The sequence below is a fragment of the Mobula hypostoma genome, chromosome 6 (assembly GCF_963921235.1).
Source record: "Mobula hypostoma chromosome 6, sMobHyp1.1, whole genome shotgun sequence".
Classification (NCBI taxonomy): domain Eukaryota; kingdom Metazoa; phylum Chordata; class Chondrichthyes; order Myliobatiformes; family Myliobatidae; genus Mobula; species Mobula hypostoma.
Genome location: NC_086102.1, coordinates 27526172 through 27587119, shown reverse-complemented (window position 1 = coordinate 27587119; position 60948 = coordinate 27526172). Strand labels below are relative to the sequence as shown.

The window sequence follows — 60948 nt, the reverse complement described above, 5'->3', positions numbered from 1 at the left end:
CAGCTTTACAAAAGTGACAGTAAAGCCTGCCGGAATGGGCAAATGTTGAAATAACATGGGCAAGGGAGTACTTTTGCAACTTTATTTGAAGTGTTTTCACTGTCCCAATGATGGATATCACAACCAATTTACACACAAAATTTAAACTACAAGAGATTCTGCACTTGGTGGGTATCTCGAGCGACACACTCAAAATGCTAGAGAAACTCAGATCCTGATGAAGGGTCTCGGCCTGAAATGTCGACCCGTTTATTCCCCTCCATAGCTGTTACATGACCTGCATTTACTGTATATTATACACAAGTTCGCTCAACAGCTACGGTAATAATCAAATCTCAATGACGTTGAGGAACACTGAAAGTTTCCTTCTATAATAAGCACCCAGTAACTTTCGCTTTCAGCACACCGCACTCCCCGGTTCTATTAACCAGTTTCCGCGAAACCTGCCCATCAAATGGGGGTCAGCTGATTTCCGACAGAGCAGAAACTCCCTGAACGGCGGAGGCGGTGCTCGCCGTAATGACGTCACGCGCTGGCGCTGTGATTGACAGGTTGAGCGTTCGCCCGCCCACTCGGGGAGAGACGTGATGGGTGGGAGCTGTGGGCCAGCTTTTCTCGTTCATCGTGGGTAGCTTGCAGTGGGCGGAGATGAGGCTGTATTTCCAACGAAGATCTCTCATCACTATCGGGTAAGCTGTCGACAGAAAAGCTTTAAGATGAGCTGGTGACCCGCTGAGGGTTGGTACCGGGTGGGCTTGTTATCAAACATCAATGGTTAAAGTTCAAGGGACGGATGGGAATGACTGACTAGCCATACAGGGTTCTATCGCAGGAGAAGGGTTTCGCCTCAGTAAGGTTGCTTCTGTCCGTAAGTAGCAGAACGCATTCTGATACTTTCATTTTAAATAGAATTAGGTGGTATGAAGGTGAAATCCTTCAGCCTAAGTCACAATTTTGTGTTGATCCTCTTTAAAATAACTAATTCATTATCCTTGGGTAAGCAGTTAAGTTTTTAATCGTGTCTCTTGACCTTGTTAGTTTTTCTGTTCAATTTTTAATATTTCATGTTTATTTTAAGGTGTAGAATGAGACTGTTTGACCTTTTGGCTTCGTGCCGGCTTACCGATCCAACCCCTTCACTAATTTATTTCACCCCTTCACCTACAGTGGTGCTAAAAAGTTCGCGAACCTTGTATAATTTTCTCTAATTCTGCAATATATGACCTAAATTGTGATCAGATCTTCACATGTCCTAAAACTAGATACCTGTAAAGAGAATCCAATTAAATAAATAACACAAAAAACCTTGTACTTGTTGGTTTATTTATTGAAAAATGATCCAGTATTACTGTATTTGGAAATAGTATGTGAACCTCTGGGGTAATGCCTTCTACAAAAGCTATTTGGAGTCAGGTATCTAATCAGTGATATGAGACTGGAGGTGCGGGTTGTAGAGGTGCCCTGCCCTATATAAAAAAAAGGACACACAAAGTCAGGTTACTGACAGAGCCTGCTGTTCTGAAGAAAGATCTTTTCATGTGCACCATGCCTTGATCAAAAGAACTTTCAGAGGACCTTAGAAGAAGAATTGTCAAGATGCACAAAAGTGGAAAAGGCTACAAAAGCATTTCTGAAAGACCTGAGTGTCATCAGTCCACAGTAAGAGAAAATGTCCACAAATTGAGGAAACACAGTACTACTGCTGCTACTCTCCCTAGCAGTGGACGTCCTGCTAAGATCACACCAAGGGCACAACATGCAATGCTGAAGGAGGTGAAAAAAAACCCAAGGATAACACCATAAGACCTGCGGAAATCTCTAGAACTTGCTGCAGATTGTTCGTGTATCCTCTATAATGAAAAAAACACTGACCAAGAATGGTATTCATGGCAGGACACCACAGAGAAAACCACCGCTCTCCAGAAAAACATTGCTGCACATCTCAATTTTGCAAAGGACCACCTGGATGTTCTTCAACACTTCTGGGACAATGTTCCGTGGGCAGATGAGACAAAAGTTGAACGTTTTGGCTGAAATGTACATTGCTTTTTTTTTGGAGGAGAAAGGGCACTGCACACAAACACCAAAACCTGATCCCAACTGTGAAGCATGGTGGAAGGAGCATCATGGTTTGGGGCTGCTTTGCTGCCTCAGAGCCTGGACAGTTTGCAAACATTAAGGGAACAATGAACTCAAAATTGTATCGAGACATTTTACAGGAGAATCTCAGGGTAGCCGTCCATCACCTGAAGCTTAATAGAAGTTGGATAATGCAAAAAGACAATGATCTGAAAGACAAGTGTAAATCAACAACAGAATGGTTTAAAAAGAAGAAAATTTGTGTTTTGGAATGGCTGAGTCAAAGTCCTGACATTAATCCTATAGAAATGTTGTGGAAGAGGCTGAAGCAAGCTGTTCATGCAAGGAATCCCACAAACATCCCAGAGTGAAGCATTTTTGTAAGGATGAATGGCTTAAAATTCCTCCAAGCCGATGTTCAGGACTAATCAAACATTTGGTTGAGGTTATTGCTGTACAAGGGAGTCCTACTAGTTACTGAAAGCAAAGGCTCACACTCTTTCTCCAACAAATCCATGTAATAATTGGATCATTTTTCTCAATAAATAAATGAACAAGTATAATTTTTGTGCTATTTCTTTAATTGGGTTCTCTTTATATAGTTTTAGGACTCGCATGACGATCTGATCACATTTTGGGTCATATTTATGCAGAAATAGAGAAAATTCTACGGGGTTCACAAACTTTCCAGCACCACTGTATGTAAGGTACAATGGAAAAATTGCAGTGTAACGGAACATAGATTCAGACAACACAGAACAGAAATATACATAAATTATACCAGACAGCTGGTGGTGGGAGACTTTTGTACTAAAAGCCTTATTTTGTATAATCAGTGGGAAGTCCATGTTTGTGCAAGAGCTGGTAGGTAGTGTTCCATTGCTGAGGTAGCATTAGAGTTTTCAAGTCAATTCACAAACAGGGACTTCAGTCATTTGGCAGTGGATATTCAGCCAAGGCAGTCATAAAATATAGGGGTCAAGAATCAGATTATCCAAAAAATGTCTGCCCTTGTAGATTTTAGTTAATTATTTTATGTAAACTTACACTTATTTAATTTAACTATCTAATACACTAAGTTTATAGATATTAACTGTAATTCAGTTTTCTATATTACCATTGCATTGTACTGCTGCCACAAAGTTAACAAATTTCACGACGTATGCCAGTGATATCAAACCTGCTTCTGACTATGGGAATTCTAGGAATCTACAGATCGATAGATGCTGCTATTTCGATGCTGCACAAAATCAGATACAGTTGGTGGGAGGGAATTGAAAGTTAATTGCACTCCTGCATTTTAGTTTAATTTGTGGCATAAATACATAGTATCTGTTGATTTGTTTGTGGTAACATTACTTGTGTTAGTGAGTTATATGCATCGTCCAGAGAAAAGTTTGATGTTATAGATGTATATGGTTGAAATGCCAATAAACTTGAACTAGAGATATGTGTCTTCAAACTGATCAATAGTCAGAATTGTAGTTATTTTGGTGTCATGCCTTTTGCCAGTAGTTCTATACAGATCTGTTAATGATAGCCTCTTTTGAGGGTTGACCTCACTAATTCCTGTGCCTAGCAAGCAAATGGGAAATGTAACAACCCATTCCTGAATGAATCCCTCAAACTTGATTGAAAGATTAAGGTCAGGTAAAATGGGATTTTCTTCCTTTATTTTACCTTTTGTTTATTTCTAGTACTTTAACAAATTTAGTTTTTAAATGCTTTAATTCTTATAAAGTTCAAATCGATTTGTAACTTCTGAAAATGTCCAAATATCAGACATTTAAATCCTGTGCAAAGCCTTTCAACAGCAGCAAGCATTCACTCACCAGCACCATGCCACAAAGAAGTGTCATCTGCAAAATCTTTTATGTTTATTGTTCCAGTGACTTCTGCAATGTACCATGGTCTCACTGCAGAATGATGGAATGCTACACGTCAGATTTGTAGCATCCTTGGACTTCTGCACTGCGCCAAGCTAAGGGCCAGGTGCTCTGTATCCGCCCTCTCAGATTTGCACCAGTCATGAAACCAAAGGCAGTTGAAAAAGTGTTTGAAAGCCAGCTGATTTTTATTTTTTAATTTAACACTAATGTTTTAAAGTTGAATGTGGTTTTAAATAGCTTGATATTTAAATTAATTGCAGCACTGGAAGAGGCTTTCTGTCGGAACACCAGGAGCCTTAGTTTCCACTGTTTACACCTGAATTGTTATTTGAAGATTGCTCTTATTCACAGAAGGGTTGCAGTATTAAGATTGGCAGAGCATGAGAAATGCCAGCTGCAGGAAGCAAACATGAAGTGTGACTAAAATGAATATAGTATGACTCATTGAACTGAAATCTAATTTGTCGAATGAATCACAGACAGTCATAAACCCATTACTGTAATACTGCTTTCTTTCGACCTTCTTATCAACTCCCGTCTGAATGCATCATTGACCTACACGTCAGAATTCAAAGTAAACTTATTCTTTAAGTATGTATATGTCAGCATTTTGAGATTCATTACAGGTTTCCCCCGTCATCCGAAGGTAGAGCGTTCCTATGAAATGGTTCGTAAGCTGGAATGTCGTAAAGCGAAGAAGCAATTACCATTTATTTATATGGGAAAAGTTTGTGAGCGTTCGCAGACCCAAAAATAACCTACCAAATCATGCCAAATAACACATAAAACCTAAAATAACAGTAATATATAGTAAAAGCAGGAATAATATGATAAATACACAGCCTATATACATTAGAAATACTTCTCTACAATGATTGCCTGCACTGTTCACCGTATCAAAAATCTCACGCAAGCACTCTTGGCAAAACACTCTCTCCAGTAACCTTTAAGCTATGAAGCTGCCAAATCATACCAAATAACACATAAAAATACACAGCCTATATAAAGTAGAAATAATGTATGTACAGTGTAGTATCACTTACTGGAATTAGGAAGTCAGTACCAAGCACACTGATGATGGTGTGTGAGGCTGAGTCGTTGGAGGTTGGGGTGGTGCAGTGGCCCCCACCCTCCGGGCAGTGACCTGATACTGATCCGTGAAGCATGCAGGGGTACAGCGGTAGCCAGGACGCACCCAGCACATCTTTAAGAAAAAAGCCGAAATAAACAAGCTAATTAATTCGGTGCTGCTCGGCACGTAAATGTCGGCCCAGATCAGAGGCAATTGCCGATTACATAGAGCAAGTGAAATCAGCAATCACTTCTGATCTGGGCCGACATTTACGTGCTGGGCGGCACCTAATTAATTAGCTTGTTTATTTCGGCTTTTTTCTTAAAGACGTGCTGGGTGCCTCCCAGCTACCGCTGCATTCTCCGCGAATCGGTACCTGTCCGCGGCCCAGAGGTTGGGACCACTGGGGTGTCACCTCATCGTTGATCAGGGCAGCCAGGTCATCTTCTTCTATGTCTGCCTGCTTCGATGTCGAAGGTCGAGGTTCGTCGTCTGCTGTGGCTGATGTGGAAGGCTTGAAAAACGACAGTATGCTTAACTGCTAGCCTCGCGCATTTTTTTACCATACAGTTCTTTGTAAACCATCTTGCAAATATGCCCTAAACGGACGTAACCTTTCAAAATTAAAGTCGTACTTTATCATTGCAGCGAAAATCTCACGCAGTCGCCTCACGTTCAGTTCCTGGATGACTTTACTTTCGGTCCGTTCACTACTGCATTCGGTTTTGATTGTTATCCTTTCCTCTTCCAATTGCATCAGCTCTTCATCTATCAGTTCTTGGTCATGGGATACCAAAACCTCTTCAACATCATCTTCGTCAACTTCCACAAGTCAAACTCACTTTGCCCTTACTTCGTTCACCACGATCGAAACGTTTAATTATGTCTAGTTTTACACTAAGTGCAATACCCTTATGAGCTCTTTCAGGCTTTTCTGATACCTTAGAACTCATGTTGCAAACGGCTGCTCATAGGTACGTGTTTAGGCAACGCCGGTGAGAATGCTGCTCCGAATCTGGGGGAGAGCGGCTGCTCGAGGTGCGCGCTGCTTTTTTTCACGCGCTGCCTTTTTCGTAACAGTGAAAACACCTTCTGTTAGCGAAAACAGGTAACTAATGTAGGTCTTTCGTAAAGCGAACGTTCGAAAAGCGGGGAACACCTGTATCTTGCGGACATTCATGGTAAAACAAAAGCAATACAAAAGAATCAATGAAAAACTACAAAGACTGACAAACAAGCAATGTGCAAAAGAAGACAACTGTGCAGATTTTTAAAAAACAGTGAATAAATATGAGAACAAGAGTTGTAGAGTGCATAGGTTGTGGAATCAGTTCAGAGATGAGAAGAGTGAAGATATCCATGCTGGTTTATGAGTCTGGTGGTTGAAGGGTAATAACTGTTCCTGAATCTGGTAGTGTAGAGCCTAAGGCTCCTGCACCTCCTTCTCGACGGCAACAGTGAGAAGAGAGCATGGCCTGGAAGGTGGGGTCCTTGATGATGTTGATGCTTTTTTTTTTGTGTAGCACTGCTTGTAGATGTGCTCAGTAGTGGAGAGGCTTTTCCCTGTGCTGAACTGGGTTGTATCCAACACTTTTTTTTTGTAGACTTTTCTGTTCTTGGGCATTGATGTTTCTGATCTGCACAAGCAATGAGGAAAGTAGAGGCGCTCTTAAGCTTTATTTGTGCTGGTACTTGCATGTCGGTCCCAGAACCAATATTCTCATAAGAGAACACCCAGAATTTTTAAGTGACTGGCCCTCTCCACCTCCAATCCCCTCATGAGGGGTGGCTCATGTCTCTTTCCTCCTGTAGTCAATAACCAGGTGTTCGGTTTTGCTGACGTTGAGTGAGAGGTTATTGTTGTGGCTCCATTCAACTAGATGTTCCTTCCTATTGTATATGCCGATCCGTCGCCACGTTTGATGTGGTCAAAGACAGTGGCATCGCCAGCAAACTTGAATGTGGCACTGGCACTGTACTAAGCCACATGCTCACATCTAAAGCGAATAAAGCAGGAGCAAAGCACACATCCGTGTGGTGAGACTGTGTTGATGTTGAGTGTGGAGAAGGTGTTGCCAATCTGTACTGACTGGGGTCTGCAAGTAAAGAAATCGAGGACCCAGTTGAACTGGGAAATACCAAGGCCCAGGTCTTGGAGCTTAGTGTTTAGTCTTGAGGGGATGCTAGGTGATGAATGCTGAGCTGTAGTCAGTGAAGAGTATCCTGATGTATGCATCTTCACTGCCCAGGTGTTCCAGAGCTGAAGAAAGAGCCAAGGAAATGGCATCTGCCGTTAACCTGTTGTGATGGTAGGCAAATTGAAGCAGATCCAAGTAATTCCTTAGGCAGATGCTGATGTACTTTATGACACTGGATATGTGCTACTGGATGATAGTCATTGGGTCAGGTTACCATATTCTTCTTGTGCACTGCTATGACTGAAGCCTGCTTGATGCAGGTGGGTACCTCAGACTGCCAGTGAGCAGTTAAACACCCCAGTCAGTTGATTAGCACAAGTCTTCGGTACTCTGCTAGGTACACTGTCTGGGCCAGGTGTTTTCTGTGGATTCACCCTCCTGAAGGATGTCCTTAGAGACTGAGATCACGGCATTGTCAGGGACTGGGAGTTTGTGAAGGTACCTCCATGTTCTATTGATCAAAGCAAGTATAAAAAGCGTTGAATGTATTTGGGAATTTTTCTCATTTATGTAGCTTGAGTATATTTATTATCAAAGTACGTATACCTAGGGATGGGCAATAAATGCTGGCTAAGCTGGCAACACCACATCCCATAAATGAATAAATTTAAAAAAAACCCTGAACTGACTGTGTAGTTGTGGCCTGCACCCTGAGATTCATCTTCTTGCAGGCGGTCACAGAACACTAAACCCCACACCACAAAGACCGTTGAACATTCAGTGTGTGGCGGGGGGGGGGGGAGAAAACAAATCATGTAAACAGTAAAAATAAGCAAATAATACACAGAACATGAAATGCAGAGTCAGCAAAAGTGAGTCGACAGCCACAGAGCCAGTTCAGCGCTGGGGTGAGTGCTGATGGCTGCAGGGTCAGTTCAGCGCTTGAGGTGAGTAAAACCTCACTGGCTGAACACCAGTTCGTCCCTTGACCTCGGCTTTGACACCTTAATCTTTTCACTCTGGCTTGGCGCTTAAATCAGCTGAACATTGATTTGTGTTTTGCTCTTGGGCCTGCCTAGGCCTCACCGCGTCAATCCTGCCAAAATTCCGCTCTAGCAGTGGCCACTGCGGCCAAATCTGTATTCTGGAAGTCCAGTTTGCTGGATCCTTCAGGGTACTGCAAAAATGCTAGGTTGTACAGGCAGTCTGAAAGCACAGCCTCCGAAGGGAAATTACAGGCTGCAGATTGCAGTGATGATCATCCAAAAAGATATATTTAGAAACAGTTTTGTTAGCTGCCCGCAAAGAGCTTGTTTTTGCTTTGCAGGAGGTCATGGCATCCAGTGCTGCCGCAGCTGTCAGTCATCCTTCTGTGATTCAAGTTTACCTCAGGGCCACTTTCAGGAGCCAGATAACCTATTATCAGAAACTGGAGTACCTGAAGGGAACTTGCACAATCACCAGGATTATAGTCAGTGTTCTCCAAGTGAACGTGGCATGGGAGCTCAGGGTTGAACCTGGGTTGCTGGAGTTCTGGGGCAGGTACTCTGTTAGCTGTGGCATCCCAATATGGGCTGTAGCCTTTTCTTCTTTTGCTCTTGTATCTTAACACCATCTGGTTTTATTATTGGGTAATTTTTTTGGAGGGAGGGAGTGAATTTCCTCATGACAAAAATGATACACTAATTTTGTGTTATCGTTTCAGTAACGGCCATGTTGGACATTAGGTAACCTCACTACATTTGGAGCAATGCTTGACGGGCTCATCAGGGCAGAAGGTAGGTATCGGATATTACAGTTCAACAACTTAAAACCCTTTAAGGATTTTTGATGCATTTTGGATGGTTTGAATGGCTGAAGAGTACAGACTTGTTAAAGTGAGCATTTCCAAACTGATTAGAGCATATTACTTCATTTGAAACGAGCGATGAATATTAATTTCTAAGTCCTATTAATGAAATAAAATGCAGGGAAAGGTAGCAAGGTAGTTAAAGTTGCTGAGAACGAGCCTTGGCTGATGATCCAGTAACAGCAGTTCAGACTCCCTCTAGTAGATCGAATTCAATTATGTCTGTGAGTTAGAATTAAAACTGTTTGTACCAATAATGGTGATTACTGGGTTATCATTTCAGAAGTAATGAATAGTTCATCAGTAACTTGATAGGAAATCTGCCTTTATTCCACAATATGATGTATGTGTATCCTCCATCGTGGGCAGTAGCCTCCCCAGCATCCAGGACAGGAGAAGGCAGGAACAGGGTACTGATTGTGGGTGATCAACCATGATCATAGTGAATGGTGCTGCAGGCTCGAGGGGCTGAATGGCCTACTCCTGCACCTATTGTCTATTGACACCTTCAAAAGGCGATGGCTCAAAGGCAGCATCCGTCATTAAGGACCCTTGCCACTTAGGACAAGCCCTCTTCTCATTGCTACCATCAAGGACGAGGTACAGGAGCCTGAAGGTTCACTCTGTTTTATGAACAGCTTCTTCCCCTCCACCATCAGATTTCTGAATGGACAATGAGCCCACGAACACTGCCTCAGGTTTTTTTTTGCTCTCTTTTTGTACTACTTAGTACATATGAAAAATAAATTTGAGTATAATTTATAGTTTTTAATATGCATTGCAATGTACTGCTGCCTCAAAGCTACAAATTTAATGACACATGCCAGTGATATTAAACCTGATTCGGATAATATAAGATAGATATTGGATTTATGACTGTGGATCCACTGCTATATACTTGTACTCTCGACTGCCCTCTGAAATGGCCCAGCAGGCCACTCATTTCAAGACTACTTGAGAGTGCACATTAACTGTTGCCTGTATGCAATGAATTATTTTTTTAATATGTTAGATCAAGTAATGGGTCCAAAATGATTCAGGTAGTTAACTTCATTTTCTGGTTCAAGATACTGGTTAATTCGAGCTTCAACTTGCACATTAATGATATAGTTATCTGTTTTAATTTCCTTTGTTAATAGGATGAAAAAAGAAGACGGCATCCAGTCAAAAAAGAGAAGTGATGTTTTAAACAGCTTGAAGTTGTTTCAAGTTTTGGGCCTCCTGTATCACCTTTATTTTGTTGATCCTGGTAAATATTTTGTATCAAGTTTAAAGTATCAAAATATCTTTGTTTGGGTGTTCACTGCATTGCATGGTTAGCATATTCCAGATACGTATTTAAATATTTATCCTTTGATTCTTTTAAATTGTACTACTTACAAAAATAGTGTTTATTTTGTGTTAAGTTTTTACTTCAAAATCATATATAAATTTATAAATATTTGAAAATGATTTCAGCTTGTGTTCTAGAAATGCCTTCCCAGTTCCTGGCTTGGTGCTGATCGTAAATCTGGCATTGATCCATTTAAGTAATCTGCCCTGAAATATAGATGGATATTTGTACCGTTAATGGTGTTGCCACCTCGGATGAATTGACTTAACATTAGTGGTAGGAAATACTCTGAAGTTCGCTATTCAGGAATTGGCAAATAATAGAATTGAGCCGAATTGGTGTTTTGATACATGTTCAATTTTTGAAGTTGAAACTTGCGGAATAGGTGAAGAGCCGCTGTAGGTGGTGTTTAAATCAATGGTGTTGAGGTTGAGAACTTCAGGTTCGTATGAGTGAACATCAGTCGTAGCCTCTCCTGGTCCAACTATGTTGATGCCACAGCCAAGAAAGCTCACCAATGCCTTTACTTCCTCAGGAAACTAAAGACATTTTCCATGTCCTTATTGACACTTAGTAATCTTTATTTATGTACCATGGAAAGCATCCTACCTGTGTGCTTTTGGTATGGCAACTGCTCTGCATGTGACATTCAGAAACAGCAGAGAATTGTGTTTGCATCTCAGCACTTCACAGAGCCAGTCTCTCTCCCCCGCCACCCCCATGGACTCTGTCCATATTCCTCGCTGCTTCAATAAAGCTGCTAGCGTGTTCAAAGACCCCACCCCGAATATTCTATCTTTTGCCCTCTTTCATTGAACAGAAGATACAAAAACCTGAAAGCATGTACCACCATGCTGAAGGATAGCTTCTACCCCATTGTTGTATGACTATTAAGTTCCCTAGTATGAGAGTATGGACTCCTGTCCTGACTATCTACTTCATTACCATCTTGCGCCTGATTGCTTACCTGTACTTCCCCTGTAGTTCAGGCATTCTGGAAAGTTGGAGCAAGCTGAGATGTGTAAATAGTATGTACAGCAGGATAGTCAATATCGCATAGAAATAAAATTGTATCAGCGTGAATTAGCTAGATGAAACTGGTGTTGGAGAAAGATGAGAGGAATCCAGTTTTATTGGAGCGCAGTTTTTAAATTATTGGTACGTAATGGAATGCAATGAAATTAGAATATATTTGAGCAAATTAAATCCCTTTTCCTTGGGCATGCACATAATGTTAAATTGAATGGATTTAGTCTACTGCTCTGGCCCTGCAATCTGAGACAAGTGTGGAGCAGAGAGCCATTTGACTCTATTGATTTGCCATCCACGCCGTTCTTCCCTACCCATCCCCATCCTTTTTCACCTTCCTCAGGGGCAATGGAATGAGGAACACACAGACACCTCTTACTGAATTTGTCCTGCACCGGTGACTGGCATTGAGTTTACTGGTGTGGAAGCAGCCAGGACTGAATTTGTTCACTATATTTGAGCGTGTTATAACTCAGCATGTCCGTGGTCGAGTATAGTTCTACCGACTACAGCAAAGCATAGCCAACACCAAGAAGTTTGCTCAGTTAATGTTTATACTGAAGGATTTTTGTTTCTCTTGTTTTAGTTACTGGTCTGCTAAATCCACCTCGCAACTTATCAATTGTGTCAGAAAACTTCATTCATATCCTGACATGGGAACCGGGAGAAGATGCTCCACTGACCACCCGCTACATAGTGGGATACTTCTCTTACAGGTTTGCACCTTTCAGTACGTTACTTCCCTCTCAAATCATAAATATGTAAACTATGGGAGCCAAGTTTATGTAGGGGTGGAAGCCGTGAAGAAAAAGGGCTCAGCAAGGTCAGTGTGATAATAAAGCACCTGTGCGCGACAGCAAAATTGTTTTACTTACCTGATTGAGATTTATTTCTAAATTTTCTGCTTCATTTAATAAAAAAGAGTTTCTTCCAGACTTTTAACAATTTTGTATTATTAGCTAATCTTGCCAACTTTTGTGCCAGCTTCACCATTCCTTTCCTGCTGTAACTTACTGCTGACTAACTCCATCCTTGCTTGAAATTCCGTATCTGATTTCTCCAGTCAAAATTCAGTTCTTGTCACAGTCTAAAAATATCTGTAACAAAAGTGATAACGTCTCCAAAGTGCATTATCTTGTCCTTTTCAATCATCCTATAGTCATTCAAACATAACCCCTCCATGTCTTTTAACCCCTTGTTTGCCTTGATTGCTTTCTCTCACCTGTTTTTTATTATTTGTCTTGTAGTAGCTAGAGCATCATCATTAACTGCTTCTTTCTCTTAGCCTAGCCAGCTAATTCATATCTTCTAAGGAACAATTATTAATCCTATTCCCTCCCACTGTGTGCTATTTAAAACAAAATCATCATTGACATGGGTATAAATTACAGAAGTACGTTCAAGATACCCTGTCCCACCCCTCAACTTGCTCTGTTATCAGACTGCTTATCCAGTACGAAATGGTGGATGAAATTTCTTTTTTGCTTTAAACAAATAATTCCAGTTTTATTTTAAGGATAACATAGTCATTGTCCAGATCAGTTTCCAGTTGTTATACCTGCCTTTAGTTTTCACCTTGGTTGGTTTTTGAAGTTGAAGCAGACAGATCATCAATCAGTGACCAGTGGTTTTCTGCAAGGATCTGTTCTGGGATCTTTGCTCTTTGTAATTTTTATAAATGACTTGGATGAAGAAATGGAAAGGTGTGTTAGTATGTTGCTGATGAGACAAAGGTTGATGGTGTTGTGGATAGTGTAGAAGGTTGTCAATATGACTTTGACAAGATGTAGAACTGGGCAGAGAAGTGACAGATGGAGTTCAATCTTTTTTTAAAAAAGTGTTAAGTGATTTCCAAAGTAACTTTGGAAGGTTAAACATGAAGGCAGAATACAGGGTTAATGGCAAAATTCTTAGTGTGGAGGAACGGGAACCTTGATGTCCACATTCATAGATCTCTAGGAGTTGCCGTGCAAGTTGATAGGGTATGGTTTAAGGCAGCACATAGTTTGTTGGCCTTCATAAATCAGAAGATTGAGTTCAAGAGCCACAAGGGGTATTGTGTTCAGTTCTTGTCACCTCATTGTACAAAGGATGTGAAAGTTTTAGAGCGCAGAGGAGATTTGCCAGGATGCTGCCTTGGTTAGAGAGCATGTCTTATGAGAAAAGGTTGAGCAACTTGGGGCTTTTCTTTTTAGAACAAAGGAGGATGAGAGGTAAATAAGATGATAAGAGACATAAATAGAGTGAACAGCCAGCTCCTTTTTTCCAAGGTGGAACTGGCTAATACAAGAGGGCTTAATTTTAAGGTGATTGGTGGAAAATATGTGGTCTGTCAGATAGATTTTTTTTAAAGAGTGGTGGGTGCACGGAACGTGCCACCAGGGTGGTGATAGAGGCAGATACCTTAGGGGGATTGAAGAGACTCTTAAATACATGGATAAAATAAAAATGAAGAGCTATACAGCAGAGATGCATTGGATTGATTTTGGAGCAGGTTAAAAGGTTGGTACAATACTGTGAGGCAAAGCACCTGTGTTGTACTGTTTTGTGTTCCATTTTGTATGTTTACAGCAAATCATTCTTTAATATCTTCTCCAAGGACTTGTTATTTAATGTATACTTTATGTGCATTTTGTTGTAGGTTAATTCTTAACCAAAGTCTGTGTTTGCATGTAGTCATTTGTAGCATGATCAGTTTCTCTGACATTTGGTTGCAGCTAAGATATTCACGTAGTTTTCTTCAATTCCAAACAGCGCACTGCATCAATCATTCAATGCATGCATTCTGATCATGAACCGAACCTGTGATCTAACAGATAGCTTTAGTGACATCTATGGGAACTACTGGCCACGAGTTAAAGCAGTTACCAAAAATGATGAATCCAACTGGACTGATATGGATCACCAGTTTCAACCATATGAAGATAGTAAGCTGGCTAACCTTGTCTATGATAGTTTTTCTTAACCATTTACCTTGCCTGCTTTATTGCTTATAAATTTCATTATGTTTGAAAAAATACAAAGTAATATAGATAATTACACTTGCCTATTCTCCTCTATAACATCTTAAACTGTTTTTTGTCTATTTATGTATGTTCTTTCCAGTCTTTTGTTTATTTTGGGGTGAAATGTTCAATGATTGTATAGACTGAACTTTAACTGATACCACCAGCCCTTAGCAATAATTATCACACATTTTATTTGCCCTAAAATTTAACTAAATTTCAATGGTTTATTAGTAAGTTTAATGTACACTGAATTAAATTTTAATAGAAATTATGTTAAGTAAACTTTTGCTCTGTTTAATTCTAATACATCTATATTTTTATTACTAAATAGTACTATATGCTTTTTTAGTCAAATGCAAGTGCTCAATCAAAATATTTTTTCTTAATTTGTTTTATTTTTCACCTACAGCACGCATACGGCCACTTAATGTTGAGCTCATGGAATCCCTTGTTGGAGTTCTTAATGTGACTTTTGATATTCCAACACTCCCACCACTTATTGCACACAGCTTAAGTGTTCAGTCATTGGTAGATATCTACATGACATTGTCATATCACATTACCATATATAAAGATGGAAAGTTGGAAAAGGTAGGTTTTTTTAAAAAATTCCAAAATGCTGTATTTAATTTCTTATGATAGGATAAACAACACTTTTTATAAAAGGACCATTTTCATTTTGACTCTCTAATTGTTTCCTCTTGGGATATTGCCATTCCATTGTCCACCTCCCCAAACCCGACCCCCTGTGCAGTCCACCCACTTTATCAAATAAAATCATTGCTGAAACCTGAGGAGCTTAATGTGATTCAGAAAAAGGGTCCATTCTGATTATTGCAATCTGATTGTTAAAGGTAGATTTAAATTACTTTTTGACATTTTTATAGGGTGTTTTCAATTTTAATTTAAAATCATGTTAAAAATTATAGAATACAAGATCATACATTGTAAGTGCAAGTTAATTTATTCCCAGACAAAATTATTTATTTCATCAGCACTTCTCTCTGAATTTTGGATATGTTTCTTTTTTCTCTCCCCCTCCCCTCACCTGAGATATTATTGGAACACAAAGTTGTTCATCCCCTGTCTAATTTAAACTAATGCAGCATCAAAGGTTCTAAGGTCCAATTTAATGTCAGAGAAATGTATACAATATACATCCTGAAATGCTTTTTCTTCGCAAACATCCACGGAAATAGAGAAGTGGCCCTAAGAATGAACGACAGATAAACACAAAAACCCCATAGTCCCCCCCAGCTCCTCTCCCACCTACGCGCAAGCGGCAGCGGGCAACAGAATTGACTGCTTTGGGCCTTCTTTCTAATGTTTTCAAAATTAAATAATTTAGATTTTTGAACAGTATTATTTCTAATCAGTTATTATTAGTGAGCAAGTTAAATGTTTGTCTACTTGCTGCATGGTTTACAACTCTGAGCCCAGTTTCTGATAGAGTGATCATGTATAATATTTTATTTTTTCAAATGCCGTAAAAATGGGTGCCGAAGTAGCTAAATATTTCACATCTATTATATTCTGTATTTGCCAATACCTCATCGTAGGAATGATTCAACCTCTTGAGTCAAAGGTCATGCTTCCAAGTTTTTTGAGGCATTTAATCTAGACTGGTACTGCAGTATCAGTAGAACTGCTGTATCAGCTAATAGTAAGCTAAGATGATAATATGCTCTTTGAAAATAAATTATTCATGGTATTGTTGAAAGGTTAGGAGAAGCTTTCAGAGCGCAAAATGTCAACTGTTTATTCCTTTCCACAGATGCAACCTGATTACTCAGTTCCTCTAGCATTTTGTACCTGTTACTCCAGAAACCCCTTCTTAACAATAAATGTTTGAGGGCTTGGAAAGGAAGTGAAAATTTAACTTAAGCAAGATACAGGCATTATGGAGGGCTTTCACGATCTGTAAACCATCTGCATCACAGTTTTTTGTAATGCATACATCCCACTGAATCTCATGTTATAAGTGGAGGTGTGTTTATTACAGAGTACTGTTCTCTCAGCATTTTATTGGCAATAAAACTGAACCCAGCAGGAAAAGGGATGGGATTTGAGGATTGGAGTTCATTGGAGAAAGGTGATGTTGAAGCGGTTCAGACGGGTAATGTGTTAAAATGCAGCAAGCTTGTGGAAATGAAGTAAAACTGAACCCAACAGGAAAAGGGATGGGATTTGAGGATTGGAGTTCATTGGAGAAAGGTGATGTTGAAGCGGTTCAGACGGATAATGTGTTAAAATGCAGCAAGCTTGTGGAAATGAAGTAAAACTGAACCCAACAGGAAAAGGGATGGGATTTGAGGATTGGAGTTCATTGGAGAAAGGTGATGTTGAAAGGGTTCAGACAGGTAATGTGTTAAAATGCAGCAACCTTGTGGAAATGAAGTAAAAACCATGGGTTTTCATTAGGGCATCAGCATAAGAGCTGGCTGAGCTACTGCAGCTCCCCACAATGAGCACGTCGGAGAAAATGCCTTGCAGATGGAGAGTGAGGCATCACTCCGCTCTGAGACATCTGTTTACATGTCCACCAATTGATGTGGTGACCTCTATCCAAATCTTATTTCCCTGCAGTAATGAGTGATTAAAAATATATTTACATGGATTTTGTTTTTTTTCCCCTCACTTTACTTTTTTCCTCAAATTCTGTTGAAAGCAAACTTTATCGGTTTTTTTTGGCATATTGATATGTGAATTCCACAAGGGCAGTTCTTCTGTTGCACAAAGTTCCATAACACAGGGGTCACCTGTATAACGGTTGTGACTTGTCCCACTATCTTAATGTGGTCTCTGCCAATGAGGGGCCAAAGCCCAATGTTGTTCAGAAGGGGAGGCCAGTTGAGAAGTGGTGGAGAGCTATCTGATTATCTTTGGCATGAGTGTTGTAGTCTTCTTCCTGTTCTATTCTAGCCAAAGAGAAGTGCATTTCTCTTTTAGAAAAAGAAGATAAGGTGGATCTTTCGGAGAACCAACAAAGTTGGTGCTAGGGAAGAAGATACTCAAATTGGCTGGGGATGGAACCATTCAAGGCCTGGGATGGAAGAAGCTATGCCTTGGAGTGGTCAATCATATTAAATACCATAAAAGACTTCTGGATAATGTAACACAGTTACAAATAGTAGAACTTATGACATTGATCAATATCAACAATTGCAAATCAGATGAGAAGCATTCAAAAACAGGGTATTTTGAGAGAAGTACAGAAATTGGGAGTTGTGAGGAGAGAAGTAGTTAAATTCCCTTCAAAACCAGCTGATGGTCCTTACCTGTTTAAAGTGATAGATGTATTTGGATAAAATTAAATGAGATGATTAATTGAGTATTTATTTATATTTATTGAGATACACCACAGAATAGGCCCTTCCGGCCCTTCGAGCCATACTGGCTAACAACCCCTGTTTTAATCCTTGCCTAATCACAGGACCGTTTACAATGACCAATTAACCTACCAACCAGTACATCTTTGGACTGTGGGAGGAAATCCACACAGTCACGGGGAAAACGTACAACCTCCTTACGTGCAGTAGCAGGAATTGGTTCTGGATCACCTGTATTCTAAAGCATTGTGCTAACCCACTACGATACTGTGCTGCCGTACCCAGGTGAAGTTAGTTTGTCAACAAATATTTCTACAATGAGTAAGCATTTTTTTTGAAAGCATTAACTCAGTGGGGAAAATAAAAATTCTACAATGAGCACCATGAATTCGCTAAAAAATTTAGCATATGAGTACAGCAAGGTGTTGTAAACAAGGTCTTCTAAATCTACATGAATAGGGAAATATAACTCTGGACTTCTTTCTACAGAACAGAGATGTGTTGAAAATGACAAGTGAAACGCAGGTGGAAGAAATATTTAAAAAAATGGAACCAAATACAGAGTACTGCTTCATAATAAATGTATATTTCCACAAAGAGAAGACTGATCCTTTGGAAAGGAAATGTATAATCACACAATATGCAGAGAAAGATGAGGCTACAGAAGGTACAGTAGTACAAGCTGACAGCATGCCAACCAACACTACATTTCAAATTGCCAATTTGTAATTAAAAATAGTGTCAATTTCATTATTCGTTTTATCTGATTAGTCACTATTGGGGGAAATCTGGTATGTCTGGGCATAACTAAAATATGTGCATATAATTAGATTTTGAAGCCAATTTTAACCTCTTTTCCATCTCCATGCTCCTATTGCAAATTAATTAAATAAAATGGAATGCCAGTTTGACGTCCAGCCTAATTGCACCTGGATCTCAGTGGACAATAAAATGAGCCTAGGTGTAAAACCAGGCTTGTGCTGATTATATTAATTTCCTTTGGGTGTGCCAGATTAGTACTGTTTAATGTGTTATAATATTGAAATAAACCAAGCACCCTGCAGTGAATTTCATTGGAACATGATTAATTTATCTCATGTAATAAATATTTATCCTTGAGAGAAACTGCTCAAGTCCTGGTTTGTAAACGTAATGTCTGCATTGGAAATGGTCCACATGTAACCTAAGATTTCTGCACCTGGCCGAATTAAATGCCTTCCCATTTCTCCAAACTAAAGGCTTTCAATTTCCGTTGAATGGTCCTTGCAATCTTGTCCTAGTAATCAGTATCAGTAATCAGTATCAATAATCAGCTCCTTGGTCTTGCCGACATTGAGTGAGAGGCCGTTGTTGTGGCACCACTCAGCCAGATTTTTAATCTCCCTCCCATATGCTGCTTCACAATATAATCTGCAGAGTTGCAAATGGTATGGAAATGCATTTGCCACTACTAACTATATAGTGCAGAGAAACTTATTAAAACTCTGCAAAGATTTGTCATGTCATTTGAAACTGACAAACATCTACAGATGTGTGCTGGAGAGTATACTAGCTGGTTGCATCACAGCCTGGTGTAGAAGCGCCAATGTCCTTGAACTGAAAAACCTACTAAAAGTAGTGGAAGCAGCCCAGTCCATCGCAGTTAAAGCCCTCCCCACCATTGAGCACATCTATATAGATCACTGTTACACATAAGCAGCATCCATCACCAAAACTCCCACCATCCAATCTATGCTCTGTTCTCGCTGCTGCCATCAGGCTCATGAACCAGCAGTCTGCCATGGGTATTGCTATTGTCCATGTGGTCTGAGACCAGTGGACAGCCAGTGAGATTGCATCTTCATCTTCTGTAGATCTTTTGTGGCAATAGGCAAATTGTGGTGGTCCAGGTCCTTGCTTAGGCTGGAGTTGATTCTGGCCATGGCCAACCTCTCAGAGTACTTCATCACAGTATATGTGAGTTCATCTGGGCAATAGTTGTTGAGGCAGCTCACTCTGCTCTTGGGCAGTGGTATGATTGTCACCCTTGTGAAGCAAGTGGGAGTCTCCAACTGCAACAGTGAGAGATTGAAGATGTTCTTGAACACTCCCACCAGCTGATTGGCACAGGTTTTCAGTGTCCTGCCAGGTACACCATCAGGGCCTGATGCCTTGTGAGGTTCTGATGTCAGCCTCTGACTTGGACCCCAAGGTGTCTCTGACCATTAACATTCCTTCGTGTCCAACTATGTTTGTATTTACTATGTCCTGTCCTTAATTGACGTAGTAAAAATGCATCGCTTCATACTTGTTAGAATTAAATTTTCACTCTGCCTATCTTTTTATTGGATCTGTATCCTAATGTAGCCTTGGACAACCTTCCTCACCATCCACAACATTGGTTTCAATTAGGGGACTACCAATCAGAAAAGCATCCTAACGTTACAACCCTTTGCCCTCTATTGTCAAGCCAATTTTGAACCCAATTAGCCAGTTTACCTTGCATCCTTTCAAAACCAACCTATCATGCGGGGCCTTGTCAAATGGCTTAAAGTTCACATAAGCGACGCCTACCACCCTGCCTTTGTCTATCTTATTTGCCACCTGAAAACAAAACTCATTCAATTTAATAAGGCAGATTTCCCCTATACAAAGCCAGCTGACTATCTCTAATCACCCCCTTTCATTCTACATCTATATAATCCTTTCTCTTGGTATTTTCTCCAGTAAATTCCATTGCTGGTTTATCACTGCTGCCCTTAAATAAAGGAACAGTATTTATTATCATTGTCACAAGCAAGATGCCAGAAGACAAACAAAAATGCAAAAATCCCAGTCAGAGCCTTAGCCATCTTCTCCCTTGCTCCCCATAGCAACCTGGGATACACTTCATCCAGCCCTCAGGATTTATCAATCTTTGTGCATCCCAGTGCATCCAAGATGTACTATTTCTTAATACTGACCAGCTCCAGATTATCTGTATACCTCTCTCTCCACTCTCTATCTTTCCTGTTATTGGTGAATTAATAGGAAGTATTAACTTAGGACTTTACCACATCACTTGGCTTCAAACAAAGATTACCCTTTTGGCCCTTGGTCACTCTGATGCTCCCAAAACATGTAGCATTATTTGGAATTATCTCTCTTACTAAAGATATTTCATAGCCCCTTTTTTTTTGCTCTCCTTACTACTTCTCTCCTATACTACATATATTATTCAAAACTCCCTGAATACTTATTGCCACGTTTCCTTTTTCCTGATCAGGCATTCAGCATTCTTTGTCATGCAACATTATCTGGTCTTGCCATCATTACTGTTTTACCCTAACTGGAATAATCTGGCCCTGAGCTACTCCTAACTGTAAAAAGGATGTTCACTTACCAGCTGTCATTTATTTGCAAACTTCTGTCTCAGTTTACCTTTGCCAGGTGCCTTGTGTTATAGAAATCTTCCTTGCTCCACTTCAAGACCTTAACTTGAGGACCACCTTTTCCTTTCCCGTAATTACCTTGAAACCTAAAAATTATGGTTACCATTCCCAAAGTGTTTCCCTCACTCCCAACACTGTCCAGTTTCCCCAGGATAAATTCAAAGGCGTCCCCTCTCTCATAGGGCTCTCTAAATGTTGCTTCAAACTTTCTTCGATGTACTTAACAAATTGTACCCCATTGTGCTCCTGCCCTGTCAATATGGGGAATGTTTAAAATATCCTGCCAATATAAGCCTATTACTCTTACATCTTCCCAGCACTTACTAATCTGTTCCTCTAATTCCTGCTGACTACTGGGAGGCCGCTATAATAATCCTAGCCAATCTCTTTTTCCTAGATTCTCCCATTATTGAACAGTCCTTCCAGAATATCTGTTAGAATTACAGCTGTTATGCTCTCCTAGTCAATAGTGCACTCCCCCTCTTGCATTCCTGCTGTCACTTCAGCAATGTCTATACCTGGAATATTAAAATGCCAGTCTTGCCCTTCCCTCAACAACTTTGTGATTGCAATAACATCATCATTCTAAGTGCTGTTCCATGCTCTTGGCCAGTGGTTCCCAACCCGGGGGCCAGGGATTCTTTGCTTAATAGTATTGGTCCGTGGCATAAAAAAGGGTTATGAACCCCTGTTCTAGGCTCATGAGACTTGTCCATCAGGCTGCTTGCATTAAATTAAATTTAAGAGGTTCTACAAATGCTAGAAATCCAGTGAAACAAGTGTAACAAAATGCTGGAGGGACTCAGCATGTGTGGACAGTTGCTGTTTCAGTTGCTTGTCAACCCGCCTATGTTCCTAAACTGCCCCTGTCTGTTCAGGCCACTGAGCCTGCTTAACTTTTTTTTTTTTTTTTAACCCCCCCCCCCCCCCCGCCACCTGCTGCACTACTAGTGTGTTCTGGTCACCACATTATAGGAAGGCTGAGTGTGCTGATGGAGAGAATGCAGGGGAGATTCACCAGTAAATTGCTTGCATTGAAAGACTTGAATTAGGAGGGGCAATGGAGAGGCTTATCTTCTCTGGAGTAAAGGAGGTTGACCTGAGAGAAGCGTATAAAATTAGGTGAAAAATGTTGGTCATGGGGATGTGGTATCTTCATCCAAAGTGTATCACTTAGAAAAGCTTGCTGTTTCATTGCTTCTGTTTCTCAAAACCCTTTACACTGGTGAATTTATTGTACATTAAGCAAATTTTATAGCAGTAAATTGAATATGGATAAGATTACTGATATTGGTACAGAATAAATTGATTAATTATCACTAGTATTGTTTTGTCTGCCCATTTTTACTAGTCTGTATCTTTTAAACATAATGACCTACAGTACTTTGTGTCTTAGGTTCAAGTATCATCGGTAAATTTTGATTTTTTTTTGTGTACCCATCCAGTTCTTTTGTTGAACAGAGACGATAGTCATCTTCCCAAGCTTGCAACACCGAATTTCTACCTACTGTCAGGAAAATCTGTTCCTGACTCTGCCTTGCCCAGCTAATACTTCTCTTTAGGAAGAGGTACAGTCGACGTTTCAGGCCGAGGCCCTTCGTCAGGACTAACTGAAGGACCTTTCCTTCAGTTAGTCCTGACGAAGGGTCTTGGCCTGAAACGTCGACTGTACCTCTTCCTAGAGATGCTGCCTGGCCTGCTGCATTCACCAGCGACTTTGATGTGTGTTGCTTGAATTTCCAGCATCTGCAGAATTCCTGTTGTTTGCGTTTTTAAAATAATACTTCTCTTTTACAGATATCACTTCTCTTTTAATACTGTATACTTCCTATCCCAAGTATTACTGGATGTTGTTGTTGTTCCTTACAGCACCAAGTGGCACATTGGGTGGCAGCCTCGCCATTTCTTTCGTATTTTTTGTCACATTTTTGCAAGGCCGAGTTGCCAGCTTGTTGCTCAACCCAGCACGGATGGAAAGCGTGCAAGGAGCCGGCCAGATTCAAACCTGCAGCCGCTTTCCCCGAAGTCTGGTGTGGATGCCGTTACACCACCGGCCAGCTTATTACTGGATGTGCTTCCTTATTAAATGCTTGAGATCTATTATTTGTAATATCTACTTATTGGCTTCCATTAACCATCACTTGTTATTACTCCAGTCTTGTTGGCGCATGGCCAAGTGGTTGAGGCGTTTGTCTAGTGATTTGAAGGTCGCTAGTTCGAGCCTTGACCTGAGGCAGCGTGTGTGTCCTTGAGCAAGGCACTTAACCACACATTGCTCTGCGATGACACCGGTGCCAAGCTGTATGGGTCCTAATGCCCTTCTCTTGGACAACATCGGTGGCGTGGAGAGGGGAGACTTGCAGCTTGGCCAACTGCTAGTCTTCCATACAACATTACCCAGGCCCTGGAAACCTTCCAAGGCGCAAATCCATGGTCTCATGAGACTAACGGATGCCTATTATTAGTCTTGTTACCCATATTTGATTTACCTTCAGCAAAATCTTGCATCCCCCTTCCATCAATCCTCCTTTTACAGTCATGCTTCTCAAAATGAGCAATTTTACTCTCTTGGGCAGATGAGAAGCCACTGTCTATAATTACAACAGATGATAATAGCCTTCAGTTTGCTGTTGAATTATAACTACTGCTGGTTCCCATTAATCTTCTATTTTAATGTGTTAGCAACTACATTAAAATGGGGGGGCAAAATTGCAACCCTATTCAGCAGTGTCTTCAGATAGTCTGAACGCAGAGCAGTCTTAATGCCCTTGGTTTATTTCTATGATTTTTAAAAGTTGTATTTAAATAAAATAATGAGATTTTTGTATTGATGTGGGATAGGTTGAGGGTGAAGGGAGAATAAACTGGAACAAAGGAATATTTCTGAAGTGCGTGTTTTCCTCTTGCAGCATCTGCAACACTGCTAGTGGTTGTTTTTTTCCTTTTCGGTGCTGTGCTCATCGTCATCTTGATACTATTCAAAACAGATTGTCTTACTTTATTGGGCACATACGTTCCACAATCTCTGGTACGTACTCTTTGAAAAAGAAATGTTTGCTTGGAGCAATTTTTTGGGGGGGTTTATTAATGGTAGATTGAGCAAAGCTTAAAGAATTGTTTCAACCTGTAATAATTTTAAGTTGCATGTTATTAGAGATCTTCCTCATGGTCTTGAACTTCATACAGTGTCATTCCCTAAATTCTAATCATTTGTAACGATGCCGTGTGTTTGAGACGTGTTCTGACCAAGAAATGCATGCTGAGATTAAAGCAGCAAGTTCTGTGTAATCACCTATCCAGTGTATTTAGTAGTGGCTTGTCACCTGTAGTTGAAGGAGCTTTTTCCTGGAGAGAGTGGGCCACTGTCACTGTGCATTGGAGAGGGAAAGATTGAAGAAAGGGCAGAAGGGTATGAGGGAAGAAGATGAGAGTTGGAATTTGTGTTTTTTGCACAACATTGTGTGTACTTAGAGCATGGGTTCCCAACCTGGGATCCACAGGCCCCTTGCTTACTGGTATTGGTCCATGACATAAAAAAAGGTTGTGAATGGCTAGCTTTTAGGGTGAATGGTTGTCTGCATGATTGCATTGTGTGGATGGGTGCTGAGTATTAGTTGGTATCTGTGCGCATGTCTGTGTGTTTTTCCTGTGGCATGTTGAGTCCCAATTATCTCTTGCTCCGTCAAGACCACGTGGTAACTGGCACGCAGCAGCCAACTCATGTTAAAAGAAATCACACATGTCCATCTTTCTGTCTTTAGCTGAGTAAAAGTGGGTCTGCCTTAGAAAAGGTATTATTAGAGTTGGAAGTAGAAGAGCATGTTCTGCTCATAAGTTTCAGATCATATATCAAATACCACTTGAGGTCTGGTTATTCAGGAAACAATGCTGTTGTTCTTTAATAGATAGTAAGATCCATAGCACAAAGATTATTCTAGTTAACAAGAACATAAACTTTGAGGTTAAGATTAGAAAACTAAACATTGGTTACCAATTGACAAATGGAAAATAAGAACAGAAGACTTGATTTTACAAAGAGCATTAATTCTGAGCTGAAAACAATCTTTCATTTGTTAAACTCTTATTCCGAATTTGGCATCCAATTTGCTTCTGGGAATGCACCCAAATAAATGATGATTTAATCATTATAAGATTAGCTTTTTTTCAGTTGCTACATTTTGATAAAGTTGAGGAGGAAACTTTTATTTGTTTAACTAGCTACAGACTACGTAACAAAACTCAGTTGGAATGTTTCCTGAAATACATAGAAATATCATGTGGTGAAGTATTGAACTTAAAGCCACAAAGCTCAAAGCGCCAAACACCTGTGAAATTACTCCTTAGGTGGCTGAATGTCCAGGAGTTAAAGGGAAGGGATATGGGATGTGGGAGTGGGGGGTGGGGGGGAATGATAGAATATGATGAGTGATAGGAGTGAGGTTTGGCTAATATCTGGTCATATCTGCAAATATTACATGAAATAAACATTTGTTTCTAAATAGATTTGCGGGCATTATCAAGTTGTTATTAGTTTTCATTAAAAATTAAGGGGGGGAATCCTTTGACAATTTTTAAATTTAATATTTCATTTGATCTTCTCCATCAGAAAATTTTAAAATACACCCATTCTACCTACTATTATAATGATGTGCAAGAAAAATTCAGCGTGATGGACCATATTAGTATCCAGGAACAGAAGATACAAGGCATTGAAGAAGAGAGTGATGAGGAGTCAATAAATATTGAGGAATCAGGTTACGAACAGAATACTCTGCCAATGACTATGCAGGACAGTGCCCAAAGTTCCGGCCTGTTTTCTGATGGAAGAACAGATGGAGCCAGCGCAGTGGCTTCTGATGATCAACAATGTGATTCTTTCACCAAGTTTGACGACTGTCTGATGGCTCCCACGGAGGCAATGAAAAATGACTGTGTGGAAACTGATCTAATGAGCCAGCTGCAAATGAACCACAGCAGAAAAAGCAGCTCATCGTCTGCAAATATTGATACTTCAGACGTTCCACTGTGCTCTGTCCAAATCCAAGATCCAGACTGCTGCTTTGTAGAATTTTCAAGTGAACAGATGTGTGATCAGGAGTCATGTGAATCTACTACCACTGAAAATATTGATATGAGTGGTTTATTAAACTCTGAGGTTTATGAAAGCACTGAACTTCACCATTCTGAGAATCCTGGCCAGTGTGACATACCAGACTGTTCATCACTTCCCCAGACGATACAATCTAATTACATGAGACGCTGAAGGAGGTTTGCAAGAAACAGATATTATGACAATTACAACCACTTAACGTATCCTCTGAGCTTTAGAAGTAGCCGCACCCAATGATCCGGCATCAGTTGGAATTACTTAATCAAAGAAATATGAATTTTCGCTTTTAGTACAGCAAGAATCACTCGTCCGGCTAAGGGGATTTAAAATATCTGATTTTGTACATCAACAAATTTCAGAATTTTTGCACAGTTACTTGGAATATAGGGTGGCAAAACGGCGCAGCCAGTAGAAGCTGCTGCCTCAGCTACAGATCGCATTGGTTTGCACACTACTTCGGCTCAGTGATCTAGCTTCAGTCCCGATCTGTGGTGCTGCCTCTGGAGCTTACTCCTTCTCCTCTGACTAGGTGGGTATCACATGTGCTGGTTGGCAGGTTAATTGGACAACACAAGTTGCCCATGCTGTGTAGCTGAGTGGCAAAAGTTGGAGAGTTGATGGGAATTTGAGGAGAATAAAATTGGTTAGGATCAGTGTAAATAAAGAAAAATGCTGCTGGGGGGGCGGGTCAGCACAGACTCTGGGTGGAGGGCATGCCTCCATAACCTTCTGTAGACCATTCAGCCCATCAAATGTGCTCCGCCATTCCATCATAGCTGATTTATTATTATTCTCAAACACATTCCCCTGCCTTCAGCCTGTAACCTTTGACACCGTGACTAATCAAGGACCTATTAATTTTCGCTTTAAACATATCCAAACACCTTGCCTCCCAGTGGCAATGAATTCCACAGATTTGCCACCCTCTGGCTAAATAAATTTATCCTCATCCTGTTCTAAAGGGACATCCTTGTATTCAGAGTCTGTGCTCTCTTCCTTACACTCTCCACGTCCACTCTATCTAGATCTTTCCATATTTGATGGATTTTAGTGAGATCCCCCCGTCCCATTCCTCTAAGCTCCAGCCCAGAGCCATCAAACACTCTTCATAAGTCGTATGTATTACTCTACGTATTTATATTTTTACTATAAGGTACAGTGGTAGACAATATGGCCCTCAAGCCTACTCTACCATTTCACATGACTGATTTTCATCGTTCATTCCATTTCCCCATTCTTTCAAAATAGCCATTAATCCCCTGATTCCAGACCTGAAGGAAACAACTTTTCAGCAGCCATTTTGTGTTGGTCTTTCTGAGTTTCAGGAAACATTGTATATAGTCCTAAAATTTTGTACTTTTTCAAAATTTGGGAAAAAAATCTTAAGTAGAAATTTCATAGTTCAATGTTGGTTTGTTGTCACAAGTTGCATTTCTCTGCCAAAACAATGGGGCTTCAGAATGGTGGGAATGAGTAATTGACTAGTGGTCATCATGTAGTGTGGAGAGTCAGGCTACAGATTATGATGTACATTGCTTGTGCTAATAATCCATGGTGCCTCATGGATGCTCAGCTCTGAATCCATAGCATGTAGCTTAATTTATGGTGTCACACAACACAAGGTGTGCTTTGTGTGATCAGAGCATTTCCTGCAGAAAAGTTGACACAGTGGTCATTTTGCCAAATCGAGCTACCTCTCACAAGCCAATTCTGGTATCTTGAGGGCTCACTGGTTTAGTCCACAATGTGATGTACATTCTGTATAGTTATGTTCAGTGCATTTCCAAACGTTGTTCACACAGAATGCTGATTTGTCAGCAAAGGGAAGGACAGTTAGCAATAATACAGACTCCCTTATCCATGTTTTGATATGATGCCTTGAAAATTCACAATCTAGATTTGAAATAGAGAATAAAACCGAACAAATTACACAGCACTAAGCTAAGCCCCAAACCGGGGCATAGCAATAGCCTTAAATCTTCCCCTCAAGGCATGGATAGCCAAGCATCTAAAGCGGGAGAGCTGTCCCGCGAATTTATCAAGCAACAGTCAGATTCCTCCGTCACAATTCCTGGTACATCCTGTACCATCGACAAACAAATCCACCCAAAAAAACAGCATCGATAAGAGGGAATCTTCAATATTAGCTCCAGTCAGGAGCAAGGCTTTAAATTTAAAGTTAATGTTACTTTTCTGACAATTGCTGAAATTTTAACTTTTTAAGAATTGTTTTTATTATTAAAATTCTAAAAACATAATTCTGACTTACTGAAAAGACATTCAAAGCCAAAGCTTTTAAAATGGACATGTCATAGCTACTTCAGCTAAAATGATGCTACTTCAGTGAATATAAATGTCTCAATGTTCTTATTGTCTATTTATGGTCATTAATTATGGATTTTGTTTAAGACTAATATGTACGTAATGAAAATCTAAAATCCATGCATGTTTTAATTGCAAGCCAATATTAACAAATAGGAGGATACAACGCCATAAAACAAACTCGTCTTCCTGCCTGTGAGCACTTTTTCTGCCTATTAGTGTGTTGCCTTCAACATTCGCAAATATCAAACATCAGTAGTTGCAGATGCAGCAGCTTCTAGTTGCACTCTTTATTTGTAAAGGGTTATATTATGTTTTGTAACTCCAGAACATATAATTAATCAAAAGAAAAACATGGAGAGACCGGGAGAATGTGTATGCTTCAGTTTTGCTTCTAGCGAGGCGCACACATATATGATGTGGCATGATGACTTATGCCATTCATATACTTTTACATATAACCTGTAATTAATTATTTATACAAAGAATGCTTAAGCAATATATTAACAATATTACTCAAATATTGCTGATATATACTAAATACACAACAGTTTACATAACTCATTCATATCTCCTTTGGCACTTGGAATTTGGTTGTCCTAACTCAGACGCCTTGCATCAGTTGTTTGATGGTTAGCCACCCAACCACTACTCCATTATGTCTACCTTAACCTTAAGGTGGTTATAGCCTGGGGGTGGTAATGGGGACAAGCTCCCACCACCCATTAAATGCTCCCAATGGCGTGCGCCTCAAATTACCCCTGACAACCAAGTCCAGCTCCTGGCCTTCACGTGTGGTTTAGATACTAAGCCTGGCAGAACCGTTTCTACTGACTGGAGAAGGGGCAAAGGCAGGTTGCTGGCACCTTAAAGCCAGTCGCTTCGGACAGATGGAGCTTGTCAGCCGTGGATGGTAGCGCATCTAGGAGAGGGGAAACTCTGATCTTGAACCTCCGCTGTCTTGCGGCTATACCTGCTCATGGGGAAAACTTCAGGAGTAAACCCCAAGGGAAAAGTCCGGAGCTGGAGTCCCTAAGGCAGTCCTACATTGAGTTCAACGCTGACTAGCAACTCCTGTGATGCTGCTGGTATCGAACTGTATCAGTCTCTGCCATTCCTTTGGGTTCCTTCATGGAGCTTGCTACATGGGCAACAGCTTGCTCTCCATATCGTGTTACCCAGGCTTTCTAGACAGCTTGGACACGACATCCGTGGTTGATTCTGACTGAAAGAGGCCTCACTCTCTCACTACTTTAACACATCAACCCAAAACAGTCAAGTCGGCAGTGCATGACTTCGTCTATCTTGACCCCATTTCACATAAGGTGGCTATGTAGTATGTATCTCTATATAGCTGTCTACATTCTGCTGAAAACAATAGCATGCACAATGCCACCTTAATCAAATACAGCTACTACCTGAAATGTTCAGTCAATCAAGCTACATTAGCAGGGAAAAAGGTAGAGTTAACATTTTGACTAAACATACTTTGTTGCAGGAAATGTAGCAGATACGACAAATACGAGTGCAGGGAAAGGATTGGTGCAAGGGATCTGGAGAAGATGAGAATAAGAAAAGCAGCAGCAGCAGGAAATTGTTCTTCATTACAAAGCCTGGTGGCTTCCTTTGACCCTAAGTGTTGCAATCATGGGCTGGAGGACGTGGACAGGGTATTGTCCAGAACAGGGCCAAGTGTTGGGTAGGGTAGAATTTAAGAAACTTTCTCCCCGTGGCAGAGGACATCAAGTGAAAAGAAAGGGATTTGGAGGGAATCTGAGGAAAAACATTTTCCAGCAGGGTGTTGCTGGAATCTGAATGCACTACCTAGGATTAGTTGAAGTGGAGAGCAGGCAGGAACAAAACAGAAAGTTAAAGACAGAGGTAAAAGAAAAATTAGTCTGTATATGTGTAATCTAACTGGCATTTATGCTTAAATGATATACAGGATATGTAACTGAGGACAGGAAATGTTGCTAAAAGGTGAAGCACAAATGGGGACTTGAGCATTCTGCCTCTAAATGGATTGTGAACTCCCTTTTCCATCTAATACATTTTACTCTACAAATGTATTGCAGTATTATCCACTACGTACAGCTATTCTATGCCAAGCAACAAATACCACTTCCAACCGTCACATTTCATTAAAGATTCCACTTCCTCAGCAGTGGTTTGATTGCAATACTGAACATCCTCTCATTTTGTTGAAATACAATTGTCGGTCATAAATCCAAAGTCAATTGTGAGAATGGTTTAAAAACTGTTTGTGGCTTAATCTTATTTTGGGAGTGCTTACAAATCTTCATGTCAGTTCTCCATATCACATTCAAAACTTTAACAATTTATGGAAAACATTTAATCATCCTCAAAATGAGTGTGTTTACTAACAACGTTGCTACCCATCCTGCAGTGTATTTGCGGGTTGTCTGTGAAACAGCGCTATGGCTTTGGTAAATGCTAACTACAGTAATCTCTGCAAGAAACCAGGAACTAAGCAACAGATGTATAGAGCTCATTGCAAACAACATCTGATGTCGTAGGCTTCAATTGCATGTGTGATTATAATGCAAGATTTGCCTACATAATTGCATAAATATGTATCAAAATTATCCCTCTTTCAAAAAATGTGAAATACTTTTAATTGCACACAACAATTATAGGTTCAGTCTCGGGCACATACGGAAGACTATAGACCTTAAAACATAGGAGCAGAATTAGGTCTTACAGCCTTTCAAGTCTGCTCTGGCATTTCACTATGGCTAATCCATTTCCCTCTCATCCCCATTCGCCTAGTTCTCCCTGTAACTTTTCATGCTCTGACCAATCAGGACCCTATAAACCTCTGCCTTAAGTACACCCAGTGACCTAGTGCCCACAGCCGCCTGTGGTAACTAATTCCAAAGATTCACCACCCTCTGGCTAAAGAAATTCTTTCTCATCTCCATTGTCTGGTTTTCATTCTACTGGTGGCCATAGCTCAAGGAAAACTATTGTTCAAGGGCTGCATTTTACATTCAATCTACAATCCACGTTCATGTCTGAAGAATGATTGCTGTTGAACTTAATATTTATTATATACTGTAACTCCAGAATATGCCCCAAGATAATTTAAAAAATGGGATCAATGTACCATAAATGTGTACTTAGAAACATAGAAAACATACAGCACAATACAGGCCCTTCGGCCCACAAAGTGTGCTAAACATGTCCCTACCTTAGAACTACCTAGGCTTTATCCATATCTCTCTATTTTTCTAAGCTCCATGTAGCCACTCAGGAGTCTCTTAAAAGACCCTATTGTTTCCACCCCCACCGCTGCTGCCGGCAGCCCATTCCACGCACTCACCACTCTGCATAAAAACTTACCCCTGACATTTCCTCTGTACCTTCTTGCAAGCACCTTAAAACTGTGCCCTCTCGTGTTAGCTATTCCAGCCCTGGGAAAAAGCCTCACACGATCAATGCCTCTCATTATCTTATACACCTCTATCAGGTCACCTCTCATCCTTCGCCACTACAAGGAGAAAAGGCCAAGTTCACTTAACCTATTCTCATAAGGCATGTTCCCCAATCCAGGCAACATCCTTATAAATCTCCTCTGCACCCTTTCTATGGTTTCCATGTCCTTCCTATAGTGAAGCATACTTGGTATTGGTGGGCTTAATATCCTGTTTCTGTGTAATATAATTCCATAACATGATAAATTTAGTTACCCCAGTTGCCATGGTAACTGTCACTGGATTGTTAGTCTAGGCTTTGGAATGTTAGTCAGAATCGGGTTTAATATCACCAGCATGTGTCATGACATTTGTTAACTTAGGAGCAGCAGTACAATGCAGTACATGATAATATAGGGGGGAAAAGTGAATCAAGTACACTAAGTATCAAATAGTTAAATTAAAAATCGTGCAAAAACAGAAATAATAAAAAAGTGAGGTAGGGTTCATGGGTTCAATGTCCCTTTAGGATTCAGATGGGAAAGGGGAAGAAGCTGTTCCTGAATCACTGAGTGTGTGTCTTCAGGCTTCTGTACCTCCTTGCTGATGGTAACAGTGAGAAAAGGGCATGTCTTGGGTGATGGGAGCCCTTAATAATAAATACTACCTTTCTGAGACATTTCTCTACTGCAGAGGCTGGTGCCCAAGATGGAGTTGACTAGTTTTACAACTTTCTGTAGCTTCTTTCAATCCTGTGCAGTAGCCTCCCCCCCCCCCCACCCCAGACCAGACAGTGATGCAGCCTGTCAGTAATTTAATGCATGGGAGGTTGCAGGTGCAGGACTTCAAAGCAACAATCTGCTTCAAAAACTTAAGTTGAGCAGCATTAATGAAGGGAATTGTCTATGTTTTGAGTTGAAATTCTGCACCCAAACTGAATTATGTTTCTACACAGAATTGTACTGGGGATCGCTTGTAGGTGAAAGTTCTGTATTTTTATCTCCCTCTGTTTGGAGGCTGTAGTGGCAGAGACAATTTCTCAAGGACACAATGGAACAATGAATGGTCTAGCTCTAGAAAGAAAATGGCTGCCCTGGAGTGCTGATATGAGGTGGAGAGTAGTAGATCAGATGGGTGGGAACTTGACGCCAAGTAGGAGTACAGCCGTCATCTTGTCAACCTTACCCAATTAAACTGCAAACATGGATCATGTGAAGCGTATGCGTGCACTTACACAAGTTCACCCCCTAGTACTAAGAAAATATGAATTTATATCTTCCCCAGCTCCCTTGGTTAACAGACAGGTGATAAGTTTAAAAATATACTACCATGGCATCTTGGGTATTTCAATTCACAGAGACACATAGCATCAAGTCTGCACCCACATTAATTCCATCACCGGGGTTTCAGACAATGAAAAAAATAAATTAGGTAGGAGATTTGTATGGGATTAATTGGGAAATTGTTGTATGGTTGCACGCACATTTTAAAAGTAGAAAAAATTGGGCACGTCCTCTGCATTTGTCGATAATAGACGAAAATTAAACACATTCCTTCTCTGGAGAAATATGTTGCCGCATAGGAAAACATCGTGGAAACACCAATGTTTTTGGTAAGAAAAGTGGTCAGCTTTGTAAGAATAATTACTCCAAATCGATAAAACCAAAAACCAAAGCTGTAAACACGAGGAAATTTGCAGATGCTGGAATTTCAAGCAACACCCATAAAAGTTGCTGGTGAACGCAGCAGGCCAAGCAGCATCTCTAGGAAGAGGTACAGTCGACGTCTCGACCCGAAACCAAAGCTGTAACCGTGAGCACTCTCCCGGGGAACATTATTACACATAGGAATACAATATCCAATGATGTTATAACTAGAGAGTTATAATTATAACATCCAATGATGTTATTATAAATATTGTGCGAGAATTCTGAGCAATCACTCTCAGACTTCACTAAACCTAGCAGAACTAAGGTGTAATACATATTAGGCGATACTTTTAACGGTTTCGTGTCGATGTTTGTTAAGAAAATATGAGTGAGATTTATCTGTTTGGAGCAGGATATTTTCATAATTCACTGAGTCGTCGGTTTCAGTCGAGCTCGATACAATTAGCCACACAGATCCGCCCCTGTACTAAGCTGGCACGGATGCATAGAGATGTTTAAAAGCTATTAAAAGCGTTTATAATAATTTAAAACGCTTAATGCAAATAAACTTTAATGAATTAAATTAATGTCATAAAGAGTTAAATATTATTATAAAACATCGTTAAGAGCGTCAGCAAGTTGTATTTGCCTGCCCGATGTTTTCGATTAGCCTGGAGCGTGCAGTGAACAGAACGTGATCCCCACTGATCTACATGCAAGTACAGAGCAGCTGTTTGCTTACAGATAAGCAATATCCTTGGCAGTCAAACATTAATGAAACAATATTATAGTTTCCTCCTTTAAGTAGTTAAAGTTATCTGAGTAAACAATACCAAAAATGAAGTTAATCATTTTAAGTTATTCAACATTATTATGAAGTCATTCCTCTGCAGTGAAATGAGAACTTCTGTTCATGTCAAACAAATAAAAGTGCTGATGCTAAAATCTGAAATTAAAGCAAAAATGCTGGATGAACTTGGTAGTCAAGGAGCATTCATGGAAAGAGGGAACATTTCAAGTTAAGGCAACACACACAAAATGCTGGTGCAACGCAGCAGGCCAGACAGCATCCATAGGAAGAATCACAGTCGACATTTCAGGACGCATCCCTTCGTCAGGACTAACTGAAAGAAGAGATAGTAAGAGATTTGAAAGTGGGAGGGGGAGGGGGAGATCTGAAATGATAGGAGAAGACAGGAGGGGGAGAGATGGAGCCAAGAGCTGGAAAGTTGATTGGCAAGAGGGATACAAGGCTGGAGAAGGGAGAGGATTGTGGGACGGGAGGCCTAGGGAGAAAGGAGCGCCAGAGGAAGATGGAGAGCAGGCAAGGAGTTATTGTGAGAGGGACAGAGAGAAAAAAGGGAAAAAATAACAGATAAATAAATAAGGGAAGGGATAAGAAGGGGAGGTGGGGCATTAATGGAAGTTAGAGAAGTCAATGTTCATGCAATCAGGTCGGAGGCTACCCAGACAGAATATAAGGTGGTGTTCCTCCAACCTGAGTGTGGCTTCATCTTGACAGTAGAGGAGGCCGTGGATAGACATATCAGAATGGGAATGGGGCGTGGAATTAAAATAAGTGGCCACTGGGAGATCCTGCTTTCTCTGGCGGACAGAGCATAGATGTTCAGTGAAATGGTCTCCCAGTCTGCGTCGGGTCTCACCAATATATAGAAGGCCACATCGGGAGCACCGGACGCAGTATATCACACCAGCCGACTCACAGGTGAAGTGTCGCCTCACCTGGGAGGACTGTCTGGGGCCCTGAATGGTGGTAAGGGAGGAAGTATAAGGACATGTGTAGCACTTGTTCCGCTTACAAGGATAAGTGCCAGGAGGGAGATCGGTGGGGAGGGATGGGGGGGACGAATGGACAAGGGAGTTGTGTAGGGAGCGATCCCTGCGGAATGCAGAGAGAGGGGGGGAGGGAAAGATGTGCTTAGTGGTGGGATCCCGTTGGAGGTGGCGGAAGTTATGGAGAATTATACGTTGGACCCGGAGACTGATGGGGTGGTAGGTGAGGACCGGGGAACCCTATTCCTAGTGGGGTGGCGGGAGGATGGAGTGAGAGCAGATGTGCGTGAAATGGGGGAGATGCGTTTGAGAGCAGAGTTGATGGTGGAGGAAGGGAAGCCCCTTTCTTTAAAAAAGGAAGACATCTCCTTCGTCCTGAAATGAAAAGCCTCATCCTGAGAGCAGATGCGGTGGAGATGGAGGAATTGCGAGAAGGGGATGGCATTTTTGCAAGAGACAGGGTGGGAAGAGGAATAGTTCAGGAAGCTGTGAGAGTCCATAGGCTTATAGTAGACATCAGTAGATAAGCTGCCTCCAGAGATAGAGGCAAAAAGATCAAGAAAGGGGAGGGAGGTGTCGGAAATGCACCAGGTAAATTTGAGGGCAGGGTGAAAGTTGGAGGCAAAGTTAATGAAGTCAACAAGCTCAGCATGCATGCAGGAAGCAGCACCAATACAGTCGGCAATGTAGCGAAGGAAAAGTGGGAGACAGATACCAGTATAGGCTTGGAACATGGATTGTTCCACAAAGCCAACAAAAAGGCAGGTGTAGCTGGTACCCATATGGGTGCCCATGGCCACACCTTTAGTTTGGAGGAAGTGGAAGGAGCCAAAGGAGAAATTATTAAGAGCAAGGACTAATTCCGCTAGACGGAGGAGAGTGGTGGTAGAGGGGAACTGGTTAGGTCTGGAATCCAAAAAGAAGCGGAGAGCTTTGAGACCTTCCTGGTGGGGGATGGAGGTATATAGGGACTGGACATCCATGGTGAAAATAAGGCAGTGGGGGTCAGGGAACTTAAAATCATTGAAAAAATCCAAGAGCGTGAGAAGTGTCACGAACATAGGTGGGAAGGGATTGAACAATGGGGGATAAAACAGTGTCGAGGTATGCAGAAATGAGTTCGGTGGGCAGGAGCAAGCTGAGACAATGGGTCTACCTGGACAGGCAGGTTTGTGGATCTTGGGTAGGAGGTAGAAATGGGAAGTGCAGGGTGTGGGAACTATGCAGTTGGTGGCAGTGGATGGGAGATCCCCAGAACTGATAAGGTTCTTGATAGTGTGGGAGACAATGGCCTGGTGCTCCTTGGCAGGGTCATGATCGAGGGGTAAATAAGAGGAGGTATCAGCAAGGTAGAGGTCAGTACACCAGACAACAACAGCGCCCCACTTATCAGCGGGTTTTATAGTAAGGTTAAGGACTCTGTTTCTATCAACATGACAGGTTTGTATCATGGTGACCACCAGTTGTTCAACATCAGGGTATGGCAAGGAAAACCCCAGATTAAAGCAGCCAGCAACAAGGATTGGTGTGGGAGAAGTGGGGTTGAACTCATGGGAAATTGGCACTAGTATTGGGGAAGGAGGGAGCTGTGCCAATGGGACGGACTCCACCTGAACTGTGATGGGACCTGGATCCTAGCAAATCACATAACTACGGCTGTGGATAGGGCTTTAAATGAAATAGTGTCGGGGGGGGGGCAGGTTCAACAGTTTGAAGAAGTATGGATAAAGTAAAAAAGAGAAGTGTGTATCAAGATAAAAAGTCAAGTGCAAATGATTACAAGATTTTAAAAGCACAATCAGTGTAAGGGCACTTTATTTCAATGCCTGTAGTATCTGAAACAAGGTCAGTGAACTTGTGGAATAAATCAGTACAAAGAGGTATGATTTAGTGGCCATTACAGAGATATGGTTGCAGGGTGGAGAGGATTGGGAATTAAATATTCAAGGTTATCAGGTAATACGGAAGGATAGACAGGAAGATAAGGGAAATGGGGTAGCACTCTTAATTAAGGATGGGATCAGGACGACAGTGAGAGATGATATAAGATTAAGGAGCAGAATGTTGACTCCATCTGGGTAGAGATTAGGAATAGTAAAGGGAAACAATCACTGGTGGGTGTTGTCTATCAGCCTCCGAATAATAACATTACAATGACACAGGCAATAAACAGAGAAATACCTGAGGCATGTAAGAATGGAACAGCAGTTATCATGGGGGAATTTAACTTGCACATAGATTGGGTGAATCAAGTTGGTCGATGCAGTCTTGAGGAGGACTTCATATCATCATCCGTAATGGTTTTCTTGAACAGCATGTTACTGAACCTACAAGGGAATGTGCTATCTTAGATCTGGTCCTGTGTAAAATTAGTGATCTTGTAGTTAGGGATTCTCTTGGAAAGAATCATCAGAGTATGATTGAATTTCTCATAAAAATGGAGGGTGCAATAGTTCAATCTAAAAGCAGTGTGTTATGCCTAAACAATAGAGACTATGATAGGATGAAAGAGGGTTTGGCTAGTGTAGACTGGGAACACAGGCTATATGGTGGGACAGTTGAGGAATGGTGGGACAGTTGAGGAACAGTGGAAGACTTTCAAAGAGATTTTTCATGGTGCTCAACAAAAGTATATTCCAGGTAAAAGCAAGGACAGTAGGGGTGAGGAGAACCTGCCTTGGATAACTAAGGAAATAAAAGAAGGCATCAAACTAAAAGCTTGTGCATACAAAGAGTAGCGGGAAACAGGAAGATTGGGAAAACTTTAAAAAGCAACAAAGAACCGCTGAGCAAGCAATAAAGAAAGGGAAGCTAGATTATGAAAATAAACTAGCACAAAATATAAAAATGGATAGCAGGCTATCAAGAAGGCAAATGGATTGTTGGCCTTCATTGCCAGAGGGATTGAATTTAAGAGCAGGGAGGTTATCCTGCAAATGTACCGGGTACTGGTGAGGCCGCACCTGGAATACTGCGTACAGTTCTGATCTCTTTACTTGAAGAAAGATATCCTCACTTTGGAAGTGGTGTAGAAGAGGTTCTCCAGTTTGATTCCAGAAGTGAGGGGGTTAGACTATGAGGAGAGATTGAGTCGCCTGGGACTGTACTCACTGGAATTCAGAAGAATGAGAGGAGATCTTATAGAAACATATAAAATTATGAAAGGAATAGATAGGATAGAGGCAGGAAAGTTATTTCCACTGGTAGGTGAGACTAGAACTAGGGGACATAGCCTCAAGATTTGTGGGAGTAGATTTACATCAGAGATGAAGAGGAACTGATTTTCCCAGAGAGTGGTGAATCTCTGGTGCTCTCTGCCCAATGAAGCAGTGGAGGCTACATCAGTAAATATATTTAAAACAAGGTTGGATAGATTTTTGCATAGTAAGGGAATTAAGGGTTATGGGGAAAAGGCAGATAGTTGGAGATGAGTCCATAGCCAGATCAGTCATGATCTTATTGAATGGTGGAGCAGGCTCGATGGGCCAGATGGCCGACTCCTGCTCCTATTTCTTATGTTCTTATGTAACAATGTGTAACAATCCACATGGTGGTGCCTACATCGAAAAATATTGCCCATGAAAAGCAGCTTGTTTTTACTTTAACCAATAGGATCAAGAATCAACATTTTCCACCTTGCATGTTTAAATGTATAAGATGAGGCCACCCTCAGGGTGGAGGAGCAACACCTTGCATTCTGTCTGTGTGCCCTGTAACATGATGGCATGAACATCAATTTCTCCTTCTGGTGAACACAATTTTCCACCCCCACCTCTCTATTCCCCACACTGACCTTTTACTTCTCATATGCCCTATTACCTCCCCCGGAATCCCCTCCTCCTTCCCTTTCTCCTACAGCACACTCTCCTCTACTATCAGATTCCTTATTCTCCAGATCTTGACCTTTCCCACCTACCTGGCTTCACCTATCACCTTCCAGCTAGCCTTCCTCCCCACCCCCCCACATTTTTATTCTAGAATCTTCCCCCTTCCTTCCCAGTTTTGAAGAAGGGTCTCAGTCCAAAACATCGACTATCTATTCAATTCCATAGATGCTGCCCAACCTGCTGAGTTCCTCCATAATTTTATGTGACACACATCAAAGTTACTGGTGAACGCAGCAGGCCAAGCAGCATCTATAGGAAGAGGCGCAGTCGACGTTTCAGGCCGAGACCCTTCGTCAGGACTAACTGAAGGAAGAGTGAGTAAGGGATTTGAAAGCTGGAGGGGGAGGGGGAGGGTGAGATCCAAAATGATAGGAGAAGACAGGAGGGGGAGGGATAGAGCCAAGAGCTGGACAGGTGATAGGCAAAAGGGGATAGGAGAGGATCATGGGACAGGAGGTCCGGGAAGAAAGACGGGGGGGGGGGCGGGTGTGACCCAGAGGATGGGCAAGAGGTGTATTCAGAGGGACAGAGGGAGAAAAAGGAGAGTGAGAGAAAGAATGTGTGCATAAAATGAGTAACAGATGGGGTACGAGGGGGAGGTGGGGCCTAGCGGAAGTTAGAGAAGTCAATGTTCATGCCATCAGGTTGGAGGCTACCCAGACGGAATATAAGGTGTTGTTCCTCCAACCTGAGTGTGGCTTCATCTTTACAGTAGAGGAGGCCGTGGATAGACATGTCAGAATGGGAATGGGATGTGGAATTAAAATGTGTGGCCACTGGGAGATCCTTCTTTCTCTGGCGGACAGAGCGTAGATGTTCAGCAAAGCGGTCTCCCAGTCTGCGTCGGGTCTCACCAATATATAAAAGGCCACATCGGGAGCACCGGACGCAGTATATCACCCCAGTCGACTCACAGGTGAAGTGATGCCTCACCTGGAAGGACTGTTTGGGGCCCTGAATGGTGGTAAGGGAGGAAGTGTAAGGGCATGTGTAGCACTTGTTCTGCTTACACGGATAAGTGCCAGGAGGGAGATCAGTGGGGAGGGATGTGGGGGACGAATGGACAAGGGAGTTGTGTAGGGAGCGATCCCTGCGGAATGCAGAGAGAGGGGGGGAGGGAAAGATGTGCTTAGTGGTGGGATCCCGTTGGAGGTGGCGGAAGTTATGGAGAATAATATGTTGGACCCGGAGGCTGGTGGGGTGGTAGGTGAGGACCAGGGGAACCCTATTCCTAGTGGGGTGGTGGGAGGATGGAGTGAGAGCAGATGTACGTGGAATGGGGGAGATGCGTTTAAGAGCAGAGTTGATAGTGGAGGAAGGGAAGTCCCTTTCTTTAAAAAATGAAGACATCTCACTCGTCCTAGAATGAAAAGCCTCATCCTGAGAGCAGATGCGGCGGAGACGGAGGAATTGCGAGAAGGGGATGGCGTTTTTGCAAGAGACAGGGTGAGAAGAGGAATAGTCCAGATAGCTGTGAGAGTCAGTAGGCTTATAGTAGACATCAGTGGATAAGCTGTCTCCAGAGACAGAGACAGAAAGATCTAGAAAGGGGAGGGAGGTGTCGGAAATGGACCAGGTAAACTTGAGGGCAGGGTGAAAGTTGGAGGTAAAGTTAATAAAATCAACGAGTTCTGCATGCATGCAGGAAGCAGCGCCAATGCAGTCGTCGATGTAGCGAAGGAAAAGTGGGGGATTTTATGTGTGTTGCTTTGGAATTACTGTGGCGTGTTGGTCAGGGATGCAACAAGCAAAAAAAAACAATTATAAATAAAGAATTATATAAAAATAATGTTGGATGTTAAAGCAAAAATATGCAATAAAAAGTGCATAAATACTACATGAATACCATCAAATGTTTACAATTTAAACATCATTATGGGAAGTGATTACAGTTTGTGCAGTGACTGAGGTAATAGATAGAGGGGGGATTGGGGGTATAACTTGAATAATTGATCAGATCACACTAGACACATCACAACAGCCATTTTGACACCAGATATGATCTAAAGTTATTTAAAAACATTGAGTGAAATGAGAATAATGATTCAATATTATGATTCACAGAGGAAAGTGGTGCAGCTGCCTGTCAACAATTCCATCTTTAAAAACTCAGGCCACACCAATGGTACATCCCAAATTTCATACCAGCCAATAAAGTGATATAGCACAAACACAAGAAAATCCGCAGATGCTGGAAATCCAAGCAACACACACACAAAATGCTTGAGGAAGTCAGCAGGCCAGGCAGCGTCAATGGGAAAGAGTGAACAGTGGATGTTTCGGGCCAAGACCCTTCATCAGGACTGGAAAAAACAGATGAGAAATCAGAGCAAAGGAGGGAGAAGGAAGCACAAGGTGCTAGGTGATAGGTGGAACCGGGAGAAGGGGAGGGGTGCAGTAAAGAGCTGGGAAGTTGATTGGTGAAAGAGATAAAGGGCGGGAGAAGGGGGAAATCTGATAGGAGAGGTTAGAAAACCATGGAAGAAAGGCAAGGGTGAAGAGCACCTGAGGGAGGTGATAAGCAAGTAACGAGATAACATGAGAGAGGGAAACAGGAATGGGGGAATGGTGAAGGAGGGGAAGACCTATCATCAGAAGTTCATGAAGTCAATATTCATGCCATCTGGTTGGAGGCTACCCAGACCGAATATAAGGTGTTGTTCCTCCAGCCTGAGTGTGGCCTCATCATGACAGTAGAGGAGGCCATGAACTGACATATCGGAATGGGAGGGGGAAGTGGAATTGAAATGGGTGGCCACTGGGAGATCCTGTATTTTTCTGGCGGATGGGGTGCAGGTGCTCAGCAAACCGGTCTCCCAATCTACATTGGGTCTCACCAATATACAGGAGGCCACACCTGGAAGGACTGTTTGGGGCCCTGAAGGGTAGTGAGTGAGGAGGTGTAGGGGCAGGTGTAGCACTTGTTCTGCACGCAAGAAAAAGTACCAGGAGGGAGATCAGTGGGGAGGGACAAATGGACAAGGATTGCCTAGGGAGCGATCCCTGCAGAAAGTGGGGTTACGAGAAAGATGGGCTTGGTGGTGGGATCCCATTGGAGATGATGGAAGTTACAGAGAATTATGTGCTGGATACAGAGGCAAGTGGGGTGATAGGTGAGGACAAGAGGAACCCTATGCCTAGTGAGATGGTGGGAGAATGGGATGAAGGCAGATGTGTGTGAAATGGAAGAGAAGCAGGTGGGGGCAGTTTTAATGATAGATAGATAGATATACTTTATTGAACCCGAGGGAAATTTGGTTTCGTTACAGCCGCACCAACCAAGAAAAGAGCATAAATATAGCAATACAAAAGCCACAAACAATCAAACAACAAAGTGCAAACTATGCCAGATGGAAAGTAAGTCCAGGACCAGTCCATTGGCTCAGGGTGTCTGACCCTCCACGGGAGGAGCTGCAAGTTCGATGGCCACAGGCAGGAACGACCTCCCGTGCCGCCCAGTGTTGTATCTCGGTGGAATGTGGCCGAAGTCCAACAGCAAAAAGTTCAATATCCGGTCTACAAACACGTTCCTCGATTGTAATATGACCAGGATTGCACCATCTGTTGTAACCAGAACAGTAAGCACCCAACTCCTTTATGCTTACCGCTGTCAGTGCACTTCTGGACAGCCCGAACGGTCTGGAAGCCGTCCATGGAAAAGTTTTGATCGGGTTTGTCCTCGTGCAGCCCTGTTCCAGTGAAACACATAACACTGCACTCCCGAAATGTTCTCTGACACCTGGCTAGCGCTGTGAACTCGTCCATTTTATTACCCACCGAACTCCTCCTCTCCATAAGTCTCTGATGTCTCGACCCAGTCCTCTTTCCTCGCCTTTGTGATCCCCCCTCTGCATCCTCTGTGTGTTTTCCTCCAGATTTCAGCAGGGGTGTCTGCCGCTCTGCTCGCTAAACCGGCCGGCATAAACTCAATCAGCTGGTCCCTGGAATAAACAATGCGACCATGCTTCTGTCCCCCTAATAAGACGTGTCGGAATGTAACTATTTCCAGCGCTAAAAACCCAGCTAAAACTCTCTCTACCAGCATGTTAGAGAGGGTGCAGCTTCGACGTGTTACCGTGCAAAAAAAATACAAAAAATAACGTAAGTTAAAAAGTAAGAATACTGATCGGAACGGCTGTAACAGGCTGCATGCACGACCGGCACATGCGCATGATGGAGGAGGGAAAGCCCCCTTCTTTGAGGAAGGATGACATCTCATTAGTTCTGGAATGAAAAGCCTCATCTTGAGAGCAGACGCGACGGAGAAGTGGGAATTGAGGGAAGGGAATGGCATTTTTATAAGTGACAGGATGGGAGGAGGCATAGTCCACATAGCTGTGAGAGTCAACATACATAAAAGTTGCTGGTGAACGCAGCAGGCCAGGCAGCATCTCTAGGAAGAGGTACAGTCGACGTTTCAGGCCGAGACCCTTCGTCAGGACTAACCAAAAGAAGAGCTAGTAAGAGATTTGAAAGTGGGAGGGGGAGGCGGAGATCCGATATGATGGGAGAAGACAGGAGGGGGAGGGATGGGGCCAAGAGCTGGACAGGTGATAGGCAAAATGGATATGAGAGGATCATGGGATGGGAGGCCCAGGGAGAAATAAAAGGGGGGGGGGAACCAGGGGATGGGCAAGGGGTATAGTGAGGGGGACAGAGGGAGAAAAAGGAGAGTGAGAAAAAGAATGTGACTATTCCTCTTCTCACCCTGTCTCTTGCAAAAATGCCATCCCCTTCTCGCAATTCCTCCATCTCCGCCGCATCTGCCCTCAGGATGAGGCTTTTCATTCCAGGACTAAGGAGATGTCCTCCTTTTTTAAAGAAAGAGGCTTCCCTTCCTCCACCATCAACTCTGCTCTCAAACGTATCTCCCCCATTTCACGCACATCTGCTCTCACTCCATCCTCCCGCCACCCCACTAGGAATAGGGTTCCCCTGGTCCTCACCTACCACCCCACCAGCCTCCGGGTCCAACATATAATTCTCCGTAACTTCCGCCACCTCCAACGGGATCCCACCACTAAGCACATCTTTCCCTCCCCCGCCTCTCTCTGCTTTCCGCAGGGATCGCTCCCTACGCAACTCCCTTGTCCATTCGTCCCCCACATCCCGCCCCACTGATCTCCCTCCTGGTACTTATCCTTGTAAGCGGAACAAGTGCTACACATGCCCTTACACTTCCTCCCTCACGACTATTCAGGGCCCCAGACAGTCCTTCCAGGTGAGGCGACACTTCACCTGTGTGTCGGCTGGGGTGATATACTGCGTCCGGTGCTCCCGATGCGGCCTTCTGTATATTGGTGAGACCCAACGCAGACTGGGAGATCGTTTTGCTGAACACCTATGCTCTGTCCGCCAGAGAAAGCAGGATTTTCCAGTGGCCACACATTTTAATTCCACGTCCCATTCCCATTCTGATATGTCTATCCATGGCCTCCTCTGCTGTAAAGATGAAGCCACACTCAGGTTGGAGGAACAACACCTTATATTCCGTCTGGGTAGCCTCCAACCTGATCGCATGAACATTGACTTCTCAAACTTCCGCTAATGCTCCACCTCCCCCGCCTACCCCATCCATTATTTATTTATATACACACATTCTTTTTCTCTCTCTCCTTTTTCTCCCTCTGTCCCCCTCACTATACCCCTTGCCATCCCCTGGTTCCCCCTCCTTTTATTTCTCCCTGGGCCTCCTGTCCCATGATCCTCTCATATCCCTTTTGCCTATCACCTGTCCAGCTCTTGGCTCCATCCCTCCCCCTCCTGTCTTCTCCTATCATTTTGGATCTCCCCCTCCCCCTCCAACTTTCAAATCCCTTACTCACTCTTCCTTCAGTTAGTCCTGACGAAGGGTCTCGGCCTGAAACGTCGACTGCACCTCTTCCTAGAGATGCTGCCTGGCCTGCTGCGTTCACCAGCATGTGTGTGGCTTGAATTTCCAGCATCTGCAGATTTCCTCGTGCGAGCTGTGAGAGTCAGCGGGTTTATAAAAGATATCAGTAGATAAGATGTCTCCAGAGATAGAGACAGAGAGATCAAGAAAGGGGAGGGAAGTGAAGGTAATATGTCAGTTGAGTCAGTGATAATGAATACAAATGCTATGTTAACATTCATTCTGAGGGGTCTAGAATAGAAAATTAAGGATATAATGCTGAATCTGTATAAAGCATTGGTTAGACAGCAGTCAAAGCATTGTGAACAGTTTAGGGCCCCTGATCTAAGAAAGGATATGCTGGCATTGGAGAGGGTCCAGAGATGGTTCACGAGAACAATTCCAGGAATGAAGGGGTTAATATATTAGGAGAGTTTGATGGCTCTGGACCTGTACTTTCTGGAGTTTAGAAGAATGAGGAAGGACCTCACTGAAACTTGGCAAATATTGAAAGGCCCAGATAGAGTGGATTGGAGAGGATGTTTGTTATAGTGGGGGAGCCTAGGACTCATGGGCCTAGCCTCAGAATTGAGAGACGTCTGTTTAGAACAGTCATGTCTTGCCTCTAAGGATACAAGGAAACACGGTAGAAATAGCGTTAATTTGGAAATTTAGGAAACTTTCAATCACCAGCGAAGTGGTATGAAGCAAATTGTTGGAGCTGAAGGCTGAGACTGTCTAGATGTTAAAATGAGTGAAATAGTTGATGCAATGTACATAAAAATAGCTGGTGGAACGCAGCAGGCCAGGCAGCATCTATAGGAAGAGGTACAGTCGACGTTTTGGGCCGAGACCCTTCGTCAGACCTGCTGCGTTCACCAGTATTTTTTATGTGTGTTGCTTGAATTTGCAGCATCTGCAGATTTCCTCGTGTTTGCGTTTTGAAATAGCTGATGCACTAGTTTTGGTTTTCCAACTTCCCTCAGATTAGGAAAGGTTCTACTAAAGATATTAGGTAGGATAACCTTCTCCTTATTGATGTGAAGAAATTAATGCATTGAAAACAATTCAGTGAAAATATGACATACGAACAACTGGAATGGGCAAGTGGTCTTAGGCAGGAAGACTGGGCAGGCTAGGCCAGAAAAGTGAGAAAGGATTCTCATTAAAACTAACATCCTGAGGAGGCTTGACAGGTTTGATGTGAGCATGATGTTATCTTGCTCACATCATGCTCACATCTTGGAGAAATATCAGCAATTTATTACCATCCAAAGATGCTGCCTGACCTTCTGAGTTCCTCCAGTATTTTATAAACATAGAAGGAATATAGGAAAACTACAGCACAATACAGGCCCTTCGGCCCACAATGCTGTGCCAAACATATACTTACGTTAGAAATTACCTAGGGTTACCCATAGCCCTTTATTTTTCTAAGCTCCATGTACCTATCCAGGAGTCCCTTAAAAGATCCTATGGTATCCGCCTCCACCACCATCGCCGGTAGCCCATTCCACACACTCACCACTCTCTGTGTAAAAAAACTTACCCCTGACATCTCCTCTGTACCTACTTCCAAGCACCTTAAAACTGTGCCCTCTCGTAATAGCCATTTCAGCCCTGGGGAAAAGCCTCTGATTATCCACACAATCAATGCTTCTCATCATCTTATACACCTCTCTCAGGTCACCTCTCATCTTCCATCGCTCGAAGGAGAAAAGGCCGAGTTCACTCAAGCTATTCTCATAAGGCATGCTCCCCAATCCAGGCAGCATCCTTTTAAATCTATCTTGTTGCTCTTTTACATGCTGCCTGGTGATCCTCATTTTAGCATCTCCTCCATTCACCATTGTAATGATCAGCATTTCAGTGACTTTTTAAGAAACATCTTGTTTTGCCAACTAACTAACAAAGACATTTATTTTGCCAAAGGGCAAACTCTCGATTCTATTTCCTGAGAAATGCAATTGGAGGCCTTTCCAGGTAATCTCCGCCCAGTTGTAACCTTGATCACACAGTTCGAAGCTGATAGGGAAGAATAAGGAAATTTTGAGGTTACTGGTAATCGAGGCAGTCGAGCAGAGGGAGGTATGACTGTGGCAGAAATCTTGCTGTATTCCACGTTGGCGGCAGTTTTAACGCTCCCAGGTCAGTGTTCTCAATTGTATCCCTCAGATCTATAAACCGATCGGGGTGTTGAGCAGCCTGGCATGGTGTTAAACGCCAGATTGGAACTATATCGAATAGAAAAACACGGGAAATCCGGAACATTAATATTATTTTTTTACCATTTCTAGTTTTAAATCAGTTATATCATTTTACATATAGGCGTGACCGAATGTATATAGCAATCTCTGCGCACTTTTGCCAACTGGTAAAAATAGGAATGTTCACTTCCTCTTTCCGAGTGCACTTTCTGTTCGGTGACTGAGAATTTTTCACCAATTTATTTTAAAGCCACCTAGAAAGACTCTATTGATTCCGGAGGGTGGGGAAACAAAGAGAAAAGATTAGGAATATTGCCGAGAGTTACCGTTGCCATTAATGGTACAATCAGCCCCGCAGCCGGTCAGCGAGATCATGGTCCCTCCTGCCTTCCGCTTCTTTACCGAGAGGAGGAATACCAACACCTGCACGTTATTACTTCAGACAGAAACGTTCTATTCCACCATAATATTTTCAGTGATTTTAACAATCCCCTATTCAAAGGATATTATTAAATTTACACTCTGTGTCGCGAGGGACGAGGACCCCCCTACAGTACTCCAATTCTATAACATTAAGTATACTGTACCCCGCTTTGGGAAGCAGAGATCAGCAACTTGAAGAACCACACATCTTTAATGACACAAGTACAAAGAGATAAATGTGATCTTGTTCTCAATAATCTGTCTCTTTCGGGCTCCTAGTTCTGCCAATTGCATATCCAGCAGTAATGTCGAAGTTTTCCATATTATCATCCTTTGCGTAGAAAGCTTTTCCTAGTCCAAATTGCACATCTCCCGAAGTTGTGCCATGACTTTTCAAAACTTTCACTAAAAGCTTAATATATGAAAATACATTCAGCTCAGATTGAAATCCAGAGGTAACTTTAGCGCTTGCAACGCGTTTGTTCACTGATGAGTACGTTACAAAGGATGCACAGGGAAAATATAGTTATGAGTGCAACAACTCCACTTAGTGTGAGCAGTGTCATAGGAATTGATTAGCAAGAGGATAGCTTCAAGGGTATGCAGAAAAGATTTCTTGAAGAATAAGTTTTCACTTTCCCACTTTCTCTTGCGAGTCTCTGACCACAACAGCTCAGAGTAGAGAACGGGCATTTGGGGTGGAATATACTGAGCAGTTTTGGGCCTCTTATCTAAGAAAGATGTACTGTCATTGGAGAGAGGGTCCAGAGGAGATTATTAGCACTTGTCTGTAGCCTTTCATGTCCGGGCAATTCAAATACTCATCTACATATTTTTAAAAATGTTATGACAGTGCCTCTCTCGGCCACCTTCACAGAGACCGCATTCCAACCCAAAACACACAAAACCAGGGGAGAAGTGAGTCGGGTTTTCTGTCGAACAAAAAAAACAGTCAACCTTTCAGGTCAGAACTGAAACATCACAAACCCAAAACACTGATTGTTTCTCTTTCCACGAATGCTGCCTGACCTGCTGAGTTTGAATAGGGTTTACTTGCTTTTGTTCCAAATTTCCAGCATCTGCAGTATTTTTGATTTTAATTAGAAATAAAGCATCCTCCATTCTGAAGTTGGTCTGAGAAAGAATAGACAGTATGTGTGTATAAAGTAACTGAGAACATTCAAATTTAACATGAAATTTAACTCTGAAATGTTGATCTTTTAAATTTGCCTGGATTTGTATTAATATTAATGTCTTCTAGCATATTAGGTATTCATTGCTTCCTCTTTATAAAAGTGGTTCTCTTTTTTTTTACAATTTTCTCTTAAAAAAGCACATCCTTAAACAAATTGTAAACTGATTGAATTTCAGCTTTATTTCATTTTTTTCACTGTTGCAATTCAGCCCTTCTCCCAATGTTTTTAATAAATTCACAATGATAAGGTAGTTTCCGAAGAGTGCCCCTTCATCAAATAAGTGCTCTATTATGCAAACGAAACAGCACGTTGTAAATAATAATTGCTCCATTACTCTGAGAAATAATTCAATGCTTGCTATCGCTGCCCACTCCAGTACACCCATATTGCCTGTAACATTGCTGTTCAGCTGTATCATTGTTGAAACACATGCAAAAGATAATCAAACTCATTTTCTCAGTGATGAAGGTTAAAAAAAATAGAACTTGATTGGATTTTCTGTTCAATTGTCTTGATATTCCAACACTGTCCGCCTTGCCTCCCAGCTTCTACCTCCACATAAATAAATGTGTCCATTCCACATGCTGCTCTCTGTCTCCTAAATCACCTAAGTCTGGCCTGCTCTGCTTGCTCACTTAACTGGCTTCCTCTCTAACTAAGCCCTTGTCTGTAAGTTCTTACTTTGCTTTTAAGTCTGTTCTATCACTGTCTTTTCTATCCCTAAAATCACTCAATCCAGTGGGATTTCTTTATTTAGTTATTTATTTATTGAGATACACCACGGAGCGGGCCAATTTACAGTGACATACTAACCGATCGGTCTTTGGACTATGGGAGGAAACTGGAGCACCCGGAGGGAACCCACATGGTCACAGGGAGAACGTTAAAAACTCCTTACAGGCAGCAGCAGGAAATGAACCCATGCCGCTGGTACTGTAAATTGTTGTGCCAACCAGTTCACTACCGTGCTGCCCACAAGGTTCTGATAGGGTTACAACAATAAATTAAAAGAAAATGTCAAACTGGCAAACTATATATTGGGCTGCAATTGAGTAAACGTTAACAATGAGCAAATCATTGTGAGGCATTCAAAGTGAAACCTTGTTTCTTTATAGATAGAGAAGATTCTGAAAGTGCCTTTCTCGTTATCTCTTTTCTGGGAATAATCACTTTTGCAAGAGTAAAGTTACTTGTGGCCATGTAATTACCAGAAAGCAAGGACAGTCCAAAGAGAATGATTCTCATCAATCATAGTTTCTTCTGAGACATTTAGCTCAATAACCCATCACAGATCCCTCAAAGGTCCACATTCTCAAAAAGCATCTCTCAGCAACTTGAAAACCATCTTGTTCATTAAATCGTGAACTATTTTTGGAAGAATTGAGTTCTAATTGCTCATATATGCAAGACATAACACTTTTATCTGTAACCCATCACAAGGGACATCATCCAGCAATTCAGCCCAATCATTATTGTAATTTTAAAAAAGGATAGATCACTGTTTTTATTTTGAAAAAGAACTAACCCAGTATTTCCTAAATGCTACCATTTTACCTTGCATTTATTGTTGAACTGTTTTCCTTATATTCCTTTCCCTGTAATATTCTACCGATGTTCTCTAGGCCGGCATGGTACTTGTTGCTGGCTCTCATTAGTGATGCCATGAGTTTGACCTTGACTTCAGGACTCATATACACAAATTGAGTGTAATGTTGTCAATCGTTTTGATAAGATGGTAAACTAATGCATGGTCTGTTTGGGTGGATATTAAAGTTACCAGTACTCTACACAAAGAAGGCAGGTCCTTGACTGTCCCAGCTATCTCAGCCAGGTCCTCCAAAACAAGTCAGTTGACTTCTACTTCATTTTCTATTTGAGGTGTGAAAACTGACGGCTGTGTTTTCCCATATTACATAAAGATTATTCTTTCATGTAATTTATCAGTTGCAATGTGTGTCATATACTTTATAAATAGAAATTATTTTTCTTATCTGGTAACAACATTGATGATTATTGTTGCTAACTTATGAAAACTAATGACCTGTGTTATGTTGTGTTACTGAAATATTAAAAATACAACATGGTTGTTATGATGCATCTAGTGTGGTAGAGTAGAGAGTAGTCCTTGTCACTCTCACATTCAGCTTCTTGCTAAAAGCAGAGCCAAATGTGTAAGTCTTTCCCAACCAGTACACAGCCTCTACAACAGCAAGCCTCATGTAGTGCCTCCTCACTGTCGACACACAGAAACTGAACTCCTTTTGGACTCAGGCTGAACTACTGAGGACAGGGAGGAGGTCTGGCCCCTGGTGCTCGTGAACCAGATCCCCAGCTACGGGTAAATAGCCCCACTGCCTCATGGGCAGCCTCGGGAGAGACAAAGGAGTAAACCCAGACAGCAAATGGTGAGTGGAGCCCCCAGGGCAGCTGGACATCATTGAACAACCTTCTGGCGGTTCCTGCAGTCAAGCTGGTGCCAAATATATTGCTTCATAGGTTTTCCTTTGGATGACACTGGTGAGGCTGAGAGGGGGATCTTGATGACTGTGCATCTCAGGATCTCCATGCTTTCCGCCCAGGATTGTGATGATGATCACCCTTTGAGACAGATGGATGCCAACCACAAATATACAACAACCTGCTGTCCAGTTATTGTATTATTCATTTATGAGATATGGGATCACTGGAAAGTTATTTATTGCCAGTCCCTGCTGCTCTTGAGAAAATGGTGAAAAGCCGCCTTCTTGAACCACAGCATTCCTTCTGGTGATGCAGCAACCACAGTGCAATTAGGTAAGGAGTTCAGAATGATTAAGCCAGCAAAGAAGAATGTACAGCTAATTGTTTATGTCAGACTGGCACATGACTTGGAAAGAAATCTGCAGATACAGTCTTCCATTCTTCCAGAAATCTCCTAGTGAAACTAAATATGTTTAAACATGTTATTTTGTGTTTAGTGATAGCTCTGCACTCACTTTAAAAGCACCCAATGATTTATATCGAATTGTCATTTAAAAGCTTTAGGGATTAGCTGGGAAAATAGCTTTTCCCATCATCGAAATCATTCCAAGTTAAATTCAAAGCATATGCCAAATAAAATATCACTCTAAATCTTGAACAACTAAACCGTAACAAAGCCAAAACTTGTTCTATTTCCTTACACCACCTCCCTAAATTCAATAATGAAACCAACTACATAAATAGCCTCAGGGAATTCTTGAAACCACGCCACATTTTCATGAATAGTGTTTTGCAATAACATTAAGGAGGTGGTTAATGGGTGAACATTCATCATTGATAGTGTTCTGTCCCATTATATCTAGGGCATTTTCTGAGCATTTTAACACTAAATGGAGCTCTTGTGCTCATACCCTAAATGATGGTAGACCAAAAAAAAAGAATAAAGTTTGGATATATAATGTCGCACATCTAAAACAAAACTCATCTAATCTTCCATGCATTAAGCTAAGGATGAAACATTTCAGAGGGTTCTGCTAGGCATCCTAAACTAGAGTGCATTGAAGTAACACACATCAAAGTTGCTGGTGAACGCAGCAGGCCAGGCAGCATCTCTAGGAAGAGGTACAGTCGACGTTTCAGGCCGAGACCCTTCGTCAGGACTAACTGAAGGAAGAGTGAGTAAGATATTTTGAAGTATTGAAGCATTGAAGTATAGGGTTTAGAGGGCATGTAAGAAGGAACATTTTCACCCATGCTGTGCTTGAAATCTGGAAGTGAATGAGTAATGGAAGCAGGTATTCTCACAACACTTAAGAAGAATCTAGAATACTTTAATTACCGAGGCATAGAAGGGTGTGATACAGGTCATCCATATTTCCTCTCAGCAGAAGAGTGCACAAACCTTGGGGGTTGGGGGGGAGATGAGGTCATAAAAGGCATTTCCTATAGCAAAGTTAAAATGAAATTATGGCTGACCGCAGGGATTTGATTGAGTTTATAACTAGCGAAATAATGATATGAAAGATAAGATTCCTCTTAGAAACATACAAATTAAACTATTGTTTTTATTATACAGTTTTTGGAAAGCTATCTTCACCCCAGAATGTGAAAATGCAATCCATCAATTTTAAGAATGTACTCAAATGGAGCCCAGTTACTTATCGCAAAGGAGACATTCATTATTCAGTCGAATATCAAAGGTGAGTTCAATGGTTTAATTTAATGTCAGAGAACATTTGCAGTACACAACCTGAAATTCTTACTCTTCACAGACATCCACGACACTAAGAGGGAAAAAAACAAAGAATGAATGAATAATGGAAAAATATTGGAACCCAAGAGCCTCCCTCCCCCCACGCAAAGGCAGCAACAAAGCATCAGAGAGAGAGTTGTCACTTCTGCCACAGAAGGAAGGGAGACCAACAGCTCGCTGTTTTGATACAGCATTTCTATATCTTAATCACAGTAGTAATTGGTTACCCTTTTGAATATAAATGTCATGGTTTTGAGAGACCAAGAGAGGTCAAAAAGTGAGAAATGAGGAAGTAGAACAAAAAATGTTTTTCGAATGCCTATTCATTTTTTTCTTAGAGAAAACACATAAATCATTATTGAAGGAAAGCAACACACACAAAATGCTGGTGGATGCAGCAGGCCAGGCAGTGTCTATAGGAAGAAGTACAGTCAACATTTTGGGCCGAGACCCTTCATCAGGACTAACTGAAAGAAGAGATAGTAAGAGATTTGAAAGTGGGAGGGGGAGGGGGAGATCTGAAAAGATAGGAGAAGACGACGGGGGGAGGGATGGAGCCAAGAGCTGGAAGGTTGATTGGCAAAAGGGATACAAGGCCTTTGCCAATGATTTCTACTCAGTTTTGGCTCAGCGTTAGAACTTCTACCTCAGGAGGCTGCTGGTTTAGAAACCTAAATGCTGAGGAGGCACTGCATTGTTAATATTCAAGGTATTAAGCCAACACCCATTTATGCTCTTAGCTGAATATAAAATGAATATGAAAGAAAACAAAGGCTTTCTTCTGAGAATTCTGCCAACATTTGCTCCTGAACTATGCTGCTGTTTGCAAGGAATAATTTCAAACTGAGCTTGAGCAATGAGGGATACTGATCCAAAATTGTGCATCATTCAACACCAATGACCACTAACTTGAGAACTAACTTAGAGAAGCATGTTGAAGGAAGGTTTTTTTTAAAGCACTTCCCATTTAGACGTATCTCATTGTCTGTTCATCATCACTGGGCCAAACGTCTGGAGTATCCTAAAGGTAGCACAGCTGGGGTATTATCTCATCAGTTGTTCAAAGGGAAGGCTCCCTTCCATCTTCTCAAACCAGCTAATGAAAAAAATAATGATGGACTTGCTAGAGAGATAGTTGCCTTATAGTTATTTTATTAAAGCAAGGAATTTATTTATTTATATTCAATAAATCATTTGGCTAGTTTATCAGAGCATCGGGCAGAGAAATTACCCTCAACTTGATATGATTAACAGCAAATTGTCACATATGATATCTATCAAGGGTCTGTATATTGCGGCGACGTAATTGTCTGAATCATCTTCTTTTCAGCTACTACAACAATCAATATAATCGAAAGAATCTTGAAAAAGCCTGTACAAACATCAACGTCACAGAATGTGACTTGTCTAATGAACTGGCCATCGGGGTTGGTTATTACCTGCGTGTGAGAGCTGAATACAAAGATGAGACATCTGACTGGACCAATGCCATAGAGTTTGAACCTTCTCGTGACAGTAAGATTAATTAGTTTTTGTTCCAATTAATTTATCTTGAAATTTATATTTGTCCCCAAGTGTTCCACTTCTGTTCCTTTGTGATACAGCTGAAATCGGACCTCCTTTGGCAGTGACTGTGAGGCCAAGATTGGATATGCTCGATGTCTACATCTCTGAACCTGTAAATGAAAATGACAATAAATCTATGCATGAATATTTTCAGGACTTGGGTTATGAAGTTTTTTACTGGGAAGCTACAGAGAAAAATAAGGTAAATTTCATTGACTGAGAAACAAGTTAAACATTTTGTTTAAGGGGAGGGTTGTAAATTCTATTCAGTTAAAATGGTATAGTACATGTCATTTTACCTCTTCCCTTTTCATCAACCAAAAACCCAAGCAGTCCTTCCACATGATGTAGAAATTCACTCGTACTTCTTCCACTATACTGTATTCAAGATTATTTAATATCATTTCCAGCATACACTTCGTTGCACATTCTCCTTATCCATATAACCATATAACAATTACAGCACAGAAACAGGCCATCTCGGCCCTTCTAGTCTGAGTCGAATGCTTATTCTCACCTAGTCCCACCGACCTGCACTCAGCCCATAACCCTCCATTCCTTTCCTGTCCATATACTTACCCAATTTTTTTTAAATGACAAAATCGAACCTGCCTCCACCACTTCTACAAGAAGCTCGTTCCACACAGCTACCACTCTCTGAGTAAAGAAGTTTCCCCCTTGTGTTACCCCTAAACTTATCCATACAAGTACTTCTGTAGACTGTCTGCTTCCTTAATACTACCTGCCCCTCAAACTATCTTTGTAACAGCATCTGGAAACTTGGCCACAAGCCATCAATTCCACCATCCAAACTATGATATACGACGTGAAAAGAAGCGGTCCTAATACCGACCTCTGCAAGAGACCACTAGTCACCAGCAAATGCCACATTTTGCCCCACTCTTGGCCTCGTGCCAGTCAGCCAGTATTCGATCAAAGCTAGAATGCCATGGGCTCTGATAGTCTTAAGCAGCTTCATGTGCAGCATGTTGTCAAAGGACTTATGAAAATCCAAATAAATAACATTCACTGACTCTCCTTTCTCTACCCTGCATCTTATTTCCTTAAAGAATTCTAACAGATTTGTCAGGGAAGATTTCTCCTGAAGGAATCCATGCTGACTTTGGTGAGAAGTTGCTCCTCAGATTTTGCCCAACCTTTCTTTATTGATCGTATCCTCTCATCCAGGCAGCATCCTGAACCTCTCCTGCACCCTCTCCAAAGTCTCCACATCCTTCCTCTATTGGCGTGCCCGGATCTAGGTCCACCTGTTACATTTCCACTCGAGGGGAAAGACTCTGGTGATTGACTCTATCTATACCTCTTGTCATCTTATGCACCTCCATCAACTCATTTCTCATCCTTATTCATTCCAAAACAAAACCATAGTTTACTCAACTTATCTTCATAGAAATGCCCTCCAGTCCAGGCATTATCCTGGTAAATCTCTTCTGTACCTTCTCTGAAGCTTCCATGTCCTTCCTATAATAAGGCAACCAGAACCGTGTCAGTGGGATAGAAGCTGTCCTTGAGCCTGATGGTACATGTCTCCAACTGTCTTCATTTTGATGGGAGAGGGGAGAAGACTGCTTCTACTGCATGTTTCACTTCACATCTAAGAAATAAATCTGAATCTGAATCTGCAGGTCAGGCTGCTCTTGATGGAGAGAATAAAGAGTTGACATCTCAGGCTGAGACACTTCGTTAGGATAGTTGTTACTCCAGATCCAATGCAGCACCAGAAGAAACTCAATAAGATAAAGAACACAATAATAAAAAACACCATCAACATAACTACACAGCGAAGCTTATATACATAGATTGTTTTTATGTCCGCAAAGTGATGCTAGGTGCAGAAGAGTCTGTACATAAGATGACTGACAGGAATGATAAAATAGTGGTGTTGGAGCAGGTTAGTGGGTGGACGTGTTGATCTGCCTTACTGCTTGGGGAACGTAACTATTTTTGAGTCTGGTGATCCTGGCATGGATGCTACGTAGCCTGCTCCCTGGTAGGAGTGGGACAAACAGTCCGTGAGCAAAGTGGGTGGGATCCTTCGTGATGTTATTGGCCTTTTCCGACACCTCTCTGTGTACATGTCCATGAGGGTGGGTAGGCTGGTACTGGTGACGTGTTGGGTAGTTTTGACTCTCTGTTATAGAGCCATCATGTCCACTGCAGTGCAGTTTCTATACCATGCGGTGATGCAGCAAGTTCAGATACTCTCTACTACACATCTGCACAGGGATGCAAAGGCACTCAGTGTTCATAATGTGGTCAGCTATACATTAGAAAAAAACAAATACAGGGAAGGTGACTGCTTTGTAGAATACGCCAGAATCAGGTATTTTATCACTGACATATGTCAGGAAATTTGTTTTGCAGTAACAGTACAGTGCAATATATAAAAAAATCACTATAAATTACTCCATTTAGTCTGCAAATTTCTAGTCAAATGTCACATTTTTAGTTCAACTTTTCCCACTCTGATACCTCGGGAACATCTATGCTCCCTCACTTGTTTGCTAATATTTGTCTATTTTTCTAAAATTATCATTGATCTTTTCTCTTCCCTGATCATGCTTTATTTCAGAGTGTGCCATCCTGTCCCTCAAATTGGTGCTTGTAGAGACAACCCTCACACCAGAGATATTACCTGGTCTGTACAGACTGTCCTGCCGCTGCAATATTGAGACAGCGATGCAGTCTTAGGCATGATGTCGTTCAAATGACTCTTGTGCTTTCTCATATTTCCTTATGACATTGAAAAAAGCCTTAGGCTCGCATTTTCCCTGAGGGCTCCCAGGGAAATCTTAATTTTATTTCTTCGTAACACATTCTCTTTAACAATCACATTAACTCCCCCTGATTCTTCTAACACATGCCTACATTTGGGGCAATTTACACACCAGCAGGTCGTTGGAATGTGGAGGAAACCAAAAGATCAAAGAGAGAATGTGTAAACTCTGCACACAGCGTGCCAGAGGTCAGGACTGAACCAAGATCATTAGAACTGTTTCTCTTTCTAGCCTGGTCATAAACCCTCCCTGTGGAGGGTTGGTGCATTTTCTTGTGTCCTGAATGATAATTTTCCCAGAACCAGAAGATCCAGTCAGCAATGTTCCCCTTAATTTTATTTTTACAGCTGTATGGACCAACCATTGCTTTGAGCAGGAATTTTTTTATTAGGCCTTAAAACTGCACAGCACTTTAAATGTTTTTTGTAACATGTATACAATGCATATTTAGAATGAAAATTGAAAAATCACATACTTTTGATTTTATTTATTAATTGAATGGTGTAATAAAATACAACACAACAAAGAAAATACGTCACAAATAAACTCTTTTTCATTATAACTGACATTTTGAAGACAAACCCTGATACCTTCTTCAGGGATGATGCCTGGGCATATCTAGTCCGGTGGTATTTATACCCCTGTAGTTTGTCCCTCCTGATTGGTTAGTCCACAACCAATCAGGTTTCTGCTCTGTTTGTGTTACCCAGAGGAATTGGCTGCAGCAGAACACTGCATTCGCAATGGCTATAGGATTGGCTTTGATAATACAGAATTACTGTACCACACCAATGGCTTTTGGGACCGCCTGTTAAAGGAAACCATTGAAATAAAACTAGGAAAAGAATTTTATCAATACATGTACCTGGCTGAAAGCCTGAGAAGAGTTTATTTGTCATATACACCAGGAAAACACTAGATCCTTTTCAAAATCTTACATACTTGGTCAGTTTTTTTCTCATCTGTCTTTATTACAAACCCATTGCCTACTAACACTATCCAGATGAATTTCACATCCAGATGAAAGATACATCTTAATCCTCATTAGATCATCCAAGTGTTCCACTTCTAGTCTATTTCTGGATTTACATTTGATTGAATTCATAAGACTGATTCCATGGGCACAGTCAGCATCAGAAGCCTGCAATGTTCCAAAGATGTCAACAAGGATTTATGGTTCTTCAAATTCTTTGTTTCTAAGCAATTTATCAGTGAATGTCTTAATTGAACCAGTCTTTACTTTCTCAGAACTTCCATTCTGTGTTTATTCTTACAATTTGTAACAGTGTTGAACTTGAAACACTGACAACATAGCTCTAAAGCATTTCAAAAGTTACCTTTATTATTTAGAAAATATATGGAATATATTCATTAACAGATAATTAATTACAGGGTATTTCAAAATGATATTAAAATAATTTCAAAATTATTTTTACATTATATAAAAAAATTCCAGCTGCATGGCAACAAAGGAATGTGCGCAGAAGCATTTCAGTTACTGTGTGACCATGCAACTACGCAGCTTAGAGGGAACAGTGCCAGTTAATTATTAGGTTATTAGGTTATTGCAGCTTACGGGAACTTGTTTAATGCTGCCTTTTCCTTGCTACAGACTTCACAGTGTACAATAGTTGATGGGACTATGCATAACAACTGGTTCATGGGTAGTTATTTTAGCTTTAGGCAGCTCCGATTGCCAGTCTTTCTCTTCATGGAACTGATACTTCGCATGTGAACAGACCAACGGCAGTGTTTTAGAACTTCTTAATGTACACTTGTTCATGTGAACAAACCAATAGTAGTGTTTTAGAACTTCTTAATGTACACTTGTTCATGTGAACAGACCAACGGCAGGGTTTTAGAACTTCTTAATATACACTTGTTCATGTGAACAGGCCAATGGCAGTGTCTTAGAACTTCTTAATGTACACTTGTTCATGTGTTAGAGCAGTAATAGGGACATGCGAATAAGATGAGATTAATAAATTTAATGCAAGGTAGTTCTTGTCAATTTTTCTTCCACTTGCTGAGAAAGGTAAAAATTCGCAGGTACAGTGCATTTCAGAAATTCCTAACCATTCTTTTCCTTGTCCTATTATTAAATTAAGTTCCTATTAATATGAATATTAAAATCAATGATTAAATGCAAATTTATGCATTGGGTTAATTAATGTTTTGTAAAATTATTTCACATATACACCAGCATGAAACAAATTATGTTATACGAATTATATTCAGTTTTTCTCACTAAATTGTTGAACCCATTGCAACAAAATTTTCCGAGTACATCGGTCATTTTAGGAAGTTCATTGGGAGCAATTACATATTTCTATTGCCAGTATCTAAAAAGCTTCAGTGCTACGACTTCCCATTGAAAAGGTCCATTTAACGTGATTGACTTAATCCTTCATGTGATTGTTTTCTGACGAATGTAACTATCAGATTTATTGAATTCCACGCAGAGTGAAAGAACTTACATCCAGCAGAACACGATAACCCTCACCAATCTGAAACCTTGGACCACCTACTGCTTGAAAGTTAAACCCTTTGTGAATAACCGAATAACTCAATCGAGTTCAATTACCTGTGAAACTACAATGGATAATGGTATGATTACATCTGATCAATCTATTCCTTTTAAAGAAGTACTATGAGATAAGCAATACTTTATCGGTCACATGTTTTTTTCCTGCTTACAGGAGTTATAGTCCCCTCTGCTATTGCTAAGTCAGCTACTCACAAACCTTCCCATAACAATGTGTTGTTGCAGTTCAGGTGAACCAAAAGAACTATACGGAAGTAGAAGGTCATATTTATGCCAACCAGATTTCATATTTAAACCAACCCTATCAGAATCAAATGAATGAAAAATCTTTCCGTTTGTTGCTTCTTGGACTTGCTGTGTGAAAAATGAACACAAATGTAAGAATAGGAGCAGTGTTATGCCTTGAAATTTTTTTAAATTTAGAGATGCAGCACAGTGACAGGCTCCTTTGGCCCAGCAAACCCGCGCTGCGCAAGTGCATTGTTGTGATCACGTAACTTACTAACCCATGTGTCTTCGCAAGTGTGGGAGGAACTACAGTACTTGGAGGAAACCCACATGAGCAGAGGGAGAATGTACAAACTCTCTCTCTGCTCACGTGGGTTTCCTCCAAGTGCTCTATTGACAATGGCAGAATTGAATCCAGGTCACTGTCTGTAGGGTAGGCATGGTAGCGTAGCAGTTAACATTAACAATTTACTGCGCCAGTTGTAAGATCGGGGTTCAATTCCCACCGCTAATAAATAAGAAATGTATGTGCTCTGCTGAACGTAAGATAAGGTAATGGCATAAGTCC

At 41.4% G+C, this 60948-nt stretch overlaps 2 protein-coding genes across 3 annotated transcripts in view; both read left to right on the top strand.

Annotated features, from left to right (window-relative positions):
• Positions 1–558: 558 nt before the first annotated feature.
• LOC134347887 (interleukin-10 receptor subunit beta-like) lies at positions 559–34593 on the top strand. Of its 2 annotated transcripts, none has more exons than XM_063050464.1 (9): positions 559–689; positions 8884–8956; positions 10167–10276; positions 11976–12105; positions 14144–14316; positions 14807–14988; positions 18216–18393; positions 24046–24164; positions 25743–34592. In XM_063050464.1, the coding sequence occupies exons 3-9, from the start codon at positions 10168–10170 to the stop codon at positions 26397–26399; spliced, it is 1548 nt and encodes a 515-aa protein (XP_062906534.1). In that variant the 5' UTR covers positions 559–689; positions 8884–8956; position 10167; the 3' UTR covers positions 26400–34592. The 2 variants fall into 2 exon arrangements, with proteins under 2 accessions (XP_062906534.1, XP_062906535.1); XM_063050465.1 differs by lacking the exon at positions 559–689 and adding an exon at positions 709–868 and having other exon boundaries at positions 25743–34593.
• A 12621-nt stretch (positions 34594–47214) lies between these two features.
• The window catches only part of LOC134347483 (interleukin-10 receptor subunit beta-like), a 19462-nt gene continuing 5728 nt past the window's right edge, over positions 47215–60948 (top strand). The window contains exons 1-5 of the mRNA XM_063049806.1: positions 47215–47352; positions 53067–53190; positions 54574–54758; positions 54848–55011; positions 60070–60214. Of these exons, the coding sequence (XP_062905876.1) occupies positions 47295–47352; positions 53067–53190; positions 54574–54758; positions 54848–55011; positions 60070–60214 (676 nt within the window). The 5' untranslated portion in view covers positions 47215–47294. The remainder of the gene's footprint in view (positions 47353–53066; positions 53191–54573; positions 54759–54847; positions 55012–60069; positions 60215–60948) is intronic.

Excerpts from the sequence above, each read along its gene's own strand:
- LOC134347887 (XM_063050465.1), top strand. The coding sequence starts at position 10,168 with ATGAAAAAAGAAGACGGCATCCAGTCAAAAAAGAGAAGTGATGTTTTA. Across the intron at positions 14,317-14,806 it reads GTTTCAACCATATGAAGATA|CACGCATACGGCCACTTAAT; the intron begins GTAAGCTGGCTA and ends TTTCACCTACAG. Across the intron at positions 14,989-18,215 it reads AAGATGGAAAGTTGGAAAAG|AACAGAGATGTGTTGAAAAT; the intron begins GTAGGTTTTTTT and ends TTCTTTCTACAG.